Source organism: Fringilla coelebs (assembly GCF_963513975.1).
Source record: "Fringilla coelebs genome assembly, chromosome: 24".
NCBI lineage: Eukaryota > Metazoa > Chordata > Aves > Passeriformes > Fringillidae > Fringilla > Fringilla coelebs.
The window spans coordinates 7,957,852-8,017,782 of record NC_140050.1 but is presented as its reverse complement, the minus strand read 5'-3'; the positions used below and the strand labels follow the sequence as shown (position 1 = coordinate 8,017,782).

At 40.5% G+C, this 59,931-nt stretch overlaps 2 protein-coding genes across 6 annotated transcripts; one reads left to right on the top strand and one right to left on the bottom strand.

The window, feature by feature from the left end:
- The first annotated feature begins 1,350 nt into the window (after positions 1–1,350).
- EPS15L1 (epidermal growth factor receptor pathway substrate 15 like 1) lies at positions 1,351–42,265 on the top strand. 5 transcript variants are annotated; one of them, XM_084221149.1, is made up of 25 exons: positions 1,351–1,385; positions 5,645–5,686; positions 5,901–5,990; positions 6,230–6,277; positions 6,936–7,031; positions 7,646–7,708; positions 8,530–8,655; positions 10,167–10,226; positions 10,561–10,797; positions 11,351–11,508; positions 11,947–12,103; positions 12,839–12,901; positions 14,417–14,502; positions 14,866–14,938; positions 15,447–15,608; positions 16,415–16,612; positions 16,868–17,032; positions 18,933–19,059; positions 19,176–19,226; positions 19,617–19,693; positions 20,782–20,842; positions 21,200–21,282; positions 22,755–22,887; positions 37,167–37,372; positions 41,896–42,265. In XM_084221149.1, the coding sequence occupies exons 1-25, from the start codon at positions 1,356–1,358 to the stop codon at positions 42,040–42,042; spliced, it is 2,739 nt and encodes a 912-aa protein (XP_084077275.1). In that variant the 5' UTR covers positions 1,351–1,355; the 3' UTR covers positions 42,043–42,265. The 5 variants fall into 5 exon arrangements, with proteins under 5 accessions (XP_084077275.1, XP_084077274.1, XP_084077276.1 ...); XM_084221148.1 differs by having other exon boundaries at positions 19,617–19,753; XM_084221150.1 differs by lacking the exon at positions 12,839–12,901 and having other exon boundaries at positions 19,617–19,753.
- A 10,871-nt stretch (positions 42,266–53,136) lies between these two features.
- On the bottom strand, positions 53,137–55,594 carry KLF2 (KLF transcription factor 2). The gene is made up of 3 exons (XM_084221006.1): positions 55,473–55,594; positions 54,464–55,355; positions 53,137–54,041 (listed from the first exon to the last, which is right to left on the bottom strand). Exons 1-3 carry the CDS (start codon positions 55,545–55,547, stop codon positions 53,866–53,868), a joined length of 1,143 nt encoding a protein of 380 aa, XP_084077132.1. The 5' UTR covers positions 55,548–55,594; the 3' UTR covers positions 53,137–53,865.
- Positions 55,595–59,931: the final 4,337 nt, after the last annotated feature.

Genomic DNA, 59,931 nt, shown 5'->3' with positions numbered 1-59,931 from the left:
AAAGGATTCGGATGAACCTGAACCCATGGTGGAACTAGTGCTGAGGACCTGAATTTTGGGATGAAGAATAACAATAATGCAGAATGGTATTATACTGTAGTCAAGATTCCTCTATATGGTTTATAAAAAATTTCCTTCTCCTAGCTAGGGGAACACCTTGAGCCCTTTTCTTTGCCTGACTGTATTCCAAACATGTAGTTCATCTTAGGGGAAATGGAAACCAAATTGGCTGGGTAATCCAAGGGCTCTGAAGAAAACAGACTTCGTGGTTTGGGTTTTTTTTTTCTATTTTCCTTCCAAAGTGAAGGAGGAAGGCACAATTTTTTTTACAATTCCTCGATAACAGATGCTGAGGTTTATGCAAAAGATTTTGGAGATAGAACATGGGGAGAAATGAACATGAAATTCCCATGGGTATTTTCATTCTTTATTTCCACATTTTAAAGATTCCTTGTCTAATCTGATTGATAAACTATTGGTGCATACAAATGAAATTAGAATCCCATGGTCCTGAAAAGGAAACGAATGTAAAGTAGGCTGAGGAATTCTCAGAGTGTCCCTTCTCTGAGAAAAGACTACAGAGGAAAAATACTTTGAGCAATTGCTGAAGAAAAAATAAATAGAAAGCAAAGACGACTCCGGAAGGGACAGAGCAATGGGGAATGATATTTATTATATATATTATAGAGAGAAACCCTGTCTGTCAGTGTCTGCAGGGAAGAGTCAGAGCATGGACCAGGGGGCCCAGCAATGGGACGAGAAGCAGCAGGCAGAAACTGATGACAAGAATTTCCACCTGAATCTGAGAAAAAGCCTTTGCTGTGCAGTGGCGGAGCACTGGAACAGACTGCAGTCCCTCACTGGAGATATTCCAGAACTGTGTGGAGATAATCCTTTGCCGCGTGCTCTGGGATGGCCCCGCTGGAGCAGGGACGTAGGACTCGGCGGCCCACTGTGCTCCATTCAAACCTCGCTCGTTTTGGGGTTATGTGGCTGCCCAGGGAGCTGGGCAGGGTGGTGAAGGCCCCGTCCCTGGAGGTGTTTAAGGAGCGACAGGACGTGCTCTGATCTGTTTGACAAGGTGGTGATCTGTCAACACTTGGACTCAAGCTTGGACTCGAGAGAAGTCTCTTCCGTTCTAAATGATTGGATGACTCTGTGGAGCGCTGCGAGCAGCGGCAACTGCCGCCGAGGAGCGCCTGCCGGACCCCGATAGAGCCGCGGCCGCTGGCCCGTGGGTCTCGAGCACCTCCTCAGCCGCCGCCACCGCCTCCTCGGGCCCGCCCGGCCCGGCCCGGCCGCCGCCTCCCGCCTCTCGCTCCGCCCCGGCCGCGGCCCGACCCAGCGGGAGGAAGATGGCGGCGCTCATCCCCCTAAGCCAACAGGTACCGGGGCTGCCGGGGACGCGCGGCCCTCCGCACCGGCGGCCGGGCGGGCGCGGGGAGTGGCAGCAGGTCTGCATCGTAGCCGGGTGCAGCCGGGCTGGAATTGGCGCTGGGTACAGGCCCCGTGCCGGGAGGGGTTCGGCCCGCGGGGAATAAGGGTCGGGGCGCGGCGGGGAACGGGAGCCGGGCGGGGCAAGGGCGGCGAGGGGCCCCCGCTGTGCCCCGGGACCGCGGTGGGCGCTGCTGGGGGGCCACAAGCTGCGCCGGTGCCCTCCCCGCATAGAGGCCCTGGAGCTGCGTCCCTGGGGAGGGGCTGAGGGTCTCCTGGCGCTTCCCCACCCCGAGCCGCCGGGATTGCCGTGGGCCAGGGCTTTGAAGGCAAGCGGGCTGGTGCTCCGCACGTCACCCCGTTTTCTTGTTGGTACTGGGGGGTGATGCCGCCGGGAACTGCTGAGCTGTTGTGACGGGGTGCCGTGACCGTGTGGGGTGTTGAGGAGGTGCGTGGGGAGCGGGGACACCGGGAAGGGGCTGAGGGATGAGCGGGAGGTGTTCGCTTGTCAGGAGGAGAAGCTCCTGCAGGGCAAAGGACAGGGCGCGTATCCCTAACGCCTGGGAGAGGCTGTTTCCAGCTCTGGTTGAATGCTTAGGATCCCTTGCTTGATGTCTGTTGTTACAAGTTTTTTTAATTTGATTTCTCACCCAAATATTTCAAGCCTAAGCAGTGTGATCACTGTTTATTATTTTCCATAGCCATGTGAAGAGAGTCCGTGTACTTATTTGCTTCAAAGCAAAAGAAAAGCAACACCACCCCACTACCTTCAATGTCTTAAAACCAAAACTATTTTCTGTACTGTACCTAGGCCAGTCAGGCATTCTGAATGACTCCTATTAGTAGTTCAGATTATTAAAATATATTGATTTCCTTTTAATAATGATCTTTGAGTTGTGTTGCTCTAAAAATTTATCTCTCAGTGGAGTTATGTAGTGCTTGGATAACACAACTTGCTGTGTGTCTTACTAAGGACGTGTACTGCTGTTTAGCTTCTGTTTTGTGAGAGTCCTGCTTAACATCGGTTTGATTAAGTGAACATATTCGGAAACATCCATGTGCACACAAACTGTTATCAGAAAATTTCAAGTGATTAATGTGGTACAAAATATGTAAGTCAGATAAACTCTGGATGTAAAAGGTTTTGTAGTTGTGAAATAATACATTGGTAAAAATCAAATAATTATCAAGTACTTACTCTAGAAATCCAGTTTCTGTACTTTAAATTCTCATTGATCTTTGAGGTTGGCATCATTGGTATTCCTTTTGCTAGAAAATGTGGACTAAGACCACATTCTGTAAACATATCAGTTATTTTTATATAGTATTTTCCAACTAATTCAGTGGAAGCGTTGTAGTTCTAAAACTTGTTTTTGTATATTGAACTGTCAAGACTAATCTAGCTGTAAACAGAATTTCCTTTAAAGTAATACACTTCCTCTTCTAATAGCCTCAGTTTTGTGATTACTAAGGAGATGCGTGTTAATTAGAGTAAATGCCAGAAATGGAATTAGACAGAATAGGAGAGGGTATGTGTGTTGTAACATTGAGGCGTGTCCACTCAGAAAGCTATAAAATAAGACTATCGATACCAACATATTAAGAGCTGCAAAGAGTATGGGTAATTCAAGCACCTTAAAATATTTTATCATTAATCATGTATCATAATAATACTTTATTTAAAATAATTAATGTGATCCAGAGACCCTTGTGACCCCAAGATGACTTCAGGAAAGAGAATTAATTGTTCTGGTGGCAGGTGCTTACTCGTGCCTTTTTGCCAGACCTGCACTAAGGGACTTGGAGCAATATCCATGCGTGTGCACTGCGTACTGCAAACACAGTGTGCAGGCTCAAGACTTCGACTTCTGAACAGGAAGTCAACTTGGAGGTTAAGCAACGAGGCACTAGGGCTCTAACAGGTTATGCTTTGACATCGTCAAGAGTGCACTCTTCAAAATTTTTGCCTCTGCCGGTGTTGCCAGTCTTGGGTTGGTCCTTCATGAGCAGATGTCACCAAATTACAGAATCCTCTTGAATGATGGCGATGTCTTCACATGTGGTGATGGGTAGATAGAGAGCTGTGCTAATTTTATCACTTGAACCCATTTTGTCTGGTCTGCTTCATCACAGATATGCAGTAATTTAGGTACATTGGTCAGAAAGACTGAATCTTTGTAAAGTTCGGCAAGTAGAGAATTGATCTTTAGGTGCTTTTCAGCAGTGGTTGGGGGAATAATTTGCTGTAGAAGAAATTTCACAGCATTGAAGCACATCAGCCTGGCTTCCTGCCACCTCTATCAGCTCCATGTCATGGCTGACAATATCAAATGGGGGTGACAGGAATGTCTGGTGATGGGATGAGATCATTCAGTCCTGCTGCTGGAGCAGTTTGCTCTGTATCTTGGTATGAATCCAGTCTCTGCATGCTCTAGGTCACTTACTGCATCAGTTAGAAGAGCTTGTAGTTGGTGGTTGATTCTCTAGTCTGAGCTTTCTGATAAGCAAGAGGTGCATAGTTTGGTGCTAGCTGGCTGAAAACATGGTTTTATTCAGAGTGGAACAGGCTATTTCCTTCTTCCACCTTTTCTCTGAATGATGTGTTTCCTGCTTGGACAGGAACACAATGCTTATATGTGCTGATTGTTTACATGCCAGCACAAAGAATAGTCAGATTTATGAGTTCTGTTTGAACTCATCCTTCTGAAATCTTGTCTGCCATCAGGGAGAGCAAGAGCTTCCAGAGGGTGCTGATGCTGGAAAATGCAGCAGCTTATTTCTTTGATGGATATAAGTGAAGTACATTTCAGATGCTTAGGAAACTGTTCTGAAAATGCAGGATTTTTCTATTCAGATAGATCTGTAATCTTTAGAGAGTCAGTGTTTGCTTGTGCTCAGTTCAGAGAAATTGGTTATTATGGATAGCTCCTTAAATGAAGATTTAGCATGTTTATTGTAAACTCACAAGAAGGTTCTCTTGGTGTAAAATAAAATTTTCATATTTTTGATTGGTCTTTTCTTTCATCATGTTCCTACCTTCCTTCCTCTCAGTGTAAGCAGAACATCTGGAAATCCATGAGGATAACAAGGAGGAAGGTGACATTGGGAGAGGACATAGCAGTGATGGGACTTAGTGTGAAATACTCCTTTTCAGGTGTCTGACTGCTGTCCTGGAGGTGGAGAGTGGTTATCCCAAGCAGGTTTTGTGACATCTCTGTGTTTTGCTCATTGACATCTTTATTGAGTTGTTTTGTTGCTTTCTTTTTAAGGCCTCTGAGTGGTCTAAGGACTGATCTGTTTTTGACCAGATTGCTTTTGCTGTTGGCATTGAGGCTGAGGAGAACAGTGTGGAGGGAGAACCTGCACAGGGTTAGAACTCCTGTGGCAACTCTAGGAGGCATGTGAGAAGATAGGCTTTGGGGCTTCTGCATCTTTTGGCATTCTGGCTGCCATTTGCTTGGAACGTCAGCATGAGGAACTGGGATCTGCTAGTTTAGGACACTGAAAAGGAAGGGCTTTCCTTGGGTCTGCAGCTTTTGTGGAATGCAGTGGTTACACCAAGTTGAAATCCTCCAAAAGCGTTGTCAGGGAATTGTGAGAGTTGTTGATTTGCCATTCATTTAATATATTTGTATTTGGGTTGGGTTTTTTTTTTTTTTTTTTTTTTTGGTTGATTTGGGGGGTTTTTTTGTTGTTCTTTTTTTGTTTGGTTTGGTTTTTTTTGTTTATTCTGTTTCAGTTTAAGATCCTTGTCTTGAAAGTGTGTTAACACAGGCTCTGTGTGTGTGTGTGTGTGTGTGTGTATAATAGTCTGCTGAAAATATTCTCTAAGGATGTATATGGTGCAGTAAGTAGTCATTGTGTTGAAAGCTGGGCCTTTGTTTTCAGTCCTTCTCATACTGAGATCTGAAATACTTCAGCAAATAATTCAAAGCTGTTCTTCAAAACCTTATCCCTATGTAGTGTCACTATGTAAAAGAGTGAGGAGAGGTAGGAATCCTGATGAATGAGAAGTTCTAAGAGATGACAGTAGTCTGTGGTCTTGGTGAATCACTGTTATCCACACTTAAATTTCAAGTGTCCAGTTTGTAACACAGCAAATTAACACACTATTTTAGGTTCTCAATAGAACTAATACACAAAGTGCTATATGTTTCTTTTCCTATAAATTCTGATTGATGTTTATTCTGTTTTCTTACTTGTGTTTCAGTTTTCTAGTGGGAATCCAATATATGAAACATATTACAAACAGGTATGTTCTTAAAAAGAAGTTAAAATAAAGTGCAGTTTCTTCTTCCCCAAGATTTCCTTCTCTTTCTTTTCCCCATTGCAGTGGTAACACTGTGTGAATTCTGAGTGGTGATGCAGTTTCTGTAACTCCTTTTGACCTAGAGGCGAGATTGCATTTCTTAAATCTGTTTTCACAACAGCCATGTTTCAATTAAATGTTCCTTTTTCTCCTTCAGGTCGATCCAACGTACACAGGGAGAGTTGGGGCAAGTGAAGCTGCTCTGTTTCTTAAAAAGTCTGGTCTCTCTGATATCATCCTTGGAAAAGTAAGTTGAAGGAATTGGATAATGTAGTAGTTGTCTTAACACTTCTTTTAAGTGAAAGGAAAAATTTAAAAAGAAAATTTGGTTTTTGTGTAACATTTTTGTTGCTAACTCAACAATTCAGTAACATTGTTTGTCATTACTTGAAAGCTGAAGGAACACTTTAAGAAGACATACAGTAGGAGCTGTTGAGCTAAGTTTTCTTTGAAATTCACAGCAGCTTCTCTTTTGTATCTCCACAGATATGGGATTTGGCTGACCCAGAGGGTAAAGGATACTTAGATAAACAGGTAAATGAAATGTTCGTGTAGACTTCCTGTATTACCTTTCGCAGATTAGCCTTGTTTCGATCAAGCCCTGATACCACTAGTAATTATCTATCTTTTTCAGTGTTAAGTTTGTTTACAAGATGAGTTTTTTCCCCAGCACTGCTCATATCCTAGTGTATTACTCAGTGAGGCTGTGGGAGAAGTTTGGTTCTAATTTTCTGTGTCTCTTTTGTTTTGTACATAGTTGGTGTGTGTACTGTGTAGATACACAGTCATTGAGCCACAAATGAAAACTATTATTTGATTTTAGAAGACTTTTGTGCATGAAAAAATTTAGCATTTTTACTAAAAGTGGCTTGGAATACCAAATAGCAAATTACTTGTAGGTACAAAGGAACTCATTCAAAACATTACTAATTTTAAAGAAAAACTGTTGTATTTTAATTAGGAGAGAGTTCTTAAAAAAAAACTATCATGTAGTTTTCTCCTCTTTGTTTCCTGTTAATGTAAAATTTTTCAGGATTCATCCTTAAAAGCAAAGGGGTAGTTGCCATTATGGGGCTGTACATGTGGGTTTCCTTTTCACTGAGTTGCACATATACAATGTTAGTAAAAATGGTAGGTGGGTTATTTTTTGTGATTGAAACTGGTTTTTAATAGACAGCACAATTGTTTGTAGGGTTTCTACGTTGCGTTGCGCCTTGTAGCGTGTGCACAGAATGGCCACGATGTAAACCTGAGCAGTCTGAATTTGACTGTGCCACCTCCTAAATTTGTAAGTAGTATCCACCTAAATGCAGGTATGTGTTGTATGAGAATCAAGGCTTCAGGTGGAACATTGGAATGATCTTAAATGTCGTGGTTCTGGGGCTTCAGGCTGCTGTCAAACAGTTCCTTAGGGCACAGCAGCCAGGGCTGCAGTCTTGTCATGCTGAGTGACAAGAAACCAGCCCCTTCCTGGACTGCAAAACCAGAGTGAGTTTAAGTCTGGTCAGCTTGGTCAGGAAGTTGATGTGTCTAAACTCTTAATTCATGGAAAAAAAAGGAAACAAAAAAGCTTATTTTGGGGCTGGCTGAACAGGAATGAGTAGTAAAAGGCATTGCTGCAGCTTTGCCCTGCGCTAGCTGCTGCAGAACCTCTTTGGTTTGTGTTGGTTCTGTGTTTGGACACTGAATGCATCTACTGGATGTCCTTACTCAAGTACTGTAATGCTATAAAATGAGTGTGACTTCTATTTAGGTACCTGAGCAGCCTATTTTCCTCAATGGAGTTAAGCTTCATGTCTATAACCATCTCAAACTTAGTGCAATTAATAAGTACTAGAGACAGAAGTATGTATATTTACCTATTTATATATCTATAAAAATAAAACATTTTCTCATTTTTAGCATGACACTAGCAGTCCTTTGCTGATCACACCACCCTCAATAGAGACTCACTGGGCTGTTAGGGTAAGTGTAAAAGAGAACACATTCCATCCATTTTTTAGAAGTAAATATTTTTTCTGTGTGTAATTTTCCCAGTGAGAGAAATTTGTGTCAAATGTATTTCCCATTTCAGAAGTCCTCCCTTTCTGTGCAAACCTGTGCACAATAGGGAACACCAAGGTGTAGTTTTAGATATGCAATGAGTATTAAACAACCCTTTGACAGCCACTGGTGGGATGTTTTTAAGAAAATGAATTGTAATCTTCTGCCTGGATTTCTTCCAGAATCCTACAATTAGGCACTTTGTTTGTATAAAGGAACCCCAGTGGGAACAGCAAAGTGTTTCACCACATCCAGTCTGAACTGTTAATTTAATGCTTGAGTTCCTAGTTTCGAATTATTATTCAATGATACAAGCAATATATATAATTTGGAAACAATAACTTTAGATGCATATGTGTGGATATTTATATTTAGGTAATTTTCAACTCCAAACATTTCCAAAAGGTAGAAATTGAATGACAAAGCTTGCAGTTATATGTGCTTTAAAGTGGGAAGAATAAGTTTTAGTTCTATAGAGTTTATCAAAGTTACTTTAAAACAGAAGCACACCTTGTCTGCTGCATGGTAAAATCTCCCAGCTGTGGTAACCTTTAGATTTAGGAGCCTAATTTCAAAGCTTTCTCTATGGGTTTACATTTAAATACTGTACAGTGGCACTTGCAAGAAAGCTTGGAAATTTAAGATGAGTACATTACTGACCAGTCTTAATTTCTTGCAAGATCTCATTTTCGTTACTCACAGACACACTGTTTTACTTATTCAGACTATTTCTTACCAACTAGGTGGAAGAAAAAGCAAAGTTTGATGGTATTTTTGAAAGCCTTTTGCCAGTAAATGGTTTACTTTCAGGAGACAAAGTAAAACCAGTACTGATGAATTCAAAGCTACCTCTTGATATCCTCGGAAGGGTGAGTAAGTGGTTTAGATTTAGCTAGTCTCTATTTAGCTTCTCGTAATTGCAATGTTAAAAATGTAATTTATCAACAGAGATCAGGTTTTGGCTGAGATTTTGCATCATGTGCATGCTATAAAGCAGGAACATTAAGACTCTGAAGTCTTCCACTTAGAAATAAGAGTAAGAGTAGTAATTTCAACCCTAGAGTAGACTGGCTTCATTGTCTCTCTATTCATTTACAAGTGGAAATTTGATTTTGGTTGTTTAAAAGCAAGAAAAAGCTTTCCTGAGTCATAATAGCTGTTAGGACATTAGATTCTGCTGTTTCGTCATTTTTACAAATATGAGTTCTTAGATATACCATTAAATCCATCCTCTGTTTGTACAGGAGAATACCTTAAAACGTCTTCCTTTATTCATAGTGCAATTTGTCAAGTTGGTTTTTCTTTCATGTGTGTTTATAAATACTTCCAAGGTCTGAGATTTGTCTATCCATTGTATATTTACAAGGGAAGCAAAACTTAAAAGTATTTTTCTGCTTCCATTAAAAACACGTTCTTTAATGCTTTGCATATTGATTTTGAGTACATTCTGTGTCAGAGTTCTATCTGCGTTACATGCTTTTATCTCTTCAGGAAGAAGTGCCTCTTGCTCTGTATTATCTACAAAATCTAAGTATGATTCGTTTTAATTCTGTACTTGAGTGTTGTGAAGTCTTGAAAGGCTTCGGATTTTATCTTGTTATAGTCACAACAGAAATGCAGGAAGCTTTTGCCTCTTCCAGAAAAATTTGTGGACAAGATAAGGCACTGAGGAAATGGAGAAAGGTCTAATCAAGGAGCTTAAATTTGTCAAGGGTCCAGTGATAAAGCAGAGTTCTCACAATTGAGCCGCAACTCCTGGCTTTTTGTGGACCCCACTGTGACCAGGTCATCTTGATGATTTGATGAACAGTGCTGTGTTGGAGCTCACAAAGTTTTCTATCTCTCTAAATCTCTTGCAAGTTTCATTGACGTGCCTCACCTAATAATGAACTAAGTTAAGCATTGATAAATGCTTAAATTCTCTCAAACAGGAAATTCAGGGGGCCAGAGGGAGTTGCACATAGTTTTAGTTTTTAGTAGAAAACCCCAATCACCTAGGAATGGAATAGGAATTAGCAATGTGTTGAATTTTCTGTTGAATTTTCTTGTGAGGAATTTGGATGGTCGGCTAGCCCACACCCTCTGGGCAGTTCTGAAAGCCACCTCTGAATGCTTTTACTCAGCTTGATGACTCTGTAATTGCATCATAGAAAGATGAAAAACCTGTCTGAGTTGCAGCTAGAATTTGTTAGAGCCAGTGTTGATTGATGTGGCTAGTGCTCTAATCCAGTCTGTTTCATCAGAGAATTTTTAGATAGGTGGTATAACTAATACGATCTTCACCAAAATCTATGAGGAATCTTTAGAGGGCATGTTAATGCAATGAATACATGAAGTGTAACTTGGTCTGCAAATCATTTTTTAATCTTAATTGCTGTAGGTCTGGGATCTCAGTGATATTGATAAAGATGGTCACCTGGACAAGGATGAATTTGCTGTGGTAGGTTGCTTTAAATTCTCAATTCACTGTCTAGTCTGTCAAAGCAAATAGTTCATTTCTTCCTCAAGAGCTTTACAGCTTTCTGTGCTACAGTCAACTATTCTAATCTAAGTTGTTCACATGGAGCTATTTAATGACCTTTCTCAAGTCCACCTACTGACTCTTGCCTGTGTCAAGATTAAACTTGTTGGAATTACATTCAAAATTAATTGCTCTGGTTTACATTTCTAGTCTTACTTTCTTTGTTTTACAAATACGTTAATGACTGACACAGGAAGATATTGTTGCTTTTTCTAATAATTGTGAATGTTATCTGACCTTTTTGCCTTTGCAGGCAATGCATTTGGTTTATAGAGCTCTTGAGAAAGAGTCAGTTCCTTCACAATTGCCCCCTTCTCTCATACCACCTTCTAAAAGAAAGAAGACATCGGTCTTTCCTGGTGCAGTTCCTGTTCTCCCTGCAAGTCCTCCTCCAAAAGACAGCCTCCGTTCCACCCCATCCCATGGCAGTGGCACCAGTCTCAACAGCATAGGGAGCTTGTCTCCCAAGCACAGCATCAAACCAGCACAGGTACGTGTCTTTCTTTCTTATTTTTGTAGATTTGTGTATTTGTAAGCTGTCGGAAAAATAAATACATTTTTTGATTTCTGCCTCGTGTGTTTGGATGATTTGGGTGGAGAGGGTGAAATGAAAATGGGAAGACTTGGAAGAAGATTGGGTGAACTTTAATCAGTGACCACAAGGCAGCAAATCTTAGGGGGATTTTTCACTTTATGTAGGAAGTAGAGCCATAGAAAGGTTTTGTTTGTGTATCTGCTTTAACACCAAAGAAATCATTAACCTACTTCTAAATCTCCTGCCATTAGCGTGAGGACTTTATATGCCTAATTTGGTCTGTATTTCCAAAGAATTAATGCCTTTCAACTGATGAATAGCTGTTTAACAGTGTTTTTATTCAGATAAAAAGTGTGAAGTTAAAACATGCAGTGAAAATACTTATTTACTAGTCAGACTGGAGTAGGCAAGATGGTCAGCACATCCAGCTCTGGATAATGTCATATATACTTAGTGTGTTCATAAAGACTATTTCTGTTCTTTTGAAATGCCAACCTTTGTTTTGCAGCCAGCTGTTAATTGGGTGGTGCCAGTGTCTGAAAAAGTGCGATATGATGAAATTTTCTTAAAAACAGACACAGACATGGATGGTTTTGTGAGTGGCCAAGAAGTAAAGGACATTTTTATGCATTCAGGTCTATCTCAGAATCTCTTAGCACATATATGGTAAGAATTCTGTACTAGCTGTACTTTTGTAGCTTGCTGGTCTGGGAAGTCAGATTCAGAATGTGATCCTAACATTAAAAAGACACCAGAAACAAATAAAAACCCCCAGCTTTTACTTGTCCACATACTGCAATATGTGGACTGTATGGAAAACTAAGGGAGAAATAAATACTCCCTTTGCTTTTCTGGGAGCGGGGGCAATAGGTCAGTCTGTGAATTGTGATTGTCTTTTGAAGTTCTAGTGCTCTAAATATTTTCACAGACTAACACTACTCTGTTCAATTAAATATGTGAAATAAAATACTGCACTGTTTGTGGAAAAGTAAGCTCTGATGAGGATGAACCAAAGAGAAATTATGTGCATATATGTATTTCAGGCTTTTTAGTAGAGCAGAAATAAGATTTTTTTGTTTGTAAGTATGATCTCTTTTTTATCAGGTCTTTGGCAGACACTAGACAGATGGGAAAGCTCAGCAAAGACCAGTTTGCACTCGCCATGTATCTCATTCAACAGAAGGTCAGCAAAGGGATTGATCCTCCACAAGTGTTAACTCCAGATATGATCCCTCCCTCAGACAGAAACACACCCATCCAGGTAAGTCAGCAGTTTGTTGTAGATAACACCAAACTTGTGTGCTTTAAAAGTAATGGGCTTTGAGTATGAATTTTGTGTGGGGTTTGTTTTAGTATTATGATAAAGAATTGCCAATATTTTTTCTTATCTTCTCTTACAAAATTCTTTTAGCATTTGAAAGTATAGCTAATTTTTTAACAACCAAGACAGCAGGTAAAGAAAAATGCAGTAAAATACTCCATAAACCAAGGAGTAATAATGCTGGAAAAAATCTAGCATAAAGAATAATCCTTTGTCATACAGAAGGTTGAGTCAGGGAACTTGTAACAGCAAATATTAAAAGCTGGTTGAGCAGCATGTCTCTGACTATGATCAGCACCATATTCCTCCCATGGAAACATAAAATTTTTTAATGGCTAAATGAGGAGTGATGACTCCCTAGTTTCTGAGATTCATCCTTTGTAGCAGTCCACAGTCCTGTATCCATCACTGCTAATACCACTTTACTGGAGCATCTGATCCTTTGCTGACCCTGCTTTGTTCCTTTCCTTGATAGCATGTGAGTGCACTTCTGAAACTGAATTGAAGAAATACTTCTGTCATGTCACTACATTCACCTTTTCTATAAATTATACTGTGTTTTTCTTTACTTTTATTTGCTTTCCCTAACCAGAAACCTTTGGAACTCTAAATATATTTTAATTATTGCTGTTGCTATGATCCTCCTAAGGTTTTTCCTATATCCTTTTCCTATAGACTCTATCAGGTTACTTGACCCCTGTAGGAACTGAGATCTCAGCACTAACAGAAATGCGGCGTGTGAGTAATTGCAGTGTCGAAAGGAATGCACATTTCTAATGTATGCTTTGTGTAACTTCAGAAAAGTTTTTATTTCTACACCTTTGCCTGCCTTTGCTCTTGAGTTCTGTGCCACTTGCTCTTGGTGTGGTGATAATGTCACAGTAATGTGAAGTGCCCAGCACTGGCTGCCAGCCTGGTGATATTCCTTCCTTCAGCAACTGGAGATGTATTGATCTGGCAGGAAGTTCCTGGAACAGGCAGCTCAGTGCTGTTGAAATTACTCCTGGACTAGTTCTCTGCAGCTGTGAGCAGTAAATATATCTTGGTGTGAGAGCTTTAAGCTTCCTGCTATTTTCAGTTAATTGATTTATTTTTTCCACGTAGTATGTGTTTAGCTGAGCATAAAATAAAATAAACTGTATGCTACTGTGACCTTTGTTAAGTGACTCTTATCCTAACCAGTGCAGCAGCTCATTTTAATTTATTTCATAGTCATACTGGGAGACACGTGGCTGTGATCCTGTCCAGCATTCAGTACAGGTCTCCCAGCATATCTGTATCTGGCCTGACAGTACAAAAGTGATTTTTTGATTTGCTTGAAGAATTTGTTGTTGTTATTTGTGATTATTTAATGGCATGTTACCAAAAAAATGATCCCCCAAAAGTGAGGACTTAATTAAATTATTTAAACTGTATAGTCACCTATTGTTTGCACCAAAATGTCACATCTTACTCTGCTGGTCTTGGCTTGTTGGTTGGGTTCTTGTTTGTTCTTTAATCTTTAATAAAGCCAAGCTTTCTGTGGTTATCTCAGCTGTCTCAAAGTGAGTGAAGCAGGCAAACTCTGCATTCTTCTTTTTGAAATGCTATATAAAAATTGTAGGTCTCCTGGTTTGTCAGACTAGCAGTGAGTTCAGTGCTGCAGTTTTTGCTCAGTTGTGGTGAGCTTTTTATCAAAGAGCAGTCCTTTTTATAATAACAATAACAACCGGTATTGTACGTAATGCTGACGTCCTTTCTTAACTTATCTAGACGGCAGGGGATGCCCTCTGTATCTTCTCTGATCTCTGCTTGAATGAATGTAGACACAACCTACAGAAAATGGGGTATAATTGCAGAAATTGCTATTAATTTGTGACAGGGCTCTAGAAGACTGAAATTGCAATCTGATTTCATTAAGTCCTCTGTACCCTTTTCTATTGACTATAGCAGAACTAAGTTTTAGGTTTTGAATTTTAATTCTACCAATTCTGCAATTTCCTTGTTGACATTGTGCCTGTCCTTTTATTGCTGTGTGTTCAACTGTCCTGTCAGTTAAACAGGAATATTAAAAATTCTCATGTCTCATGGGTAGATTTGTGTGGCATGTTCCTTGCTTGTTACAGAATAATTTGGTTACAGAATAATTCTCTTATGGAATTTTGCAAATGCAAATAATGAGGATTTTGTATCCCACCTTTGTCTTCAGCCTTTGTTAAAGGAAGAGCTTCTAATACTACTTGACATTTTAATAGATTGTTTCATTATTAACAGGATAGTGCAAGTTCTGTTGGATCAGGAGAATTTACAGGGGTGAAGGAGCTGGATGATATTAGTCAAGAAATTGCGCAGCTGCAGAGGTAATAGTTATGGACTGTTAACAATGTCTTGGTGTAGAATATCTAAGTAAGTCTGTAGTACTGATGTGTCAGTTTATTTTCTCTTAGTAAATTTGTCATTATTTGTTGCTGTAATTGGTGATGAATTTCCTAGTGGTACCCTACAGATCTATCAGGTGACTTCAGAAGATTGATGATGGGCACAGATGGCATTTTTCAAAGAATAATTGATACCTATGCACCTTTTCTTCTTTAAAGAATACATGAGAATAGAGGCTGGCATTTTTGTCTGCATGGTGTTTCCAGACTAATATTTAATTGATTTTTGCATGTGTGTTGTGTTATTTAACTAATCACAAATACATGTTCTTGTTTATCTGGCAGAGAAAAATATTCTCTGGAGCAGGACATTAGGGAAAAGGAAGAATCAATTAGACAGAAAACCAATGAAGTTCAGGTAAAAACTGCTTATCATCAGTAGTTTTCATGTTAATCTAAGTAATATATAGCAATTTAGGATTTTTTTCTGTTGTTCTGTCATTCTTTCTTTCTTGAGATTTTCCTCTAACTGGCAGAAAAAGATTTATTTTACTGTTCTCCATTAGAGTGTTTTCATCTGATGCTGGCTAATAGAAGCATAGTATATGTGAACAGTTTGAATGCCTTTTTTGTTAGTGTTTAACTAACATGTAATTGAGGAAACCAGTGTTTGGAGAGATTGGTTTTGATAATTAGGATAACTCAGTGCAATTTGCTCTGTATCACAGTCCCTTTTCCTTCTTGTGAGCAGTGATTTATTTCCTGATGTCTTACAAAAGCTCCTGCAGAAACAAAATAGGCCAATGCAGAGTGTAGCCTATATGATATAGAAAATATTCAGAATTTTGTGAAGTTCTTTGTCTGTGGCTGATGCTTTCTTAAGACAACAGCTAAATATGAGTTACAAGTTGTGGAATTTTCTTCAGGAGCTGCAGAATGATTTAGATAGGGAAACAAGTAACTTGCAAGAGCTGGAGGCTCAAAAACAAGATGCCCAAGACCGCCTGGATGAGATGGACCAGCAGAAAGCCAAACTGAAAGATATGCTGAATGATGTAAGGCAGAAATGCCAGGAAGAAACACAGGTGGTAAGTGGATGTTAATTTTGGACCAGCTCAAGAGTAAAATGTCTTCTGTTGAGGGAAATTCTATTTATTTAATGAATAAACTTTTTCTTTTTACTATAAATAACAATTTCTACACAAATGCAGTGGTCCAAGAAAGGATTTTGCCATCTTTAATACCTTACATAAAGGTCATAAAAGATGATCGGATTGAACCCGATGACCTCCAGGGGTCCCTTTCTACAGGAATTGTTGTTCCGAGGATATATCAGACATTTTTTCGGCCTAATAGGGCAGTTGAAAATCAGTAGTCCTAACCCCTGAGACAGTCCATGGCAGTGGTGCTGGTTTTGATCACTCAGAATGTCATCAGGATTGAGTTTTTAGGTGAATGCAATTGCCAATGGAAATAGGATGTTACCTTACGGTAGAAACTTCCTGTGTAAGGAAGTCACAGAAAAAAGTGTATAAGAAAGGTTATAAACAACTCTGTAATTTTAACTCTTAAAATCAACATTAAACTACTTGATAAATGTTTGAATGGGACCAAGTTCTGAAGGTGAACATCTAGGAAACAGCTTTTGATAACCTTTATAAATAGTGGGGTATTTATCTGATTTTAAAATAATATTTCTAGGTTATATTGCATGTGCTTTTATCAAGGATTTTGTGCAACAGCAGAAGCAGCATGCCTTTCTTCATATTAAGTTCTAAAGATTTTCCTTAGTAGTTGATAGGTTGCTGTACCATTTTCTATTACTTATTGTAAATTCACCATTTAATAAGTCCCATTTATTCCAAATTTCACTCTGATTTTTCTACTGTTTCAGATTTCATCACTAAAAATGCAGATTCAGTCTCAGGAATCAGATTTAAAATTACAGGAAGATGACCTTAATAGAGCAAAAGCAGAGCTGAATCGCCTCCAGCAAGAAGAGACTCAGCTAGAGCAGAGTATCCAGGCTGGAAAAGTACAGCTTGAGACAATAATCAAATCTTTAAGATCAACCCAGGAAGAAATAAACCAGGTATTCACTATACTTTATACAATTTTTTGCTTCTTGAAATTAGTTGAAAAATTATTTTTCAGAGGAGGAAAAAGTCCTGATTCATTAAATAAGCCTTTTTCACTGGTGTTTAGTAGGTGAATTCCTGGTTTGAGTCAGGAAGCATTCAATTCTGTTGGGGATAAAATGCAACTGTCAGGCACCAGTGTTTAAGGAGACTGTAAGAATGACAGTGTTCTTCAGTGTGTAACATGCTAAAACATTTTTCCGTCCCAGGCAAGAAGTAAACTCTCTCAGCTGCAAGAGAGCCATCAGGAAATGAATAAGAGCATTGAAGAATACAATGAAGCTCTCAATGGGATTCATGGTGGGAGTCTGACAAATTTGGCAGACATGAGTGAAGGCCTTGGGCAGACAGAAAGAAGCAATTACGGAGCTGTGGTAAAAAAACGCTGTTATTTAGTATATTTTACACTAATTAAGCTTCTGACCTGCACCTTATCTGAAGTATTGTTTAGCTGGTATTTGGCACATTTGGCACATTGTGGATTTGTAACCTGTCACATGTTCAGTCTCAGGACAGAGGTGGGGCTTTATTTCCAGTTTAGTGTTTCATTTTTTCTTCTTCAGTTTATCAAGGTGAAATCTTCTTTTGCTGTAAATTTTCCTTTATTATGTATTTCATTATTTCTAAAGGAAGCTTTACAAATTTCTGCTTTACATTGACTTGTATTTCTTACACATCTCATATTCCCTTTCTGAAAGGATGGTTCTCTTTGCTTAAATAATTTCAGCATAATCTTTCTCATTTATTATTTATTTAATCAGCATTTTTTTCCCAAATCATAAAATCTTTCAATTTCTTAAACATTTTTCGAGTCAATTTCTTTTGGGTATGTAATGTTGATTTGGGTATTAAATATTCCTCTAAGCTACAAGAATTTTCTTTTGTTTTTTGACCCTATTTCTTGTCTTTAATATGACAAGATAAAAGTTGCATACTTGCTTGATTCTGCTTGCACATCTATGTGGCCCTTCCTCATTATGGAAACATGTTTACTGTTGTAAGCATAGTATTTGCTATGGGTTTTGTATGAAGTTGAATACATAATGTGTTAGTAAATATTTACCAGGCCTTGCTGCCTTTATGCAGTACTTTACACTTGCTCTGTAAAAACAAACTGCTTAAGAGAAGAACAGTGTAGATAAAAACAGTACATTGAGGAACATGATCTAAGGGTCTTAAAACACTTTAGTGCTTAGTTTCTGTGCTTGCATGGCTTGCATAAATATATTTAATTTCCAGTGAAAACTTCCAGATGTTTTCTTGCAAAACCTAGGAGCCACTTACTGGCAGAAAACACCAGTCTACGTTCATAGCAATTTTTTTAAACGATTGTGCCACTTTCCTGTTTCTCAATTCTTCCTTCCTCTTCCTTCTCTCCCCACCTCCCTCCTGCTGTTCTGAGAAGTATTAATTAGCATGTTTTCATTTGCATCTTGTAAAGGGATGAAAGAAATCCTGTCTCTTTCTCATGTTAGGGGCAATGTAAGTGGGCAGTTGTTTCTGGGTATTCCTTATGATGGGAGGGCTCCCAATGTCCCTGGAATTCTGCTGTGCAGGTGCTGTCTGCACTCGGGGTTTCATCAGAGACCTCCAAACAAGACCCAAGCCAGGGGTATCATTCAGATGAATGTCATGAAGAGGTTTCATAACTTCAGTTTGCTGCTTGTTCATGCAGGGTATTTTCTGCAACTTGACAAACGTAGATTTGGCCTCTGCTGAGAAAGTTCTTGTCATCAGAATGTTGGGGTGATTCTTCCTGCATGAAGTGCTTTATCATGGGAAATCAGTATTTGGAGCTTTAAGCTCAAAGATGAGTTAACAAGAAGCAATCTAGTATCTGACTGCTTGGTAGTAATTTGTTGTATTTGTAGTCCACAGATTATTTTTGTATCCTTTATTTTTAAATAAGTGTCTTACCTGAAGCTGAGCTATAATGACAGAGAATTTTTTGATAGTGTAATGTTTGGAGTTGGTTTGCTTTTGTTATTAAAGTATTAGAGAGTTGAATATATTAATATGGGCAACAGTTGAACATGTAATTGCTATTTGTGCTGTTATCTTTTGGTGTTCTGTATAGCCTTGGGGTACACATTTCCTTCTGCTGTGCAATTACTTTTACTTAGAAGTCGCATATTCAGAAAGTTCTTTAGGAAGTAATTTTAATGACTGTTAAACAAGGACCAAGATAGCATGCAATTTCTGTTTAATGGGTAACTGGGCATTTTTATTTTTAACATGACAAGCTGTTGTGATGTTTCTCCTCTTAATTTTTAGGATGATCCATTTAAGAATAAAGCCTTGATGTTTACCAATAATACACAAGAATTGCATACAGACCCATTCCAGTCAGAAGATCCTTTCAAATCTGATCCATTTAAGGGAGCAGACCCCTTCAAAGGCAGTAAGTGACAAGTGCTTATCTAGGACCTTGAAGATCAATTGTTGAGTAAATTATATTTTCACAAACTTATCTTGCTAAATAGTAGATAAGACAAATTGTTTTTCTCTTCTGCATAGGTGACCCATTCCAGCATGATCCTTTTGCAGAACAGCCACCTGCTCCAGCAGGTAATAGCCCTTTTAAATGACGGGACAGGTGTGGTATAAACAATTTCTAGCCAAACACAAAGATTTATGAACATGAAAGAAGCATAAAGGTTTCCCTGGCTTCAGATTTTTGGTTTGCATGTGGGAGCATAGGAACCCAACAGGTTGTGCCTTCGGAATCAATATGTTTAATGAGAATTGTGTGACTCTTTTATTAAGTCTGAAAGCTTCATATGACATGTTCAGACTTAGTAAATACCCTCTGTAGAGAGGTCTCTGGATGTCTATCAGATTTATCAAAACATTGTTTGTGTAAGAAAAATTGTATCAGTGAGTGTGAGGTCAAATATAGAAGGTTCTTTATAGACACACTAGTGCTACATTGTATTTACCTTTTCTTGCGCCTTCTAGATCCCTTTGGAGGAGATCCATTTAAGGAAAGTGACCCATTTCGTAGTTCTGCCCCTGAGGATTTCTTCAAGAAGCAGGTGAAGAGTGACCCATTTACCTCAGATCCATTCACAAAAACCCCCACTTTACCCTCAGAGGTCAGTAATTTTTAAATCTACACTTAATAGAGTTCTTTACTATTGACAGGCTTATTGTCTGAAAGCTAAAAGGAGTGAAATAACACAAAATACTTTTTTCCTAACTGATGAAATATCATTAAGTGTATTCTTAAAATGTAAGTATGGATTGTTTAGGCAATCAGCAGTGTTCTCTCTGGTTCAGTGATAATGAGGTACATTCACCCTGAAGGTACTTTTAGGTGGATATTTTTCCTCTCTGTTGTAAATTTCAAAGCAGCAGCACCTACTCATTCCCACCATTCCCTCTATCCCATAGATTTCTGCAGTCACATAGTGAATGAGATGGAGGAACTGCTCTGGCTAAGGGATTCCTGAGCCCTCAGCAGACTCTGGAGCCAGCACAGTGGAAGGACTGCACAGAACACACTTGTTATAGCCATAGTTGCAGTTCTAAACTGTCCTGATGTACATATGGGTGCTTGTTTGGGGGGAGTATGATTTTTTTGGTTTTGTTTTTATTAGTATTTTCCTCATTCTTATGCAATTCATTGAGTGTTGCTACCCAGGACCAGTTTCAATCTGCAAGAAGTTAGTTTGTCTTGCAGTATAGGATTGTACTTAAATAAAAGCTGACTTGTCAAACTGAAGGGCAGCTGTAAAAACCGTCTGTTTAAAAAGAAGCAGTACACAGACTCTCTGAATTATTAATGATATAAATGCATGACCCAAATATTCTGTCTGTTGCTTAAACACTAAACACTTCTGGGTGTATTTTCATGTTTTGCCCTGGTAACTAATGTTGCATATATTTCAGTGGAATGCGCTTCTCACTTGTAGGTACCTGTTAGTGTCAATATTAGTCAATAGCCAAATGCACTAATAATGTAAATTTCATATAATGAATTGGTTTTATCCTACTCTGTCCACTGAGTAGACTGGTCTGAAACTGGAAACTATTTGTCTTAAAGCAAGAGATTTTGATAGGCATGAAATGGTAAGTGCACAGTCCAGCAGAAAAATAATTATGTATATGTGTTCTTATTTAGCCTGACCCTTTTGAAAGCACTGATCCTTTTACGTCTTCCAGTATCTCTTCAAAAGGTCCAGGTAAGAAGTAAACATTTTATAATGAGGTATCTTTTTATGAAAGAAGAATCAAATATAAGAGTTGAGAATAAAGAATCTTGTGAACCATTGGCAGAAAGTGTCATATTCTTGTCACAGTTCATGAAGGCTGTCTTTCTGGCACTATATATGTCACTGTTTTCTTCTCATATTTTCCCTCCAAACATCTGGTAGAAAACCTATTGTTTTGTGGAATTCTCTTTGAACATTTCATGGCAGGTCAAAATGAAAGTGTGTTTTAATCACCTGCCTAGTTTTGTGCTTCATTGGCACCACCAAGCATTCCTTGTAATTCTTAAGTATTATTCAAAATAACTTTTTTCTGCATATCTGTTCCAGATCCATTTGGAACACTGGATCCATTTGGAAGTGGTGCTTTCAGTGGTGGTGAGGGATTTGCAGACTTCAGTCAGATGTCAAAGGTAAAGGTTAAAAGGAAAGCAACTGTCCTTTTAAAAATGTATGTACAGACACTTTCTAAAAGAGTGTGATATGATTATAACTTTTTAGCTGACAATCTGGTTTTGTTCATTTTCTTCCAGTCAGCCTCACCAGCTATATAGAAAAGAATTTTCCAACCATGTCAGATATGGCAAAATTTTACTAAGACTGGTAGATTCAGTAGGGACAAATAAATTTTTCACAAATATTTTCAATTACCAGATCAGGAAAATCAGTTAACTTGTAGTTTTAACTTGTAAGAAGAGGTAGTTGTTACAGATATTAATATATTTCAGTGTCCAATCTTCATCTGAGTCCTGGAATTTGCTTCTTGGTTACTTCATAGTAAGTATCCTGACTTTCTAAGCTTACCATAAAATCATTGGTTGGATAAGGCCTCTAAGACTGAGTCCAACTTTTAACAAAATACTACGCTACTAAATAAATGTAGCCTAACCTTACTCCACTCTTATGGTCAGTCAGTCTCTCCCATGTTTTAAGTGTGCAATTTTTGTTCATTTTAAATAGCAGATGCAGAAAAAGGTACAGGACACATGTGAAAAAAAATGGATAAATGGAAAGGTCTTGATCTGCTTTCCTGAGGTGAAGTTTGGAGTTTAGTTAACTCAGTGCCCAACTCCTTACATTAATTCTACAGTAACACTTGAACACTGTGGAGTAAATGTTAAAAATAAAATAGGTTATCATTTCACTTTGACTAATTACATTTCTTGGTTGTTTGTTTCCTCCCCTAACTTCTACTATTTTGGGGAGGGTTTTAGCTCTCCACTAGATGGCAACAGCCTTTACCAGTAGACATGGCTGGCTTGAGGTAGAAATTTTAGCAAAGGTTTGACTGCGATTTTTACCTTTTTCACAAAACACCTCTTTCTTCATTTCACAATGATAAATTTCCCTGCATGGAACAATACTTGTGTGCTTCTTAATCAGTAAGAGAGTCCTTTTGACAAGCTGCCTGAATATAGGAAGATTTAAACACATGCTTTTGGATATTCCCGAAGGTTTTGACTAAAGTCAAATACCTATGTGTAACTTCAGAAAAGTTTGGAATAAAGTTATCCCTTCTGCACTGTTTTTCCAGGTTCTGTCATGTTTCTGCTTATTAGAGTGAAGGTCAGGCTGTGGTATGACTGTTCATTGCCAAATAGTAAAAAGTAAAGTTTTACTTCCTTTTATTTATGCATCAACCTTTTTGCTAGGACTAAAAATTCTAGAAGTGCTTAAATGATTAAGAGCATAAGGTCTTTGAATGTTTATGGAATCTTAGCCCTTCTGTCATTAGGCATTAGCCTCCTACACCACTTACAATTCTGTACATCTGCCCTCAGGTTTTGAAGTTCATGCTTTTACTTGACTTAACCTGTAGCTTCATGAAACCACAGGTATTCTCCAGTGTGCTTACATCACTTTTCTTTTCTTTTTTCTCATGTAGTCAGTACCTTCAGACCCCTTTGCCTCCTCTTTTGGAGGGGCAGGATTCACTGATGACCCTTTCAAAAGCAAATCAGACACACCAGCATTACCACCCAAGAAAAATGTCCCTCCACGACCCAAGCCACCCAGTGGTAAGGAGGTTTTCTTCTTTTAAAAGCTGCTTCTTTCAATTTACAGTGTAATGCTGGATATAAGAGCAAGTTGACAGTCTACTATCTGTCTTATATTTCAACCATGGAAGAAGATGTGAAGTTACTGGTAAATTGACAAAATTATCAGTAAACCAGACTGAAACTCTTCAAAGTGGAAAACAGCTGATGAGAGTGCTATTACAGATCTATAAAATCACATGTGGCAGGAAAAACAAGGGAAAAACCCCTGTATTTTCTAAGTAGGCAACATATAAGATTAGTAAATGGCATCTTTAAAATAAAGAGGTTTGTTTTTATATGGTAATCAAAATTCAGGATTTATTTCTATGTTTGCCAGAGAATATGGTGAATGCAAAAAAGTTTAAATAGTCTTAAAATAACCTCTAGATAATTCTCAGAAGAAACAGAGACAGCAGGGTGTCCCAAAAGCCAAAATACTGGCTCCAGCTCCTTTGTAGCTGAGTAGCAAGGCAGTATGACTATGGCTGCATCTTTATCTTGTTTTGATGTTCTTCCTGAGGCATCTGCCACTAGGTACTAACAAGATCAGGGTACACAGTTAGACCTGTCCTGATCTGTCTGTCCAGGTAGGATCATTCTTGCATTTGCACATTACTGTGTGAATTAAACAGAAAACACTTTCTGAATATATATGGCTTTGTTCCTTCTTCGAGTCCATAATTTATGGAAATCTGGGAGATATATAAATCTCATTAATTGAAAATAAGATCTCTCTCAGTGGACCTTCAATTTCTGTTCTCCCTGTAGTTGTTTTCAAGATATTCAGCTACGAGTGAAACTGTTTAAAGAACTGAAGCCATGTAGTTTCAAGTCTCCTTTTAACAGCAATGGTAGAGTTCAGTTGATATCAAGAGGGAACTTTTCAGTTAGCTCAAAAAAACAACAGAAGCTAGATGCTGCTGATGGATAGGCACAGAATTTTGCACTAAACACATTGATCATCATGTATTTATATATCCACAGACAGTATTAGGAAGCATAGTACAAAAATAACAGATCCATCATTAATGTCTCCTGTAGTCTGTGGGTTCTCTGCCTTTCTGCTGGTGCATTTTGGAGCAGAGCAGGCAGCCTGTTTGTGACAGGTATTGTTGATCTGGCTGGTTTTGCAAACCAGTTTTTCTGGAACAAACTCCTAGGATAATGTGAAAAGTGCTTGCTTCTTACCAAGGTATCCTTAATGTCATTACCTATCACATAAATTGATTCCGTTTCACACAGTAGACTTACAGGCAGACCATTGCAGTAGTATTAGTTTGTTCCTGCTGCTGTGATTTTATTGCTTAAGAGATTATGGTGCACCCGAAAACCCTGAAAGCAACAAATGAGAGGCTTTTTGTATGTGAGTATGGATGTAAAGTTGTCAGGAAGTGCTCTAGGATTGTGGAAAAGCCTTTGAAGCAGTTTGTTCTATGCTCACTTTGTGTACTTTTTACTACTCTACTAATTTAAAAAAATGCCACATAATATGTCATGATGACAAATATCAATCACTAGGACAGACATGAATAAAAGGAGAAATAGAAAAGCTGAAGGGAATCTTATTTCACATTGTGAATGATGTTATTTTTCTTTATTTGGTTTTCAAGGAAAGAATGCAAATGGCTGTCTTTCAAAAAAATAGCTGCATAAAATATTTTACAGTTAACAGGGTCTATATAAAGTTGGATGATTCCAATAAATACTAGATATACCCGTGTTATCTCTTATATGTGGTTTCTTTCTATTTCTTGTTAGAAACATGATAACTCTTAGCAAATGCAGTGTAATAGTAGCAGGAAAGGTGAGTACTGACTCACCTACATGAGAGTTTTTGGGTTTCTGTCCTCATTCCCTCTTTTGTACATGCTGAGGAATTTGGGGAAAATTCAGCTGTATTAATTTTTTTTTATTTATATACGTGCACTCAGCATTTAATCAGTTGGTTAAAAATGGTTTAAGTGTGTCCCTTCCCCCCTTCTAGGGAGACATGGTATTTATGAGCTTCCACGCTACCAAAAGCAAATGTTGTTATGATAAAATAGGCTAAGGAGGAAACAACAGGTTTTTTTTAAAGCAAACGAGCCTTGTGTGTTTATGCAGTTCTACTCCTCCCTTCCTTCCACAACTAAGGCAATCTTCAGTGGTTACTTAAAGCATGAGAAATTATATAGTAATATAGTGTGATTGTAGCAAGAGATATGCACACAAAATGTGTGTTAGAATGGCCTCAGCAAACAACCAACAGACAAGAAGCTTCCGTTGTTTCTTACCTTTCTTATTGGTCTCTTTAATTAAAAAACAAGTAAGTGATAAAGATCTTGCTGAAGAATGAATAAACGCTAATTATTACCAGACAAACCTGTAATTTGCCTTTTTGTTGTACTCTTTTTAGTAAAACTGTTCTTTCTATTGGGTGGGGGTTTAATATTGAAAAACACTTTTGTGGTTTGGTTGCATTTTGGTAGGCAGGTGCAAAAAGCTCTAAAAGGAAACTACTTGTCCTCAAACCTCTACACTCAAGTAGAAAATACAAATACTTTTGCAGAGCATTGGAAGCTGTCTGATTTCTCAGGCTTTTGATAGTGGAAACTAAACAGGATCCACCAGTGATTGTTCCTGATTAGCCTTGATTTGGTGCTTTTCTTTCTGTCAAGCTTTTGCATGTGACATGCAAACATTGTCTGATATCCCATTGAGGGATTGCACTATGTCCTCGACCAAAGTGTGCCACAGTTCTCACTTTGCCCATGGGTCTCTGTTTTGTCCAGGTGAATGAGGAGTTTGACATCAAGTCTCATTCCTTCATGAAAACAAAGAGCAAACAGAGCAAACCCTTGCAGCTGAGCACAGGATCAGGAAAACACTTAAAATCATGGCGTGTCCTGAGTTGGAAGGGACCCATAAAGATCATGGAGCCAAACTGCTGGCTCTGCATAGGATACCCCAACAATCTCACCCTCTGAAAGGCTGAAAGCGTTGTCCAAGCACTTTTTGAGCTCTGACAGCCTTTAGGCTGTGACCCCTGCCGTGGGGAGCCTGGGCAGTGCCCAGCAGCCTCGGGGGGAAGAACCTTTCCCTGAGCTCCATGCCAAGCCCTGGCACAGCTCCAGCCCTTCCTGGCCCCCTGTCCCTGTCCCAGAGCAGAGCTCAGCCCCTGCCCCTGTGCCTGCCCTGGGCAGGAGCTGCAGCCTCCCCTCAGTCTCCTGTGCTCCAGCTGAACCAGCCAAGTGCCCTCAGCTGCTCCTCAGCCCCTTCCCCAGCTCCGTGTCCCTCCTTTGGGCACTCTCCACCAGCTCTGGATCCTTCTGATCCTGTGGTGCCCAAAGTGTCCCCTGCACTTGAGGTGTGGCCACCACAGTGCAGAGCAGAGCAGGAGAATCCCATCCCTTGTTGGGCTGGTGATGCCAGGCCTGGTGCCCTTCAGAACATGGTGACACTTGGGGCTGCTGGGGCACACTGGTGACTCAGATCCAACTTGCCACCAACCAGGGACTCCCTGGTCCCTTTCCACATGGCTGGTCCCCAGCCTCTCATTCCCCAGTCAGTCCCTGCATCCAGGGCTGCCCTGACACAGGGACAGGATCTGGCACTTGACATGTTAAGCTGGGGATTGCCCAGCCCTTTCCTTTGTCAAGATCTCTGTGCAGCACATCTCTGCCTTCAAGGGAGTCAACAGCTCCTCCCAACTGTGTGTCATCACCAAAGTTACTTAAGTCTGCCTTCCAGTCCCACATCCAAGTCCTTAATGAGGAAGTTGTTGAGCACCGGTCCTGAAATGGAGCCTTTTGGACACAGCCTGCGTTTACCATGTAGTGATAGTCAGAGCAAAAGGCCTTCAGGTGTACCTGGAAAGACCTCTAAAAGGAGTTTGTGGTTCAGGGGGGCTGCTCTCATATCCAGGTTCTGGACACAGTCTTCACACAGTGTGTAGAGAAACTTCTCTGCTGCTGCTGCAGGGGTTTTCAGTAACGGGATTGCAGTGGGTCATCAGGTCTGGTCCTACAATTCCTGACCTGTTCTGCTTGTAAAGTGAAAATGGGCTGGTTGTTTTGTTTGATTTTAGTTGATGTTTGGGATTTTTCCACAGCTGGAACATTGAGGAGGAGCTGTGATCTGAGTGTATTAGCAGGTAGTTCAGTTCACAACTCTCTCTGTGAGAGGGCAAGCCCTTATTGTGTGGCATGGATCAGGCACCCTGAGATCTATCTCTTTCCCTTCTTGAATACTGAGATTAAGAGAGGGTATGACAATCACAAGATTATTTAATTAGATTTGTATCTTGGGTAGAATCTCAGCTTTATGCTAGTTTTGTTAATCGTAAATAATCTTCTTTCTTTCTTACTCTATTGTTGACCAAGATCTTTTAGATCTTTTAGGTGTTTCAGAGTCCTAATCTGATCCTTTCTTGGTCCAAGAGAAATATCATGTTTGTTTTTATGGTAAAATACTCTTATTGAGTATTTATTCAGTATAACTGTTTGGAGGTTAAGTGCAGAATCTTTAAAGAGAATTGGAGGAAGGTTAATAATTCAGTGAATCCCAGTAGAGAATAGACAGGGGAAGGTGTTCCAGAAGGAGCAAACCTGGACACTAATGTACCTCAAAGATCCAACTTACTGTTTCATTAAAATATTTGGAACATCACTGTCCCATACATGGTTTAAGATTCTCTTTAGGTTGAGGAAGATCAGGCAAGAAAAAGTTCTTTAGGTCTTCTGACAAGATTCTTCAAATGAAAATCCCCAAGAGAATGTGGGCATGTTCTTCAATAAAGTATGAAGGTCTTAATGGACATTAGGTTTCATAGGGCTCCCCTAGGACTTGGCTGGAGTAATTTGATCTTTACCTGGTGCTACTGGAGAACTTGCAGGTTTCTTTGGAGAGGAGTGGAACGTTTTGTAAATTTATTGATGTTATATCTTGAGTAATGCTCAAAAAGCACTGAAGAAATGCCAGTGCTTTGTATAATCAGCTGTGATAAATGGAAAGCAAATAATAGTAAAGTATCTCAGCATTCTTAAATGAAGGTGCCCTGTGACAAGGATCTACATTCCACTGCACATTATTTTCTCAAACTGCCCTAAAACATTGCTGAGTTTTGTAGATTTATAAGGACATTTTATTTGCTGGCAGAGGACTGCCTGTGGTGTTCAGCACTACTAAACTTCTGGTTGCTTACTATTTCTTATGCAGGTTCTCAAGCTTTATGGGACTTTGGTGTAATTAAGGATAAAAAAATATGAAAGAAGTGGTAGACTGAAACCTGTCAGTTAAAATGGCTCTCGTAAGTTCTCACAGATTAAAAATTATGTTTTCTGCTGTGAGCTGCAGATTGAAATCAGTCAGAGTTCGCCGCTAACTAGTTTCTAGGTAAAAGTTGTTGATTACAGAAAGAGAGAAACAGATTTTTTTTTTCTTTTTCTTTTTTTTTTTTTTAAAGTACAGGAAGTTGCTGTGTGGGTGTCAGTGATTGGGTTATAAGTGAAGGCTTTGATCGTGAGACCTAGTGCTTATGCCCCACCCTTACCACTTCCTTTCAGTGCAGCCCCATGCATTCCACATTGCGGTTATAGCAGTGCTGTTAACCAGTGAGATTAACCACTACTGACAAGCATCTGACACATTACTCTCTATGCTCTGGACTCCTTGTTAGGCCCTTGAGTTCCTGAAGGAAGCCACTCTATCCAGGGAGGATGAGCAATGCTTGACCCTTCTTGTCACATCCTTAATGTATAGCATCACTAAGACAGGTCGTGCCCTGTCTTAGTGATGCTATACATTAAGGATGTGAGGAGAGGACACAGGCATTGAACTGTGTGGTATCTGCCTTTTGTGTGCCCTTTCAGACACCAGAATTCCTTCCCCATCGAGTTAGCACCACAACAGGAGAGTGTGTAACCTGGTCCCAATGATACCCCTTACATTGTCTTGGGTTTTAGCACTGAGTATTCCTGTAGGCCTCAGGGATAGGAGAGGTAGCACACACCCAAGTGCCAGAGAGATAATTTAGTGGCTTTAAGGCTGCTGGTGTATTCAGTGACCCATGCTCCATACCCGCTACTCTGTATTCCTGCATGGTACTAAAATGATGGGATGTAGTCGGTGTCACCAGCTGCTAGTTGGCATCCTCCAAAAAAGTGTTACTGCCCTGCTCAGCTAACGATGGTCCAGGTGCACATGGTTGCTGGAGAAGCTCAGAGACATTTTTTGCCATCAAGAAGCTCAGATGAATGTGATTCTGCCTTAATCCTGATTCCAGGAGTGATGGATGAAGCACCCAAATTTCAGGATGCATGTAGAACCCTAGAACTGGCAGTAGGTTCAAAATGGCTTCTCATGCAAAAGTCACCCTGAAGCCTCCAAACTGGCACCATCAGTGTATCCATGAGTTGTGCTGGCAGCATTCTTACCTTTAAGATCCTACCCATTCAAACCATTCTGGAGTCCTGTGATATTAGTGGAAGAACCTTCACCGCAGAGCAGTGTGAAACCTTCAACCTTTCCTAAATTTTTATTGCTTGCTTATATTGGTTTTCACCTTTCTAACTATGAAAGAATAAAAGTCCTAAACATGCAGGAAGAAAAAATACTTTTCAATTTCAATGTGCTGCTTCCTTGCAATGATTATTTAATAAGCACAATTATTTTAAGAATTTTTATTATTAAAATAATTTTTAGCTTGTGTAAAAGTTATAATTTATATTATGTTATTGTATTTTAGTGAATAATAGAGGTAGTGAATATTATATTAATAGTGAACTTTTAAAATGCTAATGCACTTAAAAAATTGAGGTTTTCATTGGGGTGTCAATATGTAAATAGCAGAAAAATGCAATGTAACTTGGAATGTATAGAATCTCAGATCATTAAAGAGACATTAAAGATCACCCGGTTCTAACCCCCCTGCCTTGGGCAGGAACACCTTCCATTCGACCAGGTTGTTCCAAGTCCTGTCCAGACCAGCCTTGAACAATTCCAGGGATGAGGAGTCCACAGCCACTCTGAGTAAATTTAAAGGAATAACAAACTTAATTCATCCTATATAAGAAATAAATTAGTGGGGTTACTTAGCTGCTGTTTGAAGTACAGGTGTTAAAATAAGTTCCATTGGAAATTACTGTTCCACGCTGCACATGGGGAGTTTGTCAAAAAACTTCAGCTTTGTTTAGTGATCCATTTATTTTTTGTAGCTCTGGTCTGTGATGGCAACTAAATATGGGCCTTTCAAAGGTTAGTGGTTAACACCTCTGTATTAACCTTTTTGAGTTAAGGGCTTCAGTTTTGTTCCCACAGTGTTTTTATTACTTGTTACAGTTTTGAAATGTTAAAATACTGAAAAAATATAGGGGACAGTAGCCTGCCTTGGGTTAGGAAGCATGACTCTGATTCCTCAGAGAGACCTGGTTCTGTGGAGCTCCAAACTTCAGTGCAAACACAAAGGTTTGCAGAGTGTTTGAGTGACTAGAAATTATTACAAAATAATAGTAATGGTGTTACTGATCATAAATTTAATCAGTCAAGGTTCAGTATTTCACCAAGTCACTAATTACGAGACTGCTAGATGTATTTTGCTGTCCTACCAAAAAAGACAGAAAAGGCTGATTCTGCAAAATCTGGCTGATAAACTCCTGTTTTTTCATCTTGCCAGTTGGCTGATAAGTGATATCTGAACATATTGGTAGCTTAAAAAAATGAAAAGGGGTCAGGGGTTTTAGATCTTACCAGTCTTCAGGATCTTAATATTGTGTTTATTGAACCAATCTGCAAACTTATAGCTGTGCTGAATGTTGTAATCCATCACGTATACAGAAAGACTAATTCCCTAATTTGGGGTGGCCATCCTTTGCCTATCCTTTGAAGTGTGGTTGCAGAAGGTTGTTGTCAGCCTCAGAGAAGCTAGAAGTGCAAGAAAAGTTACCAGCAGAACATCTTTTTGTTCTCTTCCTGTGGTGCAGGGAGCTTGCAAGGGAAATTGCAGATGGATTTGCCCACTCAAGTGCACACACTTATGGAGGGGTCTAAAAGAGCTGTTCTGATGGCACTTTGACCTCCAAGCTTTAGCGGTTAGATACCCAGATAATCGCACATATGCAGATGTGTTCCAGGTTTCCCTGGACCAAGATTGTCCAAGTGAAAGTTTTAGATTCACTCTCTGTGGGTGTCTTTTGTACCCCTGGGACCATTTCAGAAGCCTCTTGCTCCTTCTGTGTGTAACCAGCTGCTGACCCAGCTCAGGGCAGTGCAGGCAGTGTTTGTGCAGCTTCTGCTGCTCCCTTCCTTTCTGTTTGATGCTTCCTCCTCCTTCATGCCAACGATAAATATAGTTCTTTTTTGTATGTGTCACTTCTCTAAATTAAAGGCATTTTATGGTTTGACTGTTTTTGCAATTTTAGACTTATTTCTCATCTTTAAGGCAGCCCAAGAGCACGGGCAGTGCACATTGACCTTGTGTTGACACTTTCAGTGAGGTAAAGAAGGCTTAGATCTTTGCTACTTCTTGAGTTGGACATATAAATGGGTTTTAGTAGTTTATTTGCCTAAGATGTGTCTTCAGTGTCTCAACTAGATAAAAATTCAGACTTTACAATTGGTTCAGTATCTTCCTTATAAATGCAGGCCAAAGTCTGTATGCTTTGTCTTGTGCGCTTACTGAGTTCAGTTCTTGAAAGAAAATGATGTCTTGATGTTGTGAATACTTAGGGTTAAAGCATCATGTTTTTGTGGGCTTTTTTTTTTTCTTTTTACTGGCACCATGTACAGTGTTCCCATGTAGAAATTTGCTCTATGTATTTAGTCAGATAAATTTTGAAAGAAAGAAGCCATGTTAGGTATAATGGATATAATTAGGAGTTAGGAACAAAAGAAAGGATTGTGTTAATCAGAAAAAAATAATGTAATATAATTCCCTTGATTTAATGTAGATTTAACTCTAAATTATGTGGATTTATTGAAGTTGTGTGTATCAGTCATTTGATCTAGAGCGGGGTGTATAGAGTTCTATTCTTTACTCATTGTGAGATGAGAGGAGTACTGGGATATTTATTTGTGCATGATGCCACACACCTGTTTCCTTAGAACTTCTTCAGCACCCAGAGTTATTCACAAGTACCCTGGTGCCTGTTTACCTTTATTTTTTTTCCCCTCATCTGTAGCCAAGAGTGAGAAAATCAGCCTCAAAGTTGTGACTGACCGGAAAAGTTTTGTTTGTTTTTCATGCCTTCTAGAAGACCTGACAGTTGCATTAGAGCACAGGCATCCCTTGTTGTGTAGGATAAATGACTCATGGGTGGAGCACCTGCCTGGCCACAAGCTAAAAATTCCATTCACGCTTTGATTCTCTTGTTTATGCTGGCCTCTCAGAGTAAAGATATTTCAGTAGTGATGGTTGAAAGAGGTTGTCCAGAAGCTGTTTCAGAGCTTGTTGGGCTGAACATGTAACGATTTCTCACCTTTCAAGAAGTTTGTAGATTGTCAGAATGTTTCTCTTAAGCAGAAGTTTTCGGTGAACTCAAGGTGCAAACTTTGCAAATATTAAGCAAAAACAGTTCTGAGGGGGTTTTGCAAGGGAAAACTTCTCCCTTCTGTTACAAAAAACATGTTGTGATTTTTTGCAAAGAACATTATCAAATAGTTGAGTTTGCAATAGCCTTTGTTGAAGACAAACACCTCCAAGTGTTCTGCAGAAAATTCAGTTTAATGTAACTAACCTTCAGGCAAAGTTTGAAACTAGTAATCATTTTTTCTGTGAGTTCAGTTTATGAAGATTTTACTCTGCATCACTGGAGGAGCTGGATAATTTTAACAGGATGGTAGAAAACATGCTGAGTAAGTTGGGAATGAGATGTAAATTTGGTAAACTGCCAAGAGAAAGATGTGCTGGGACGTACCTGAGGCTTCTTCTGCCATGAGAAAAAATAGGAGAGGTGGAAGTCCTGTGATTATATGCTCAGGTATAATCACAGGTATGGCCTTACCTTATCACTCCTTATCCTCTGCAACAAAACTCTGACTTCTTAAAGGCTATTCTTCCGTTTAGAAAGTATCCTGGAAATGAACCCTTGTTTAGTGAAAGTTTAAAGTTGTGTCATTTCCACTCTCTCCTGTTTGCCCATGAGCATGATCCATCTAGGCTTCAAAGCCAGGAAAAATGCTGCTTCTCATCATTTAGCAAGATCCTCTTCTAAGCAGAAAGTCAGGCCCAGCATTGAAACATAGAATATTGAGACAGTTCTAAACATTTCACTTTGTTATCAATATCTTCTAATTCAATAAGATAAATTTTGTGTTTACATCCTACCAGTGAGGTTATATTTACTTTGAAATATAGATCTCAGCCCTCCAAACTCAAGTTTGCTGTGGGGTATGAAATTAGATAAGCCCTTTGTATGGGTGGAGTTCACTCTAAGTAACTGTGGTAAACCATTTTGTTCATCATCTCTTTTTGCTGAAGTGAGTCCTCGGTGTGGTTTGGGTGCACCACTTGGGTAACTGCTGAAACTGCTGTGGTTTCAGAATAGGACCTGTTTTGCTTTTTTCTGAACTTTTTTCCCCTGAAACTATTAGCAGAAAAATCAAATAAGGGTTACAACTGTTTGCCTGCCATACCTCAGAACAGTGAGCAGAGTCATATACAAATGCAACATTTTCCAGCAAATGATTAATGCAATCTCAGTAATGATTATATTTTGCAGTATGGCAGTTTTACCAATGTCCATCAGTACAGCTGGTAACCTTTTACTGTGGTTTGGGAACTTTTGCTTTATGTTGTGGAAAGCACATTCTTGACACACTAAACATGGGACTACAAAAATCTTTGTGTAGTTAAGATGGAAGGCTTACACTTGCTGTAAGTAAGACATCAGAAAGATAATGCTGGTGTTGTTCTTACTAATTTGTGGCTAATAAATGAGTAAATTTGAACATCTAACTGAACCAAACAAACTTCTGCCAGGCCTCAAAACCATTTTTGCAGAGTGTGGCAGGATAATACAAACTGTGAACAATATAGAAAGGGCACTAAAAGAGGACTTTGGACTTGGAGTTGGACTTGATGGTCCTTGTGGATCATCAGCCTTGTGGTTGATGTATTCAGAGTAGGTGCTGCCCTTAAAATCGCTCTGCAAAAATAAACCTGATTGCATAAGTGTTTCCCTCTCACTTTTTTTTTTCAAAATAGAAAAATTACCACCCTATTCTATTCTTTAACATCTAAAAATCTGAAGAAAATGGCACTCAGTGTGTAAAATGAAAGCTTTCAATATCATTAGCAGTAGCTCTCATTATATGGTGACATTTCCTCTACAACAAAGTGATTCTTTGTGATCTTTTGTGAAGATGAAGCACGAGAAACCCTGATGCTCTGTGCAGGTTCAAAACCACCCGGGGCTTTGTGCAAAAACCTTAAACAGGCCACCCAGAAAAACCAGTCTTGCTGAACAAATACGTTGCAAACCCAGCATTTGTGTTAACAGTCACCAATTCCACAAAGTGGTTTCGCTAGCAGAAGATTTAACCTAAGAAAAAAGCAGTTTAAAATGGGTCAGTTTTACCTCCATCAATCCAAATTGGTTTTGGGCAATACAGGGTGAGGTATGAGGGGGAATTTCCTTACTGGTAACTGGCAATAGAGGAAGGGGAAATCACCTAGAGGGCTCTTGTTTTGCCTTGACCAAAAGTTGGAAATGCAGATACTTTAATTCTCTCTGTTATTCTCCGAGGCCAGTTTGGATTGAGCTTGGAGCAACCCAATCTAGTAGAAGGTGTCCCTGCCCATGGCAGGGGGTTAAAACTGGATGAGCTTTAAGGTACCTTCCAACCCAAACCATTCTGGAATTCTATGGCTCTAATTTAAAACAAGTTAAAAGAAGTCTCTCTTTTCTGTGGAGCATTACATACAAAATGCTGAATTGCTCATCCCTTGCCAGGCTTGCATGTCCCCTGGCATGGGATGGCTGTGGCAGTGGTGAGATCTGGAGGCCAGCAGGGTGGAAGTGCAACACATCATTCCAGAGAGCAAAACATGCCCTGTGGAAGGGCAAGTGGGTGAGGGAGGGCCTCTGCTTGTGAGAACAATTTCCTGTGTAGTCTGTCGCTCCTTCCATGAAGGACAAAGCACTGGCCTGACCTGCCTCTCTTTAGGAGTCACACGGCTCACTGCTGCCATGCGGATCTGTATGTCCATGTTGCAGATGTTATCCATGTACTGAACCTTGGAAAATAGTGCTGGGCTGAGCTTTAAGAGATCTCCTTCACCTTCGAGCTTCAAGGCAACTGAACCAGTGCTATTTCTAGAAACTTTCTCAAACCTCGTGGATGTGTTGATAGAATGTCTCCCAGAGCAATGGTCATGGCCCCAAGGCTGCCAGGGCTCAAGGACCATTTGGACAACACTCTCAGGCACAGGGTGGGATTGTTGTGGTGGCTGTGCAGGGCCAGGGGTTGGACTGGATGATCCCTGAGGGTCTCTTCCAACTCAGGATGTTCTCTGATTCTGTGAATGTTCCCTGGGCAGTCTGGAGTATCCTTAAGTTTTGAAAATGTTGTGGATTTTCTGATGTGAATCTCTTTTGGTCCTGTCTAAATCCATTCACCTTTTCCGTGATGGAAGACTTGCAGGACCATGATCAAGTTCCCCTCAAACACTGTCAGGACTAAACAAATCCAGTTCTATCTCCTACTGCATGTGCCTTGTTTTCCATGTCTCTCTCTGTCTGCTTGCTCAGCTGGGGACTTGCTTGCTTCCCACTTTGCATGCAGCTCAATGCCTGCCAGTGGTGCCTGTATTGCACCTGAGTCTGACGTTGACACTGCACTGATGCGAGTCTGTGTGATTTCCTCAGCTCCATGAAAACCTGATTCCCTCAGTTCCCTGGATACCAAATTCCTTCAGCTTCCTGTCCACACACACCTCTGACTTTGGGGAATAGAGGCCAGCTGAGTACAAGGGAGAATGGCTTTTGGCTGGCCCTGGGGCAGGAGAGGCTGAGCTGGGATTTGCTGGAAGTTTCTGGATAGGTCATTTATTCAGTGCAAGTTTGCTGTTCTTTATTTCCCTTTGATAAAAGTATTTCCACACATCTGAGCATATATTCTGAAGTTCATGAGCATGTACCAAAGTACTTTCTGAAAAGCTCCCAGGCTATGACTTAGATGTGCCGAAAACACTCTGAAGTTTGGGGTTTGAATCCATTTTCTGTGCTTTCCTAGTATGTATATCATAATGGGAATGAATGATAAGACTCCTGTTAAATTATAGTTCAAATAATTGGATATTTCAAAGCAGCTCTATTGCTACAAATAATATATGAAATTCAGGTTATTATGCAGAAAGTTGTAAGTATTGGTTTATTTTAAGAATGTTTCCAGATTTTCCTTTTTCAAGTACATATTGCAATTAAGAATGTTCACCCAAGAAATATTTCCCCCAGAAGCTGGACAAATACTTCTCAGAAGCAATCTTTTTTTTTTTTTTTTAGGTGGGGCAGGAGGGGGAGAAATATATTTATCTGTTTACTTACTTGACCTCACAAAATAGTCTTTTGGCAAGGGGAATTAAAAATCAACCCTTGATGCTTTAATTGCAACAAATTAAGTATACACATAATATTTATGAGCATACACAATAATTCCTGTGATGATTTGTTGTTGGGGTGGAATATAAGAACAGTCACCTACAAAAGGTGAGTTGTGGAGCAAACACCACAGAGAGAGGTGATTTCTTAATCAGCCTCCTTTTCTTTGTGTACCTGGTGGTAGAAGGATGAACCAATTCCAGGAAAAATGCAGAATGCAGGCATTCTATAAAGTGACAGCTAAGTTACTCTTTAATCCTATTTAACGTGACTTTTCTTTAGTGATACATGTTTCTTTATTTTGTCTTCTATATAACATCAAGCTTAAACTTGAAATATCTCTAATCCTGGAAAATCAAAGTCATACTTGTCAATTTTTTTCTGACCAACTGTCTTTATAATGGGTTTCATCATTTAAAATTTTGATGGTATTAATATTTTGGTATGTATAAATAGATAAATCCACTTAAATAAAACAACTGTTTTAGATGATTTGCACTGAGAAATGAATGCCATTATATTGGGTTAAATTTTCACCCACCCCAGGAATGATGGATGATGCTTAAGTGTATCAGTACAGTTTCCTGTTTCAGGGCTTTGCATTGTCCATGGTAAGTAACATCTCTTTTTCTCCTTTTGTTTTGTTTTGTTTGTTGTTTTTTTTTTTTCTCCTAAACTTTCCAGGTAAAAGTACTCCTGTAAGCCACCTTGGGTCTGCAGATTTTCCCAAGCCCCATGATCCATTCCAGCCATTTGGGGCTGACAGCAGTGACCTGTTTCAAAGTAAAAAGGGGTTTGGGGACCCATTTAGTGGAAAAGATCCATTTGCTCCCTCCTCTTCAAGTAAAACTTCTAAAGACTCTTCCTTGGGGTTTGCAGACTTCAGCTCTGTAAGTTAAGTTCCTTGTCTCTGAGCAAACCACTTTCTGCTCTGCTTGCAGCAATCTCTGTTGGGTTTTGTCTTACCTGCAAACCTACTGTTCCCTGGCTTCTGTCTCTCAGTACCTTCATGCTGTCCTCATTGTTTTTGTATTAATATTTCTGTAATAAAAAGGCGTTATTTCAATAAAAAAGAAGTTTCCTACTAAATTTTCAAGGGTTTACTTGCATTTAAATTATTTTAGTACAGTGTGCCTTTACTCTCAAATTCTTTGTAGCAGAATCTGTGTATTGTTTTTGTTGCATGGAGGCTATTTTGTAAATGGATTTTTGGGAGCAAATGATGTAAAGACTCAAAAACAATCGATACTGAACATTTCTCTAGCAATTTCACCATATCCTGAGAAGCAAATCCTTGAAGAGAAAGTTTCTAATAAGTACTTGTAACTGTTTGTGGAGAAAATTCTGACATGTGCTGTATATGTTGGAACGTGGTCATAGAGAGACACAGAAATTGAGACAGAAATTGAAAATTTAGCTGTTGAATTTTGTTCCTGTTACTGATGTTGTAGAAAAGACAGAGAAAACAAAATGGTAGAACAAAACAAAATTTGTAGAACCAAGACAGAAAGGTCCACACTGCACTCCAGAAGACAGTCCCAGAAGGTTTGAAAACAAAGCCAGGTCCCCATTCAATTAAAAATACTGGGGTTTCCAAAGCCTGGCTTTGGTTTTAGTGCTGGAATTGGGAACCATTGTAAATGCAATGGTGGTGTGGTTCTTATTGCTTCCATAAGTGGATAGAATCTGTTCCATCCACAGCCTCAGGCTTCTTCCTCCTTTCACATGTTTTTGTTTTCTCATGTTGCCATGCAGTAAAATTGAACTTACTCTGTTCCTTAACGCTGCTGGACACAGGACAGTGTTTGGCAAGGGGAGATATTTAAGCTGAATCTTTCAGGTTGTTTCTTTTTAATGTTTTGGGGGTTTTTTTCCTAGATATTATTTAATATTAAATGTGTATCACTTTCCTATTTGATATTGTTAGCTGAGGTCATCTGTGCAGACTTTAGTTGGCCTCAGGGCTTTAGTTTATCACTTTTGGAACATCCAAGTTCAAGATTTGTTGTATGTTTGACCACAGCTAGTTGGATTTGCACAGTTAAATTCTGATTGTATACGAACTGGTGACATTCTTAATAAAAATAAGACACAAAACCTGCTTTATCTGAAGTTTCTTCAACAACATCTAATTTCTTCCTGCAATCAAAGACAATGGAATGGAATGACTGTTACCCAGTTGTCATCTTACTTTCCAGACTGTATTTCTTAAGTTAAATGTGGTTTACTCTGAATGATTGTATCAAATGATTAACCAAAATCTCTGATCCCAGTCCAAGTGGGTGCTCCAGGGTCAAATTTGATGTGCCATCAGGTTCTCAGCTCGGATTAACTTTAGAAGATGAGGAACAAGTAGGAAAAATGAGATAATGAGAAGTAGCCACTTAACAATTCCTGTTAAATGACATTTCATCATGTGAAATAAATTTTTAAATCAGTTTTCTGAATTAACTTCTCCTCCTGTAGGAAAAAAAAAATGAGATGTTGACTGAATTTGACTGAAAAGACAAATTTGATCCCTTTTCTCCTCAGTTCATGGGTTCTTTTCCTTTTCTATGACACAATTATGCTGCTACACTTGACAATTTCTAATCCTTCTGTATCACATTTTAAATGTGCCAGTTACCTTGAAATGATTGAGAATATTGTGCTTCTCTATGCCTCATGGTTGGGAAACTTTGTTCATAATGGAAATGAAAATCAGTTTTACTTACCGAAGATTTTTGACATCTACTTCGAATCCATGGAATCTGAGAACAGAATCATGTAGAACTGAATAATCAAACAACCTGATTTTTAATTGAAATCCTTGACTGTTCCAAGAAAGAACATGAGAACCTTCATTATATTTTAGCAGGAAAATCTGGTGCTTTTTTGACACGCTGGAAAACTCATGCACCCAGAGTTTATGTATATTTTCATTGCATCCTTAACTTTGTTGCTGTCATTAAATATGATTCATTGGAACAAAATAGTTTTTGGTAACTCAGATTTCAGGTATTTCTGGGTTCCAGCTGCAGTTTACAGAACAACAAGAACAGCCCTTTTTTTTTTTTATTTTGCCAAAAAACAGAGCAGGTAGCACTAAGCTTTTTGTCTCAGTACAAGCTGGAAATTCAGCACACACAAATCAGTGGAGCTTTTTGTGATTTGATTAGTCTTCCTGCAATCTGCTGGTTTCATCTATGCCTTGGGTCTGACTGTACTTCTGAAAAAGGAAAGGAAGGATTCAATGCAATTACATGTGACACATATTTATAAAGTCATTGAAACCTGGACTTATGCAAAAAGTTGTTATTGTATTAAATTACCTGTAAATTACCTTTTTATAGACAATCTGTGCAAGAATCTGTAGCATTAATGAACTGTTCTGTATTTATTTCACTACTCAATGGTGAGAGTTATCTCCTGAAAATTGTACTTTGTGCCAACCACTTGTAATACGGCACATCCAGATTTGTTTCCAATGAATCGCTTGCCTATTTTTCCTTTTTCTTTTTCCACTCAGCACTTTTAACTGCAAAAATATAACTTGTGTCCCATAAACAAGTTATAATTGGGACTCTCATAAACTTTGGAAGCCTTATCCTAAAATGGAATCCATAGAAGTAAAAATGGTTTCTCAGCATTAAAAAAATATCCCAAATAGTTTGACCAAAGTGTCTTATATTTCTGAAAATAGTAACCATTCATTTGCAATCCCAGCTGGATCTGCCTAATTCTTGGACTAAGCAGAGAATTCCTGTTTACATTGGTGTCTGTATTTACCTTGAAAAAAAAATCTATTTAAAATCTTTATGAGCTTTTCAATCTTACCTATCAGCTGACATTATTTAAATGAGGAATGTAGTAGGATCTCTCCATTTGAAAAGTAAAATCTCAAAAGGTGTTACACTTCTATTGTATTTCAGTAACATCAAATGCAAAGATTCTCATCTAAATTTTTGTAGCAATGAAAGCAGAGATATTGCATGAAGAAAAGTGGGGTTTTTTTTGCATCAGATCATCTCTAAAGTCATACTGGGAGAAAAGAAAAATGAGGAATGATGGGCATCCATAGACATGAATAAATTATGAGTAAATTAGACTTGGGCTTGAGTTAAAAGAAATTCAAATAGGCAGATTAATTTCAAAATACATAAAAAATAGAAATTACAGATACACTGCAGAGTGGAGCAGGAGGCTGGGGTGGGACCATCACAGTGCTTATGCAGCTAGGCAGGGTTTAGTACTGAAGCTTGCATTTTGACGTTCAGTTCAATAGTTCAGGTTGGTCGAGGCAGATGGAGCTGCAGCAGGCTGTGCTCAGAGTCGCCGTGTCCTGGGCCACAAGGAATTTTTGCAGTATACATCCAGCTGAAAGTTTTCTCCTCAAAAACCACTCAAATAATATGTTTTCCTGCACATACACAGGGAAAAAAAAAAAAAAAACCTTCAAAACAAAACAAAAACCAAAAAGCAGATTTTAGAACTGGGCTTTAATGCAAACATTTGCATGCAGCTGCTCTCATCCTCCTCCTCAGCAAATGCTAAAATTAGCTGGGAACAGATTATATTTGAGTTTGAAATTGCTATGATTTCAATAAAAAGATTTCAGATTTTGTTTAAAAAGTTCAAACCAGCAAACTTTTGCATTCAATGGTAAATACTAGGATATCATTTTGGACAAGTTCTGCTGCATTGTGCTTGTGTTTGGGGGAACCCAAACAGGTTTAGGAGCTGAATGTTATAAAGTGTGATATTTTCTTAGTGTCCTCTGCTGAAGTAAATTGGATTTGCTCACATTATTTCTTACTGGTGAAACTCTGTGTATTTTATGAACAGCAGCAGAAGCACTTTGGGTAACTTTTGATTTGGTGATGAAGCTTCCCACATGTCAGCAGTGTCCAAAATCACTTCTCAAACCCCTCCCCTTAGCAGGAACTACCACAATAAAACTCTCTTGTGCAGTTGCACAAGAATAAATAACTACTAGCTTTACCAGCTATTTATTCTTAAAAATGGTTGCAGTTGCTGTGCTTCCAAACCATTTCCTTTTTTTGTGCTTGTGGAGGGTTTTTTTGGCAGTTTTCATACCCAACTGAGCCACAGATGCAGGGACTTGCATCCCATGTGGGTTAATTTCTAGGTGGGAGGAGGAAGTAACTAAGGAAATAAACTAAGTAAGGAAGTAAAGGAAGGAGGAATTAAGGAAATAAACCAAAGGAGGAAGTGAAGGAGGAAGAAATTAAGGAAATAAAGGATGAAGTGAGGAAACCAGTGAGTGAATTTCTATGTCAATCTAGAACTGCCCTAAGCCAGCCTGGTGTACTTGAGCTGTATATTTAATAAGTCTGATTCTTTGTATTTTTTGCATAATTTCTTTGAGCTGGTTGGTAACTTTATTAATTTATTTTCCATTTTCATTTTTTAGTTTGGAAATGAGGAACAGCAGCTGGCCTGGGCGAAGAGAGAGAGTGAAAAAGCAGAGCAGGAAAGACTGGCTCGGTTGAGGAGACAAGAACAAGAAGACCTTGAGTTGGCCATTGCACTCAGTAAGGCTGACATGCCAAACTCTTAAAGAGGGTCTTGGCTTCCACCCTGTTCGAGAGAAACCTTGGAACAAAGCTTTTGTAAAAATACTAAATCCTTGGTTTATATTTGTGAAAATAATTTAAGTCACCTTCAGATCTGAACAGGACTGGCTGGTTGTGGCTGACCAGGCTCTCTGTGACTTCTCAAGTGCATAACCTGCAGGAATCACTGTATAAGCTGTATTATATATTCTAGATAAAATTTATTGCTTGTAAGAAATTTAATGTGTAATCCTAAGGTACTGAAAGTTTCTTTATCTGAAACACAAATGTTGCATAGAGTAAACTGCAGCTTGTGAATCTGCTTTTTTTATAACGTGAATTCCACTGGGTCTTTGAGGCTGCAGTATGGATTTAAAAGAAAATGCCATAAAAAGAGGATATTTATAGAATTAGCTTTCACTTGTTACATTTATTTAATAACTCATGGTAGGCTAATCAGTACTTCTTCTGCATCATCTATGTCAAAGCATAAATTCATTCGATTTTTATCCAGAAGTTGTGGCTTTTACAAAAGAATCTGACAATTTATATATGATGGATACCGTGAACTCTATAAAACAGTACAAATTTGAAGACTCTAGAAATTAGTAATTCTTCTAATTTAAACTTTTGTTTGCATTGAGTTTTAATAATTGTATACAGCTAAAAGTGGGAATTATTCCAGTGAATGGGATAAATAATTTAGCAGTTAAATTATGAAGTAAAAATTTGCTTTACTGTAGACAAACAGGATTGCAAGGTGGTGATACACATCTGGGCACTGCTTTAATGTGACATCAAGAAATGAAGTGGTGGAAAAGTTGCCATATTTGAGGAGTGCTCCCCCCTAGCACTCATTGTACCCTCATTTACTCCAACTCCCAGCACACAGAATAGGTTGTGTTAGCCAGGTGACCCTCTGGGACAGTCTCTACCTCTGCTTCTTCAATTCCACCTCTTTGGAGTTACAGATCAAGCAGCTTTAGCTGAAATGAAGCCAAGTTGAATCAGATTTTAGTAGCCAAATACACATTCACACATCAGTTCTGGCAGTACTGTCTGGGTTGGCTCTAAAATCCAGTTTGCAGGACTCAGACCAGGTAGGAACAGGTTTTATATGCACTGAATGCTTCCACCTGGAAAACACAACACAGAATGTGTTTGACATGTCATAGAAAAAATAAGTCTGTGAATTTAATTTGCTTACTAGAAATGCCTTTTCGGCTTACAGGAATTCTGAAACTTCAGTTGTGTTTGCCTTGGAATTTTCTGTCTTGTAGAGTAGGGATCTAGCACAGCGTTTTTAAACGTCCTCAGTCTTCTTTCCTGCCCTTCAATACAAAAGCTTTACATTCTGTGTTTTTACTGATGTGGCCCTTGTCTTACAACATTTTCTCTTTTTTTTTAATGTGATATTCCTTCATCATCTTCAATGCATTACTATTTTTTATGTCCTTGCCTCCTTACTTTTATTTTCATACTACAATGATAGTGCCTGCTCAGTGAATGAAAACAATCTTTCCCTGTTCTGTTGGGATTGCCTTATCCTGGATGCTTTCCTTACACAGAGGAATCAGATTGGATCTTTTTTAGCATCTTGGTAGTTTTCAGCTCTGAAACGCAGCCAGGACGTGGCATTTGTAGTCTCAAGCTTTTGTGGGGAGGTAGGTGGATGGGTGGGTGTGCAGACACACACATCTATTTGTGTTTAGGGTGTTATTTTTAGGAGTCACAACTCCCCTTTTGCTGTGTGTCTCCTGTGCAAAAGGTACTACAAATAACGTAAACCTTTTATTCTCCTCAGAAGGAGAGAAGATTTATTTCTAATACCAAAGCCAGCCATATAATGGTCTCTAATACTGCCCTTTAATGAGCCCTTTGGGATGCAATAGAAACTATTTCTAATTCTGAAGACCCTGATTTGAGATCCCTTCTCATTGCAATAATTTTTCTCTAATATATGTTTGATTATGTGATCAAACATACTAAAACACAAAAAATTCTCTCTTCTGTTGGTGTATGGAACTTGAAATCTCTGAGAGCTAACTTGTGTCTGTCTTTAGGTAACATGATAAAACTTTAGCTGTGAAAGAGCAATTTTCAAAAGCAAGTGGCTGCAAGATTCTCAGTGCAGTTATACAAACTGTACCCATGTGTAAGATCCTCCTGTTCACTTGGACCTGAGTCCTTGTGATGTCTCTTCTGCTACAATAAAATTTAGAAAATAATATCAGTTCTGGATGGGATGATGTCACTCCAGTGGGACAGGTAGATGGCTAAAGAGCTTGATGCATTTTTGAAATTCTGCGCCATAACAAGACTTTCTACTGCTTTGTCAGGGCCCTAAAACACTGACTTTATAATGCCATTTATAATTCTAGGCCAATGAGATGATGTCTTCAAGATGTCCAGCAGGGAGACAGAAATGTGAATCCAGCATTCTGTATAGTGTTAGGGCTCGTTTTTGTATTTCCTTATTGACTCTTCCTCATATTTGCTTGGACAGTAACTGCAGATCAACCAATGAACAGGGACAGAAACCAATATATTGTCTATGCACAGTATTAGATTTAGGAACCTTAAATTTACTGAAACACTCTTGATTAAAAATGTTGTCACTGCAGTAGAAGAAAACCTAGTGATTTCTTGCTGTGATTTCTTGCTTTGTATTTAATACAATTTTCCATATAGAAAGGAAAATTCCCCGCATTCTTTCCCTATGCTGTAACTCAGTGTGTACAATACCTGCACTTGCTCTTCGAGGCAAAACTTTATTGCAAGACATTGCTTTTCTTCCTCCAGACAGTGAAATTTAAAGCACAAACAGGCCTGTTACTATTTGAGCAGAGAAAATACATACAATGTAAGATATGGAAAATGTGAATACCCCCAGTGCATATACAGTGTACAGTGAGATCCATATTATTTGTGTCTATGTGTATATATACATATATATAGAGAGAGTATTGTATAATGTAATCATAGTGTGTTTATATACATGTCCACATGCTATGTTTAGTATATAGTTCCTTGTGCTGTACATAAAATATGTATATATAGTGAATATGTAGAATATTCATATATATTCTATATATTAAAGCTTGTGTGTATGTATGAATTCTGTAACCACAGATGGATACAGAATTGAATCTTTACAGAAATTCAGATTAGTTTATGGCTCTGAGAGTTTCAAAGTTCTGGTTAAAGAAAAGAGGAGAAATTATTTCTAATCAATTTGCATCAAGATTTCTTTCATTGACATGAAAAACTGTGTTCATTAGCTGTGCCAGGTGTAGGAGAACCCTGGCAGAAAGTAGTAATTATCTGCACTGGATGTAATTTCACATTCTTTGTAGTTTTTAAAGTATCCTTTTGGAATGTAGGTTCAACTGCTGATCTTGCATGTCATCTTTCTTCTCTGGGCAGAGGCAGTGAGTTTTCTTCTATGCTTGCTCATAGTTTCCCCTCTTTCCTCTTTCCTTTCTTTTCCTTTTAAAAAAATTATTTGTGGGGAGCTGTTCCCATACACACACCCCAAATAGTCACAGGCAAAGGTGACAAACATGTTTTTCTTGCTTCATTCCAGTTAGATTGGTTGCACATAATTGTCATCTGGATTCCAGTTCTGTGTTTCGTCCATTTCCACCTAAGCTTTTACCTCAGGAGGAACAAATATCCCTTGCATATTTGGCTTAGAGGAAAGAGTGGGGGTGATTCTTCTTTCTACTCAGGTAATTTATTAGCCTCTGCAGTACCTTGAGCGATCAGAGTTTAGCAGGGTTTTATGGTGGCACACATGTTTTATATGGAATATATACTACTGGATGTACTCATGGAAAGCCCTGGATTGCACAGAGCACTGAGGCACAGCAGTTAAACAGGACATACAGACAATTATTCACATTGAACCTGCCCATGCAGACAGTGCACATAGGGCACAGATGTTGAATTACCACATTGCCCCTCACAGAACTGTGTGTTCACATTTGCTTTCAGTGGTTTCCTTCAGTTACCTTCAAACCTCCCAGTCACCCTGCAATAAAAACAGATGCTCATAAAAGTCATACTTCCACAATAATGCTGTAAGAAATATTTTTTTATAGGCAACTTTTTCTTCATGGAACCTCTGCCCTCTGAGGGTCATCAGTCCTTCCCGTATCTTGTTCCATGTACTGTGCTCTCAAGTGTAGGAAGTTCCAAGCTGTGTCTATGTAAGCCTTTTTATTTTTAATTCCCATCTGTGAAATCTGTTGGCACTATTGTAGAAATCACTTTGTCATCTTATGCTCAAGGATAACACACTTTTCTTGAATTCTTCTTTTCTTGAATTCTTCTTATAATCCTTTTGGGGTTACTATTTCTTCTTTAGTGTTTCTCCATTGAGAAGAATATTTGTTCTGTAGAACCGTGGCCCAAGGAGTTTTGGTCCAAGTAGAATTGCTGCTTTCCCTTGTGTAAGAGTTTGATTTCTCCTTTCTTCTGTATTTTTTTCCTCCCTCTCAGGAATTTCATTTCTGCTTAATCCTCATTTAGAGCTGGAACTCTGTTGATGTGAATTGATCTTGCTGTTAATGATCTAATTGAATTATCTTCATATACTACTGGAACAGCCAGGTTTTTGGTTATATATTTGGTTATACATTGCATCTATGTAGACTTCACAGCAACCATCTTTTCTTAGAAAAGAATTCTGCTTGGAGTACAATGGAATCATAGAAGATTTATTTTTAGAGTAAATATGTTAACTATAATTCATTGACACACCTGTTTGATCAGTTGATATACTGCTCTTTTTACTTGAAAGATTTATAAATAAAGGCTAATTTGTTACAAAATGGAATTTTCATTTTTCCAACTTCTGCCTCTCCCTTTAAATTTCAAAGGAAAACTCCTCGTGACTGTGGTTCCTTCTGCTGTTGCAAGTGCATAGTGCTTTTCTGATGTCCCTTTAAATATATCATTCTTCAGTCTGATCTGAAAAGGTGGAAACACAAAGTGAAAACTGCAGTGTTGACCTAAATCTGACTAATATCTCCAAATATGTACATTATTGTGGTTATATTTATCTTTCAAATGTTATAACAAATTGTAAGGTATTTTAATTTTAACCCATCTTCATGTGTTATATTGTTTAATATAATAAGAGAAATGTTATTGTTTAATATAATAAATGAAAGTTACTTTTTGGAGCTCTGAGATTTCAGCACTTTCTTTTTTTGTCCACAGTTTCACAAGTTTTTCTGTTAAATTTGTGAATTTTGCTTTTAAGAACAGCTCTATTCTCTGCACTGAAATATTTTTCCTGTTTGCTGGTGCCCTCTGCACTGTTTTCCCTCCTGTCCTTCCCTTTCTTCCTTGTCCCAGTCAGATTTGGGCTGAGCAGACCAGTCCCAAATCCAACACCACACCCTTCCCAAGCAGTCTGTGTGCAGCAATGCTGGATGTCCTGGCAATTTGCACTGGGAGTGGCTGGGGAGATCACTAGAGACAACCTTTGGCTGGCTGGAAAAACACACCTCACGATTGAGCTATTCCATTTACTCACTTTGACTCACTCTTCTCCCAGCTGTTCTGCTCCTGCTCACCTGGTCAAAGTCAGCAGCAGGTTGTCAAGGCAAGTTTCCCTCCCGTATTTTTAGTTACATTCACATTTTGGAGGATTTGAGTGCAGTGTGTTACAGATGGGCACAATCCCTACCCAATTCTCATCATGTCATGCTTCTCATCTCATAAAACCATGACCCAGCTCTCCACATGTTGCTCTCACTTGAATTTCTGGGGTCTGACATAGACAGCATTCTCATCCCTATCCTTTGCCAAATTCATTCCTAATCTGCCTTGTCTGGGCTTAATCTGAAAGGACATCCCTGTACCCAGCATGGCCTAAGAGCCCCTTCACTGGGAAGGGAAGAAAAGCATCACTATTCTGTTCAGGATGTGGAAATTTCACCCTAAATGCTGCCCAAGGTCTGAGCCCAGCTGTTAAACCTCAAACACAACTGTAGCACTTATTGGCTGAACATAAATATGTCCAAGGCCCAGCTCTCCTCTTGGAATTCTGAGCTCTCACGCTGGAAGGACTGTCAGGTTTATATCTAAAATTGCTGAATCTCCCATCTGCTGTACGTGACTATCAGTGACTATCAGTGTAGTCACTCTGAGTACCTTTTCCCTCCTGTATGGTTGCTTTTTTTTTTTTTTTTTAATGTTATGACCACAATTAAAACTTTTTATTGGTGCTGATGCATCATCTCGTAAAATTGCTGTAGCCTTCCTAATTGATGAAATCTCACAGGACTCTGCTAGCAGCATACACAATATATTTCTGCTGTTTAACTTCCCATTAAGGTCCTTGATCACAATTCTCAGAATGAAAAAGCCCTGTGCTCTCTGCCTATCCCTTGCTTCCACAGAAAGGACATCCAGGCATTCTGTATCCCTTATCTTGCAATATAACATAAAGACATTAAGATAACAAAACTCATGCTGTCATTGCACACAGGCTGTAAATAAGTGGTTGTTGGGATCTGAGGATATTTTTGTGTGTTTTTCCTTTTGTGTTTAAGCCTCAGGCTCAGTAGTTATTCACCTAATGTATTAAATGTCACAGGAGATCATATCCAAAATTATGTTCCAGATATTTATAATGAGTCAGAACTCCTGCACCATGGCAGAGGAGCTGCTGCAGTGCCGGAGTTCAAAGCTCTGACTGCTTCACTCACAGCATATAGGACATGTCTAGCACAGGCAGGACTTGGGATGGACCCAGCTGAGAGCAGCCGCTTCGAGGACACCCAGGAATTTTAAAGTTTGTAGATGCCACCAAGTGGGTTTTGGATGTTAGCAATGGGGATGGCTTTCTCCCTGCTAAATTACATGGGATTTGGGATAAATTTTCTGCTGGTTGCCATAGCAATGCTACATGACTTTGTTGTAGTTGTTTTTTCTAAATATAGCAAAAGAAATTGCTAGAGCTTGGGGTTCTGGCTTCAAAAATTCAATTTAAGCAAAGCCTAACAGCTACTCTGTGTTAGAGGTGCACTAAATAGCTTAAGAAACCACAGAGCTTCTACCACAGAAAACCACAGAACCACACAATCCTATAATTTGAAGAATGGACAAACTTATTTTGGCATTCTTGTGGATGGAAGACCAAAGTTTAGAGCCAGTCAATGTTTTCAGGCAGTTTGTAAATGGCTGTGAGTAACCAAGGGCTCGCGCAGGTTGAAATTCCCCATCCTGCATGAGGTGAGCCATGCCCAGCACTAAAGCTTCAGCTCTTCCGGATGTGATTAGATACAATACTGAATCTAAAATAAACTTCCAGAAAAGGCAGGGGGTTTCTAGTCCAGCCTTCCACTTTAGGGTTAAAAAGAAGATATTTAAAATGTCCTGCCTGCTGGCTTGCTGGGTGCTGGTTGTGAACGGAGTGCTGGTGAGGCGCTGGGCTGTTTCACAGGCCCTGCTGCAGTGCCACGATGGTGCTGGTTGTGTGCAGCCCGATGCTGGCTGTGCACAGAGTGCTGGGGTGCTGCTGCTGGGCTGTTTCACAGGGTGCTGGGGTGCTGCTGGGTATGCACAATCTGCTGGGCTGGTGGTGCTGGCTATGCACAGGGCGCTGGGGTGGTGCTGGTGTGGTGCTGGGCTGTTTCACCAGTGCTGGATTGGTTCTGGATTGATTCTGGGATGGTGCTGGGTGAGCACAGGGTGCTGTGTCACCTTCATGACCCAAAAGGGGACCGAGCCACACGGCCCTGCAGCAGCTGGACCTGGTCCTGCTCTGGGCTGTTTCAGAATTACAGTGTGTTGTGACAGTGAGGTCCCATCTCGGAGGAGTTCAACTGACTCTTCTCAAGTCAGTGGGTGAGGAAAAACCATTTTTAGCAGAGTGAAACAATGCTCTGAAACTCCACGTGGAATGATTCGACTCTTAGCGGTGACTGCTCTGGATGGTACCTGAGTTTGGCAATATCTACCTCCGTTTTCACTGGGATCATTGTGCAGGATTTTCTTATTTCTGCACTTAACCTGCTCTAACTCACCTCACAATCTATCTTAAAACAATAGGGAGCCCATGGCTGTAGTACCTTATATTAATAAGTCTGAAAATCTTGTTTTCAATGGACTCTACATTTCCTCCCTTTAGGTTTAACTACAACTTCTATAGTTTTTTCCTTTCCATGATATGTTAAAATCGAATACAGGATAGGTGCAGGTTGTAGTTACTGGATGCTCCTTGGGAGGCAGATGATTAATTGAAACAAAATTACTTAAGAGATGACAACCTGATGATCAGCTATTAGAAGATGTGGAGCATTAGTGGTTTTCTGCTGACTAGAGGAGGCTGGATAGATCACTGGAATTACAGCGTATCTTTGCATGTAGTCATTTAAAACAATTAAAGAAAGGGGGAAAAAAGAGAGTTGAAAATTACTCATAATAGAATGTGAGAAGAATGAGATCAGCATCTGTTTTTTTTTTTCCTACTACAAGATGATCTCAAGATTCAAGAACGCGCAGTTTCCTGTAAAGACCACACAGCTACTATCACAGATGCCCTCCCTCAAACAATGACAAGAAAGTTTCTTGTGAACTTTTATTAGTGCTTTGTCCCCCCATCCCTTCCCACATTCAGAGAACTGACTTTACATGTTTTTATATGAGGTCTTTTATATTTATGTATGAGGATTCCTCTGCTCTATTTTCAGTTGAATCACTAATCTGAAAACTCAGAGGGCACCACCTGCTCCTCTTTCCACATTTCCACTGCTCATCAGGGTCTGAGCACTATTTTCTAACACAAATATCTGCCTGATAGCAAATATCAGCTGTCTTATCTAAAGACTTTTTAGTGAGCAGGAGCAGAGGCAGCAGAGATGATAACCCTCACAGCCAGACTCACCTGGAGCAGTCAGACTTGGATGCTCCCGTGCTGAGGCACTGGAGGAGGAGAAGCACCCAGTGTGGTGGGTGTTGCAGAGTAGGCACATGAGGGTTTTTTAAGGGTTGGTGACTGTGGTGACACTTGCTTCTGCACAAAGGCCCTGAGCAGCACACAATGCCTTTGTGCCACTCACAGGCTGCAGCTGCTGTGGAATCACAGAATCCCAAAATGGTTTGGGTTGGAAGGGAGCTCCAAGTCCATCCTGGGACTCCAAAGGGAGCTTAAAGTTCCACCCCTGCCATGGGCAGGGACACCTCCCACTAGAGCAGGTTGCTCCAAGCTGGCTTTGAAAATTTCCAGGGATGAAGCAGAGACAATTTCTCTGGGAATTCTATTCCAGTCCCTCACCACCTTCACAGGGAAGAATTTTTTCCCAGTGTCCCATCTAACCCTGCTCTCCGGCCATGTGAAGACATTCCCTGTGTGCTGTCACTTGAACCCTTGTCTAAAGTCCCTCATCAGCTCTCCTGGAACCCCTTTAGGCACTGGAAGGGGCTTGGGGATCCCCTTGGAGCCTTCTCTTCTCCAGGCTGAGGATTTGGAAGGGAAGAAAACTGGTCAGACCAGCCAGAGATCAGGAGAGGGCTGGGGACAAGCACAGCCAGGTAAGTGTGCTGTGATGTTGCGATGCTTCCAAGCTCCCCTCCACCACTGGAAAGCTCTGGCTGGGACCTTCCCAAGGCAGATATGGGGCTCTTTGTCTTTTAAATTGCATCACTAAAAAGGGAATTGTTTAAGCTTGCACTGTGTTACCTAAACCTGGATTATAACAAAAACTGGGAATGCTGAAAACTGGGAATGACAACAACCATTTCCAGTACTTCAGAAAGAGCAAGGGAAAGTCAGGTGAGTATGAAGAGATAAGGGAAAGAATTTTAAAAGTTTTCTTCCTAAAGTTATAAACACCAAAGGACGTGCTGAAATATGAAAATATTCACCTATGGGGAAAGAGAAGGAAATACTTAGAACTGTTGCAACAATGAATGTGCCAAGTTTAGAACATCTTTAAGTCATCCTCACTTTCTGGAATTAGATTGTGCAATTTTTTTTCTAGCAAATAAATGAGTTTTGTTTTTGATGAAGAAACACTAAAGCTCCCTTATATTTCACTTTGAAAGAACTACAAAAGTGAAATGTGGAACTCATTCTTCCATGCCAATGATTAGAAGCCCAAAATACATCTGTTCCACATGATCAGCTTCAACCTTTGCTTTCACAGAAGAACAGCTATATTTGTAGTTACTCTAAATGCATTCCTGTTGATTTCATTCTTGTGTATTCTAACACATAAAGTCAGAAAAAAGGTCACAATCTTGACTAAAACCAAGCTGCAAGTATCCATACGTTAAGGGAAAAATTCAGCACTATTAAGCTGAAGCTGCATATTTGATTAGCAGTGATACACAAGTATCAAAACTCAGCACAACACAGGAGCTATAAAGACAGAGGATGCCCATCAGACTGTCAGAACAACTGCTTGGACTTACTGCCTGGCCTTCTGAGCTCATTTACAGCTGAACAATTTTTTAGGGGCTCAATTTGACTTTTGTAGCGGTCTTTACTGCTATAGCTGTTGCAGAATCCAGTTTACTTGCAATTAGTTTTCAGAATCTTGATTCCTGGCTGACTTCCCCCACAAATACTTAGCTGTCTTAACTCCTGGAATCTAGGTTCTAACTCCACTACTGTTCTATTGGAATTCTGCACTGAGTTCTTGAGAACAAGGACAACTTATGTACAAGAATGCCTTAAAATAATCCCCCATAATTACAAAAATGCAGTGTTTAAATTTATAGTAAAAACCCACACACTGCTGGCAAAGCTATAACTGCATCTGGAAAACATTAAGAATGCTATTAAAATAGTCTAGCATAAACTAGAAATGAGACTGAAATTACAGTGTTGCTTACTTAACCATTTTTAGGAAGTATATTTTGAATATGATCTACTTTCCTATTTGATTTTTTGATAGAGCACTGTATTATGTCTTATTTATCAGTGAGAATACCTTACTTACTCCATTATCTATTTCAGACAAATCCACAGCTCAGATTTAAGTGTCTTGTTACAGTCAATAATTTGAAACACAATCAGGTGGTTGCTGGTCCAGCCATCAGGAAAAAAGTAACAGGGATATCTCAAAGGAGAATAAAAATCACAGCAATTAAAAACTTATTTTATTAAAAAGATGAAATGTTTTCAAACATTGAAAAATTATGTTTTTATAAAAACAGATATAGGTAAAATACCCATTTGTCTTCTATTTACATATACAATATTTCTCATTGTATAAAATTATTTACAATATATAAAAAAATTACAGTAAATAGGTTATTTTCCTACAAGACATCAAGCCCTGTACTTCTAGTGTAGATCATGGCAAACAAGAATACTATTGCACCTGTGAACCAAACAGTCTAACAAGAGGAGTGTTCTCTTAGCCATGCCTTCGACGGAGATCTAAACTAACATCGTTAGCTACAGTAACATTCATTTTATCTCTTCTAGGGTCAACTTCAGGCAGTTTCCATACAAACATTGTCTTGTAAAGCTTAGGAATGGGCAGTTAGAATTGGGGGGGAAAAAACAAACATATTTACAGCTTCTTCTATACAATCTGTATGGAGTCTTACGGAGTTTACCCTTGACAGAAGCTGCATAAATTAACCCCTGTTCTCCTGACCGGGACGGGCAGAGCACTGCCTCGGGCACGGCAGATTCCCCGCGGGGGATGCCTGGCTGAGCCCCCTCGTGTCGGATCCTCCGCGTCCGTCCTGGAGCGTCGGGCGGCGCCTCCCTGTGTAGTACCAGCTACAGATTTTTCACCCTTCTGCACCTGAGCAGTTAAACACGGTCCACTGGCGGCAGGGCAGGCTCCCTGCGGCTACATGTGCCGCTTCATGTGCAGAGCCAGGTGGTCTGACCGGGAGAAGGCCCTGTCGCACAGGTGGCACTGGAAGGGCCGGTGCCCCGTGTGCTTGCGGTAGTGCCGGGTGAGCTCGTCCGAGCGCGCGAACTTCCAGCCGCAGCCTTCCCAGTTGCAGTGGTAGGGCTTTTCACCTGTTCGGGGAAATAGGACAGCGTGACTCAGCATGGCATCACACACCGGGCAGCCTGCCGAGCTTTATTGTACGTATCCCTTTATTCGCTACCAAGCCCTTCCACAGCAAGATCCAAGTGCTTTTAAGCTCAATTACTAGAAATTCCTTCACCATAAAGCCCTTTCTACAAAGCCCTTTCTAAAGCTCTTTCTCCAAAGATTTTCACCTATACCTGCAGTGAAAATCTTTGGAGAAACGGCTTTAGAATCCCTTAGAAAAGCTTTGACTACATAGGTAAACACCTAGATGTTACAGACCTGACCGCCAGCTGTGAATTTAACAGACTCCAGGGTAAAAGCCCCGGCTGCGAACTATTTTACACGGGGCTATCTCAGCCCGCACACAGCACATCTCCGCATCAAGGCCGTCAGCAATAATTACCTGTGTGTGTCCTGAGGTGAGCCTTCAGGTGTGAGCTCTTGGTGTAGGTCTTCCCACAGCCGGCATAGCTGCACGTGTGAGTGGCTGTCCTCTTCCTCGGCCAGGACCTGCGTCCCCGCTTTGGTTTGGAGTCCAGCAGCTCCAGAGGGGAGGAAGGAGGGGTGAGCATGCCCCGAGGAGCTGAGGGCTGTAAGGGCAGGCTGTCCTCGAAAAGGCCAAACTGGGAGGTGTTCTGGTACTGGAGGTGGGTCTGAGGGTGGTGGAAGCCGGAGGCCGGGTGGTAACTCTGCTGGTAGGACACGGACGAGGGGCACATCATCTGCGTGTGGCACTCATTCACCATGAGATCGTCGGGGCTCAGCGGGGGCGTCTCTGACCCAGGAATCTGCGGGGAACTGGCCACCCGGGGCTGCTCGTAGGCCATCATACAGGTCGCGTTCCCCTCTTGCTTGATCTTTGGGCAAGCCTGGGGCACCAGACCCAGGACCGGTCCATAATTGTCCATGTCGGGCTCGGGCTTAATGTTCTCAACGAACTGCGGGCCCCCGAAGGTGGGTGTCACGAAGAAGCGGCCGTGGACGCTGCCAGAAGGGCAGTAGTTGGAGTCCATCTCGGAGCGCATCATCTCCGGCACGATGCCGGCGTTGTAGGGCGGGGGGCTGCCCTGCTCCAGGGCATTGTAGCATCCCGGGGACGGGTTTGTCTGGTAAAAGCCACCGCTTTCGCCTTGGGCAGGGGGATAATCCCCGCCGGCAGCACCCTGGCCGTAGCCATCGCTGCCCATGGAAAGGATAAAATCCAGCACGTTGTTGAGATCCTCATCCTCTTTCCGTGGGGAGAGGCCGCCCCAGGTGCCGGCGGGGGTCTTGGCCTCCTGCTCACACTTCCACCTCTGGGGAGAGAGAAAAGGGACAGCGTTAGAGGTGCCGTTCGCCGGGGGGACGCGGGGGGGACGGGGTCGGGGCGCGGCGGGGCGCGGAGCCGTCGGCGCTGGGCGGGGGACACTCACTTCGTGCAGGGCTTTCTCGCGGCAGGGGCTGGCGAAGGTGGCGAAGGAGGGCAGGGCGGTGTCGCTCAGCGCCATGGTGCGGGACGAGCGCGGCCGGCCGCCCTCCGCACCTTATAACGCGGGCGCGGGCGGCCTCAGGCCAATTGCAGGAGCGGAGGAAACGCGTCCCGGACGGGGCGGGCGGGAGGCAGCGGCTCGGGCGCAGCCTAAATTTAGCCCCGGTATAAAAGGACGCGGCGGCGGCGGCGGTCCCAGCCCGAGCGGGGCGGAGCGGAGCGGGGACGGGCCCTCTCCGCCGCCCTCCCCTCGGCGCGGGGCGAGGGCGGCCCGGGAGCCGCGACCCCCGGCTGGGACAGGGGCCGGAGAGCCGCGACCTCCGGCCCGGGCAGGGGGACACCGAGGGGTCTCTGCCACAAGTGAGCTCGGGGAACGCCAAGGGATCTCTGCGTCCCTGCTGCAGGGACACTGAGGCACCCTGTGCTGTGCTAAGAGGCGCCGGGAGGGACTTGGGGGGGATGAGAGGCCACAGGGGACCCTCCCCTGGAAACACTTCAGGATCCTTCCTGACACGAGGGCACCCTGTGCTGTGGGGGCGGAGGACAGCAAAGGCTCCCTACCCTAACCCCGAGGGAGCATCTGTGACATGAGAGGACACCGATATAGCTACGAGCTTCAACAGAGACTGTGCTGTGTAAAGGGTGCGCTGAGGGGTCCTTGCCCTGGGGACACTAAGAAAGACACCATGAATTAGGGGTTGATCCCCCCACACCTCAGAGCAGCTGCTCCACAACCCAGCCTCATCTCTGGGGCATGTGGTGCAATCAGACTGAGAAAATGAAGGTGGAGGAAGAGTGGAAAGTGTCAGGAGCACAGGGAGGGAAGAGAGACATGCCCTGCTCCCATGGGTAAACTGCTGAGCTGATGATGGGGTCTCTAGGCACTGGTCACCCTAAAGGTCCCAGATGCATCTTGGTGCTGACAGAAAGGTGTTGGATGCCACTCTTGTACAGTCTTTGCTGGAGTTTTACATTTAATGGAAGTCCAGATCTGTAGCAGAATTTCCATTTGCTGCACAAAGATTGCCAAAATCAATGTTGCAATGTGACATTGTGAGAGAAAAAAATGCACGTAGCTTCTGTAATCTCCACTGGTTGTAAGCAATTTTTAGTCTTGGGCTTGATTTTTCAGAAGAGAAGATTGTTCTTCTCCCTTACCTTGGCCTCTAGCTCAGATGCTGACTCTGAAGGAGCAATTCTCCAATAACTTCTGATGACGTGCTCCAGACTCCTGTTTCTGAGGATCGTGGCTGCTTGGCCATCATCCAGGAGCAAAAATGACAGATCTGAAGGGGGGAAAACTATGATCTCTGGTCGAGGGATAAGCCTGATTCTTTTAGAGCCTGTTCAAAGAAAGCTGTGATTTCTTCTTTCCTCCTCCATATTTCCTTTGCAATCACTTTTAGAGGGGTTTCTAAGTGAGCTGGAAATCAGGAGGGTGCAGGAGAACAGCTCTCACGTTTAGGGGAAGGAACAGTGCCCTTGATGGGCTCTGGTTCTCCCAAGCACTTTGAGCCTGTTCACCAGAGCCCATCCCATGCTTGTGGCTGTGTTTAACCATCTTGGGAAAACTCAGTTGCTAGGGTGAGTAAATGATCGTTTCAATAGCTACACGTGTTTTAAAATCAGGAATATCTCTTGTTTAACTTTCTATAGATTTCATTCTAAAAGTTCACAGGTTGTCCAGATGGAGCAGCCAAACTTCTGTGACTGGAGCAGAATCAATACACTGAATGCATGGTAACGCTGTACACAAAGATGTGTGACTCATGGCTCTGTAATGTCACACTTGTGTAATCTTTCAATGTAAACTCTTTTCCTCTAATAAAACGTCCGTAAGTGAATGATACGTATATATGGGGCTGTGAGTCAGCCAAGAAAATATACTCTGATGAATTCAGAATGAATGTGAATACTCCCTTGATAACACACCCTGAATGTCTGTGTCAGTTTATGTGCTTGTGATTTCAGCAACAGCTATAACAAAATATTTTGTTTCTAGGATATACAACTGGACGTGTAGGTTTCACTGAGAAGCTCCAATCGGACGCTGCCTTCCAGGAGACACTGCAAGGACTTTGTTTATGGCTCCATCACCAAACTCTGCATTTTCTTTGTGTAAAGGAAAAGTTTAGTGGGCAGAGAGGATGAAAGCCAAGCACACAAAATAATAAATTCACTGCCTTTAGTTTCTTTTTGTTTTCAAGAAAAGCAGTTAGGCTAAAAACTGAGAGCTGCACTAAACCTGGGGAGACAAATGCGAGAATTTATTTACCTTGTGAGTCACTGGTTCTCTGCAAACTGAGAACAACTTTGCCATGACCTTCCACTCGGTCTGTGACAGTTGTGCTGACATTTTCTGGCTTTTTGCTGCTCACAACTCTTATTTTAAATACCTAAACCCAAGATCCTGGCAGTGATCTCACCTAGCATAGATCAGGAATGATGCCACTGGTGTATAAATGTGAAGAATGTGAGATTAGAAAGTATTTGTTAATCTTCTGTGGGTAGAGGAGAGCTAAATGATGTGTGATTTGTCTTCCGGCCAAAGTAAACACGGACTCATTTTTTATATGGCAAAGTTCATTTTCCTAGGTGTTGCTGCTGCTGTCTCTTGTTGCTTTTAGATCGAGGAGAAACTTTTTAAGGAATTGCAATCAAGACTTTGCACGTTAATAGAAGAACACCAAGTAAGGGCTGTGCCCACGGAAGCTCGATGCTGGACGGGTTGGTACAGTACCCACTCACCTGGCAGCCCCAGCTCTGAGTCATTACAGAACTCAAACAAACAAAAAGCTGCTTTCTCAGGGATTGTTCTCAGACTGCACCTAGAGCAAACTAGCAATAAGAGTAATACCGGGGTAAACGACCTGAAAATGACACCTCTTATCACCTAGAGTAAGCAGTACAGGTAACACCGTGACCAATCCCTTCATATTGAAATGAGACAGAGGATTTCCTTGCCTGCCTCTCAAATTGTCACAGTTCTGTTGACTACACTTTTTTTTTTTCTATTTTAAACTGCAGGTTCTGAGTAGGCACATTTTAGAATCTGCTGTCAAGGAAGTTGATAAAATTATGTAAACAACCACATAAAATGAAATATACAAGTATGTGTCAGAGACACACATCTTAATTTGGGGAGAGTGATTTAATCCTGTAAGTCTTTTGTCTGAATAAAGTAACATCATGAATTAATTGGAGAAAGGAGCCTTTTTGACCAGACCTTTCATGACTGGAGCTGATTCCCATGCAGGGACTGACAGATGAAGGTGAGCCATCTCTTGGATGAGCTGAAGTGGCTCATTAAGTTTTTAGGAAAATGTATTTTCCTTTAATACTTTTTTTTCTTAGTGATTGTCCTCTGAGCTATTTCCATAGTCTTTCTTGAGGTCTGAGCACTGGAAAAGTGGAGTAGCAGACAAATATGAGTCACTTCTCTTCAAGGATTTGACTTGTGCCCTTTGTCATGGTCTTCTGCTGAGTAGCTGCTTGGCAAAGCCTCCTCTCCCCAGCTCTGTGCCATGGAGTGCCAGGACACAGGGGATGGCTCCCACTGCCAGAGGCAGGGTTAGATGGGAGATTGAGAATTCGGAATTGTTCCCTGGCAGGCTGGGCAGGCCCTGGCACAGGTGCCCAGAGCAGCTGGGGCTGCCCCTGGATCCCTGGCAGTGCCCAAGGCCAGGCTGGACATTGGGGCTGGGAGCACCTGGGACAGTGGGAGGGGTCCCTGCCATGGCAGGGGTGGCACTGGGTGGGCTTTGATGTCCATCCCAACTCCCTCAGCTCCCCAGTCCTGGTCAGCAGCACCCTCTGCACTCAGTGTGGGCTCCCAGGCTTCCTGAGAAGTTTGAATTTAGGACAATGTGAAAGCAGAGCACCTGGGATATGAGGGAAGAGCAGAGTGGAGCAAAGCCCTGTGAGACCTGATGGGAATGCTGGTGGCAGGGCTGGGAAGCATCAAGAGAGAATTGGAACCACTGGGGGAAATCCAGCTGGTTTAGGGTTGCACAGGAAGACAGAGGCTGTGAAAGATACCATCAAACAAGATGTCTGAGAGCAATTTTGGTGTCCCATTTTTTCTGAACAATTCCCTGTTGGCCTATGTAGGAACCTATTTTTGTCCATGCCAAAAAGCAGGGCTGATTGCCTGTTGCATTCCTAGAACTGTGGCCTTCAGCTTCTCTGTCTTGCCATGAGTGGGCTTTGTGTCTGCCTGGATAGTTATAATAATCCTTTAACAATGACATGCTCTTCAAATTATGTTGCACTTCCGTGATCCTTGTCATCTAGGGCTTTACCAGAAACAATTTCTGTTTTCTTCCAGGTTATTGTTAACAGCACTGAATGGTAAGTAATGATTAAAAAAAAAATCAAAAACCAATAAAGCTGCTTGATTAAAA

What these genes read in the sequence shown, in the direction of transcription:
- EPS15L1 (XM_084221148.1), top strand. Translation starts at nt 1,356, where the DNA reads ATGGCGGCGCTCATCCCCCTAAGCCAACAG. An exon ending in GCCAGGAAGAAACACAGGTG is followed by an intron (nt 15,609 to 16,414) that starts GTAAGTGGATGT and finishes CTACTGTTTCAG; the next exon opens with ATTTCATCACTAAAAATGCA. An exon ending in CCCCCACTTTACCCTCAGAG is followed by an intron (nt 19,754 to 20,781) that starts GTCAGTAATTTT and finishes GTTCTTATTTAG; the next exon opens with CCTGACCCTTTTGAAAGCAC.
- KLF2 (XM_084221006.1), bottom strand. Translation starts at nt 55,547, where the DNA reads ATGGCGCTGAGCGACACCGCCCTGCCCTCCTTCGCCACCTTCGCCAGC. An exon ending in GCGAGAAAGCCCTGCACGAA is followed by an intron (nt 55,356 to 55,472) that starts GTGAGTGTCCCC and finishes CTCTCTCCCCAG; the next exon opens with AGGTGGAAGTGTGAGCAGGA. An exon ending in TCACCTCAGGACACACACAG is followed by an intron (nt 54,042 to 54,463) that starts GTAATTATTGCT and finishes TTCCCCGAACAG; the next exon opens with GTGAAAAGCCCTACCACTGC.